The sequence below is a fragment of the Anarhichas minor genome, unplaced genomic scaffold, assembly GCF_050575085.1.
Source record: "Anarhichas minor isolate MPS153535 unplaced genomic scaffold, ASM5057508v1 ptg000023l, whole genome shotgun sequence".
Classification (NCBI taxonomy): Eukaryota; Metazoa; Chordata; class Actinopteri; order Perciformes; family Anarhichadidae; genus Anarhichas; species Anarhichas minor.
Genome location: NW_027466469.1, coordinates 6404610 through 6476698, shown reverse-complemented (window position 1 = coordinate 6476698; position 72089 = coordinate 6404610). Strand labels below are relative to the sequence as shown.

General features: G+C 41.8%; 1 protein-coding gene and 2 long non-coding RNA genes across 3 annotated transcripts; 2 read left to right on the top strand and 1 right to left on the bottom strand.

Moving 5' to 3' along the window:
- Positions 1–14903: 14903 nt before the first annotated feature.
- Positions 14904–21882, bottom strand: LOC142955380 (ubiquitin-conjugating enzyme E2 variant 1-like). The gene is made up of 4 exons (XM_076096880.1): positions 21843–21882; positions 19880–20028; positions 18205–18330; positions 14904–16017 (listed from the first exon to the last, which is right to left on the bottom strand). Exons 1-4 carry the CDS (start codon positions 21862–21864, stop codon positions 15871–15873), a joined length of 444 nt encoding a protein of 147 aa, XP_075952995.1. The 5' UTR covers positions 21865–21882; the 3' UTR covers positions 14904–15870.
- A 10168-nt stretch (positions 21883–32050) lies between these two features.
- LOC142955301 (uncharacterized) lies at positions 32051–64265 on the top strand. The gene is made up of 3 exons (XR_012955834.1): positions 32051–32342; positions 62793–62863; positions 63659–64265. It is a non-coding gene; the product is annotated as an uncharacterized LOC142955301 (long non-coding RNA).
- LOC142955505 (uncharacterized) lies at positions 59163–60614 on the top strand. The gene is made up of 3 exons (XR_012955862.1): positions 59163–59432; positions 60290–60341; positions 60503–60614. It is a non-coding gene; the product is annotated as an uncharacterized LOC142955505 (long non-coding RNA).
- Positions 64266–72089: the final 7824 nt, after the last annotated feature.

Here is a 72089-nt window from a genome sequence, read left to right as displayed (position 1 = left end):
GTTTTATTTAATGTTTTATCTTCTTTTCAGTGTTGTGTACACGTGTTTTTCAATCCTACATACAAAGGGGAATTTGTGCAGTGATATCATAGATGAGAAAATTAAGCAGGGCAGAGAGATTTCCCAGAGGATCAGTGAGATATCATCAAACAAAGCAAAGGCTGACAGGCAAAACAAAATAAGGCCTGTTTTGGCACAAAACTGCCTCCATAATTCTATAATTTTGTAATAATGTTTGCCTTAAAGTCGCAAAGAGGAATTACACAGCCAGACATGAAGTATTTCTGCGAAAGAAATCTGGCCGCTGCCGTCCTTGTGTACGTGATACTGACTGCTGAGTCTGATTAAATGCATGTTAAGTAGCGTTGCACCCAGAGTCTGTCTAAGCCTGTTGAGCAGCGATAAGTGAGATAATTTGTGTTAATCACATCCAGTCATTAGAGAGCCATCTGAAAAACAAACGCAGGTCCTTTTCACCGAGGCATCTTTTCAGCACCTCACCAAAAAATCTCCCACTCCGCCATGTAACAATGAGGCAGCTGCACGCCAGTGAATGAGAGTGATTGTCTCTTTTCTTTTAATCAGGACTCGGTGACTGACAAAAAGGAGAATTTACCCTCTTCACTCTGCATGTTTTTTCAAGGGTTGATTGTGGTTAGCCGCGGAGAGTGATTTGTGATTTATGTTCTGACACATTTCATACTTTCTTTTTTTTAAAGCAACCATCTTTGTGCAAATGGTGTTAGGAACGCTCCACTGAGATTTGTCTTGCACGCATCTCTGCAGAAGCAAATAACACAACACCTTTAAGTCAATTTGGAAGTGACTGGTTAAAGTCTCGCACAATCGGCCACGTCGGCACCGTGTCACCTCAAGTGGGGAAGTGGGATGAGAGGTCAGCGGAGGAGATGAGGAAAAAAAGTGCCAGTCGTCAGGTGGGGTGACTGACATATAGATAGAGCAGGGATGCTGATGAGGCCAACAGGGACGCCAAAAAAGGGGGGAGGAGGCGTTGTACAACTGCATTTTAATCTAGTCAGACCTCAATCCTGATAAAAGGAATCTGTCCATCTCTCCCCTTTCCATTCTGAGGGTCATCAATCACTCGAGTCGCTGGCCTCTGCTCCGGTTGGATGTCAGAGTCTCGGGGGAGCAGCCGGGCGAGAGCTGCAGATGCTGTCCAAAATGGAAAAAACCACAGCGGCGAAGGAGAAAGATGGTGGATGGAGAGGACGAGGACATGCCCGATGGCAGACGCAGCTCTGAGATAGATAGCAAAACAACAGGTGCATTATTATTTACTACAAATATTCTAAGTCACAAATATTAGTTTTACGATTATACGAAATACTCTGTTTGCTTATATTCCCAGGGTGAGATGAGCAGATCAATACCACTCTCATTTCTGTATGTTGAAAAGCTGCACTCCAGGCGTGGTTAGCTTAGCTTAGCCCAGGTTAGCATAAAGACAGGAAGCAGGAGGAATGAGTTTTCCGGATTCGTCCAAAGCAAAAAAGAAAAACCGGGACTTCTACCAACACCTTTAAAGCTCAATAATTGACCCATTCATGAACAGAAACGTCAAAAGAATCATTTGTGGTTTTTCGAGTGCGGCAGCTATTTCTTGACCGACAAGGGTCACGTGCAAGCGCAGCTTCCTGGCTGTTGTTTGTCAAGAAATAACTCCATCAAATGACTCAGCGTGTGATTGTTTTTTAGTCATTTAAAAAAATGTATTTTTATCCAGTGTCTGAAGGAGCTCAGCCTGTGCAAGGACACTGTCTTCACATGTCGAGAGCATTTCTCATTGGAAGCGTCTGTCTTCTGCTGCAGTCTGTAAAAAATGTCCATGCAGCACACCTTGGTGAAATACGCCAGCTTAATGCCTCGCGGTCCCCGTCCTGGTGTCCTTGGCCCCTGGTATTGACAGTTTTCCTCGGACACCCGCCTTGGACTTCACCCTGCCAATAATGCAGCATGTATCTGGCCAAGGGGGGGGGGGGGGGGGGGGGGGCATACACTGCTCCTCCATTTCTGTTCAATACACAATCAACTGATGGTGTCAGTGGGGGTGACATTGTCTCTACAAGTGTCATTCGCCGGCCTTGAGAGCACTTACACTAAATGGCTCTTCGCCAAATAGCCCTCCAGCTCTGGCCGCTTCAATTGCACTGTCAAAAGGAGAATTACCTGCCGCAGGGGCCCCAAATGGGGGCTCTCGCCTGATAAAGGATCCTGAGAATCATTTAGGCTAATGTCTCCGCATTAAAGCGGAACCGGTTTCGCCTGCAAGTGAGGAATGGAGGCTAAATCACCACATCTGCATGAACAAGGGACGGAGTGAGCGCTGACAATTTGTCTTAATTGAGAGGCACGTGGCAAGAAAGTGTGTGTGTGTGTGTGTGTGTGTTAGGGTTGAGGAGGAGGGGGGCTGAGAGAGAAGTTTCAGTGGGCTCCATCTGTAACGCTACGGCGACAGACTGCCTGTCTCTTGTTGGACAAGGTGGGGTTTGAGGCTTGGGGGGAAAAATAGGGAAAGTGAGGTGGAGGGGAGGCGGTGTTGGGGGCCTCTCACCCTCACACACCCTTTGTCTCCTGGCCATCTGCTGGGGTTTCATAATGGTTGTGTGTGTGTGTGTGAAGGGGAGGAGGGGGGGGATACATTCCGTCACCTTACAACCATCCACGCTCCGCAGAGCGACGCTGGGCCGGGCCGAGGCAGGCCAGGCCACAGGAGGCTGCAGACGCTCTGTCACACTGGGAGAGAAATTTACCACCCCGGTGACCCCGCTCAGATGACTCTCCATTTCCCAAACGCTCACTCTGCTTTATTGCTCATTTGGTTAAGGAGTGGAGAGGTTATTAATGGCAACACCAATAGGCAGATTTTGAATCGACAGATCGACGGATTCTCAAGAACAAAACAAGAGCGCAAACTCCTGACCTGTCACATTGTGAAATGTGCTTTGAGTATTTTCTTGGGAATGCAACAAGGCACATGCAAAATAGTTTTGGGCTAGCAAGCTAAACATTTAGTTAGTTTATATACTACTTCATTGTGTTCGCCAATGCATTTTGAAAGAAATGTTTTCCAATGTTTTTCCAGCCCAGGGAGGAGGTCGGGTGTATGGGCGGTATAAAACATGCTGGGGTCTGATTCCGGAGAATGTTTTGCAGATTTGTTCACATCAAACAAACACAGGACTTTCACCCCGCAGATCATGTCATTCCTTTGCCACAGCAGGATTCATGATTTAGCGTCATGAAAGGTGCTGAATGAAAGTTCAAACTAGCACAACTTTGGCAGATCATCCAAAAGCTTGTGATTCCATGTCAGCTGGCTGATGAGTGTAGAAAGCTCCTGCAAAATGTAAATGATCATTTCTTATTTGATAGAAAATAATAATGTATCATGGGGATATAGATTTTCTGATATAAAATACATTTGCAGTAACTTACATTTATATTGTTATAATGTGTATTTTAATCAGGCTGTAGATGTGCACAGTAAACAAATATTATGGAAAATAAATGTAAGACCAAAGTCTGTATAAAGACTATGTACAGTGGGTACGAAAAGTATTCAGACCCCTTTAAATTTTTCACTCTTTGTTTCATTGCAGCCATTTGCTAAGATCAAAAAAGTTAATTTTATTTCTCATTAATGTACACTCAGCACCCCATCTTGACAGAAAAAAACAGAAATGTAGAAATTTTTGCTAATTTATTAAAAAAGAAAAACTGAAATATCACATGGTCATAAGTATTCAGACCCTTTGCTCAGTATTGAGTAGAAGCACCCTTTTGAGCTAGTACAGCCATGAGTCTTCTTGGGAATGATGCAACAAGTTTTTCACACCTGGATTTGGGGATCCTCTGCCATTCTTCCTTGCAGATCCTCTCCAGTTCCGTCAGGTTGGATGGTGAACGTTGGTGGACAGCCATTTTCAGGTCTCTCCAGAGATGCTCAATTGGGTTTAGGTCAGGGCTCTGGCTGGGCCAGTCAAGAATGGTCACAGAGTTGTTCCAAAGCCACTCCTTTGTTATTTTAGCTGTGTGCTTAGGGTCATTGTCTTGTTGGAAGGTGAACCTTCGGCCCAGTCTGAGGTCCAGAGCACTCTGGAAGAGGTTTTCTTCCAGGATATCTCTGTACTTGGCCGCATTCATCTTTCCTTCAATTGCAACCAGTCGTCCTGTCCCTGCAGCTGAAAAACACCCCCATAGCATGATGCTGCCACCACCATGTTTCACTGTTGGGATTGTATTGGGCAGGTGATGAGCAGTGCCTGGTTTTCTCCACACATACCGCTTAGAATTAACGCCAAAAAGTTCAATCTTGGTCTCATCAGACCAGAGAATCTTATTTCTCATAGTCTGGGAGTCCTTCATGTGTTTTTTGGCAAACTCTATGCGGGCTTTCATATGTCTTGCACTGAGGAGAGGCTTCCGTCGGGCCACTCTGCCATAAAGCCCCGACTGGTGGAGGGCTGCAGTGATAGTTGACTTTGTGGAACTTTCTCCCATCTCCCTACTGCATCTCTGGAGCTCAGCCACAGTGATCTTTGGGTTCTTCTTTACCTCTCTCACCAAGGCTCTTCTTCCACGATTGCTCAGTTTGGCTGGACGGCCAGGTCTAGGAAGAGTTCTGGTCGTCCCAAACTTCTTCCATTTAAGGATTATGGAGGCCAATGTGCTCTTAGGAACCTTGAGTGCCGCAGAAATTCTTTTGTAACCTTGGCCAGATCTGTGCCTTGCCACAATTCTGTCTCTGAGCTCCTTGGGCAGTTCCTTCGACCTCATGATTCTCATTTGCTCTGACATGCACTGTGAGCTGTAAGGTCTTATATAGACAGGTGTGTGCCTTTCCTAATCAAGTCCAATCAGTTTAATTAAACACAGCTGGACTCCAATGAAGGAGTAGAACCATCTCAAGGAGGATCAGAAGAAATGGACAGCATGTGAGTTAAATATGAGTGTCACAGCAAAGGGTCTGAATACTTATGACCATGTGATATTTCAGTTTTTCTTTTTTAATAAATTTGCAAAGATTTCTACATTTCTGTTTTTTTCTGTCAAGATGGGGTGCTGAGTGTGATGAACTTTTTTGATTTTAGCAAATGGCTGCAATGAAACAAAGAGTGAAAAATTTAAAGGGGTCTGAATACTTTCCGTACCCACATATGGTGAGTGTGACAAGCCAGTCACAGATTGTATTATTACCTAGTTCACCACCTAGTTTATTGTTTATACTAAGTGTATTGCTGCAAACTGGCAACCAATATTTGCTCTGTTTCTCACTATAAGGACAACATTTCCTGACTTTATTTCATAATGATTGTGATGTAAATGATTACAGCATATAACAAATTATTCAGTTTTAACAATACACTTTTTGTTGTTGTTTTACTCTTTTTATAAGAAATATATTATTTTCCGATTATTATTTTTATTGTTTCATTCACAGATGTAAAAAAAGGCCGTCAGACATGTTTTATAGATGAATAGTCACAAAAAATATATCAGTAAATAAATGAATTGAACCTAAATTAAATTAAATAAATAAATAAATTGATAGATAAATAAAAAAATAAGTAATTAAAAACTAAAAACATTAAAACAGCCAGTATGAATAAATACACAACAGGGACAAATAAAATAAAAAAACATTGATACATACTGTACATACTATATATATATGTATATAGTACCAGCAGTGTATTGCCCTCGCTTGCTGTCAGATGTGTGCTTTTCCTGTCAAAGCTGCATCTGCAGTAGTGTTACTACTGTGTTCATTTGTCTATCGTGTCGTTTATCGTGTCTAGCGCTGCAGTGTTGCTGGATTGATTTGTTGCTTTGTTGTCATATAAATATATGTGACTGGTTCTTCTGAGTTTGTTCTTGTCATTGTGTTAATTACATTGATTTGGACTATATGCATTGTCCGTTAATTACGAAGCATCCCGTCATGCACGGGGTTATTGTACGGACAATTGAATCTGTTCGGACTGTTGTTTTCTTTTTCAAAGCAAGACTTATGGTCTGGAGAAATGGGGATTGTCTGGCGATTGCTTTAGCCCTGTTTGAATCAGTAGGGAACAGCTAAACGCTGCGGGGAGAGTTCGTAGCTTGTGTGCCGCTGTTGTTTCCCCGCTAAGCTACTTTAGCCTCCCTGAACACACGTGCAGGGCCTCAGCTGTTTTTGTTATTGTTCCGGGTTCAAAAGGTCACACAGCCCGCTGTCTGTTACGTGAGCGCAGTCCACCGAAAACATTATATTTCCCACAATTTAAGCTTCTGCATTTTCCAAATGCACTAGTATTATTCAAACGTATTGTTCGGTTGGTAAGCTTCGTACCGAACGGTTTAAAAGAATACGTGTATTGTTACACCCCTAGAAACAAATAACCGTAGCTGTGGCGTCATAGTGAGCTTATTAGGAGCTGGCTCAAGTGTAGTAGGACAGCACAGAAGGCCCGGGTATAAAATGCACGGCCCGCCTCTGCGTTTTGATGAAACTGAAAGCAGTACACTGTCAGTGTCATCAGCTGAGCTGGTCAGACTGGTTTAGTAGCCTCACTTCCACTGAGACTCACAGTTAAACTGGTGTTACCGGGAATACACCTACTATGGTGTTTAAACACTAGATTGAAAGCATCTCAAGAAATAGACGACATTTACCAACAGAGATCTTTTTTTAAAAGTACATGTTGAGTGAGTACAAAGTTCAAATAAAAGCAACAGAGTGATTAAAAGTGAGCTAGTTACTGTGCAGTTATTGTGCACACAAAGATCCTAACAGTCATGGCTGCTTACTTGAATAATACAAGGCGTTTTATATTACGTTCAACAACAAATGAGAAACGTAAATAAAAGCACAACGCAAAGTTGGACATTATTTGTTTGCCCAGAGTATGTGAGTCGTGTATTATTTTGGGGAAGGAAGTTGCACATTTGCACATTGTACTTTGGGTAGAGCATTCCACAGTCAATGTGCAACAGCGGCATTCACTGTGGAAGTCTAATAAACATATTCCAAAGAAAGTGAAAAAATATCCTAGATTTCAAAGTCAAGGAGGAGCAAATTATAACATTTCACTGCTTTATTAGTGGCACATCTCAAGCCAAAGGTTACTATTGCGTCCTCCTTCCTCCCTGTTCACATTTATTTTGTGTGTAGAAATTATTTCTGTTTTAATCAAAAGCAACATTTTTTTTTGTATTACAGCCATTAATGTGATTATTAAAACCATGTGCTCACCATAAAAAATACAAATCAACACCGAGGAAAAAATGTGTCTCATTTAGCTAATTGGCACGCTCAGCATGTGTGTGTGTGTGTGTGTGTGTGTGTGTGTGTGTGTGTGTGTGTGTGTGTGTGTGTGTGTGTGTGTGTGTGAGGTATTGACCCCGTGAGCAGATGGGCTCCTCCACACTGCTCTGTCTGCTCGGTGCTGAACACACACCGGGTCGTGCGGTAGAAAGGATGTGGGAGTGTGTGTGTCAGCGACCATCTGACACCTCCCACAACTGGTCTACCCCCCCCCCCCCCCCCCAGTGCTTTACATGTGAATGTAACAAATGGAGTGCAATTCGTCCGATGAAGTTAGTTAATTATCAAGATGGTATGTAAATGCATTTTTTTTCAAAGCAACTAAGTACATTTAATCAAGTTTGAGGTACTTGTACTTTACTTGAGTAATTCCATTTCATGCTACTTATGAACTGTTTACTCCAGTACATTTATCTGGAAGCTTTCATTACTTTGCAGATTCAGATTATTGATACGAAAGATAATCAGCTAATCAATGATGATGTGTTATTAGGGCAGACCTGTTTCCTAAAAATTACGTTCCCATTCAACAAAACTGCATTATGAATTACCCTTCAAGAGAAATGTATTTTGTCGTGGATTAGTTTTGCTTTTGACGGAGCACAAGTTTCAAATGAGTCAGCGGAAGTTCAGGTGGTGGATGGATCCAAAAACACTTTCACCCAGAACACATTAATATTATTATATAACAATTATACAATTATATTATTGGATTATAATTATAATTATAATTATACTATTATTTAAAGTATTTTTTTACTTTTGGTACTTTTTTGTATTCAGCCTCAGCGGGGCCTTGGACATGCAGTCAGAGCTCTATTAGGACACAGAGTGAAGGTTCTTCGTAGTAGCTTTAAGCAGAACTTTGATGCAGTACTTTTACTTTTGAGTAGTTCTCTTGATACATCTACTTTTACTTCAGTGCATCTTCCACTTCTGGATTTTCATATTGGTTTCTTTGTTTATCATATTTTTTTTACTATTGCACTGTTTATTGTATGTGTAACGTACTTGGCGACAAACCATTTCTGATTCTGATTCTGATAATGAGGAGTGAACAGGTTTGATTACTTTTACATCAGAGGTATTCTCCAGAGTTTTGTTCATTCAATAGAAATGACAGCATCTGATTCTTAGTGTAAAGGTCACAGTCTGAAAAGGGAATGAAATCCTCCCTCAGATCCTTTTAGTCTGCCTCTACAGAACAGGATCTGATCCTACTGGTCACGAGGTGCTGATAGGAATTTAAAACTGAAAGACACCTGTCCCGTTGTCCCATTTTGGTCTAGTGGACAAACTGGTATCTCTGCCTTTTCATTGTCTCTGACTCATGACTGAACGGCTGAATGCTGGTACAAAATGGTGGCTCAGTCAAGCTTGCCTTGTCCATTATCAAGTAAATGAGTAAATACACAGCTCTCACATGTCGACTTGTGGAAACAAGATATTAGTCTTGTGTTATAAATATTACAAGATCCATGACTCAGTGACTGTCGTGATTGTGTTCTTCACTGTTCATGACAGTTTCACTGTGACAGGAGGTCAAATACATCATCTTCTTCTACACCTGTCTGAGCTGTGAGATTGACACTCCTGGTTTTCACTTCATCTGTATTTACTGCAGAAATCACAGCCGAGTCATAAAGTACCAGTGTACGCCATCTTCCCCTGAACAGATAGCTTCGTTGCTCAGCAATCCAGTGCTGCAGGAGCTAGCCCTAAGTACGAGAAACGAGTCAACATATTTTTGCACTTGCGGTTCCCTCGTCTCGAAGTCGTGGGGGTTTTTTAACAGGCTTTTAGTTCGATGCCTGAAATAAGATCTGTGACGAACACGAGCTGAAGAGATTTGAATGTTTTGTTCTACGATATCAAACACGCCTCTTTTGAATTTTGAAGCTTTTAGGTGTCTTAAATAAAGGCGGTTGCTAACAAGTGGCTAAATGAGACTACAAAACATAATCACGCCGACTAGTCTGCCTTTAGTTTAGTGGTGATGCAATCCCCCCTTTTTAGCAAAATGACCACAATGCATGACCCTCGTTAACCTTATTCTTAATTAACTAAACTGCCTCCTGTTTATATCCTGACATTAGCTTTTGACTTCTGTCGATAGCATTTACGCTTAAAAAATGCTAAAAGTGGTGTTAATTTGTGATAATTATATTGCTGAACAAAACATGCAAGTGTCATGAATGTTTGTTTCCCTCAGTTTATTTTCTGTAATAATCCAAAATCCAATGGAAAAATCCCGCATTTTGTGGAGGGAACCAGTGCGATGCTAACTTCCTGTTGGACTACAAAAATACATCATACCTGCAGCACTGTTAGTCAAAACATACTTACATGCTTGTTGTTCAGTACTGTAGTAATATATAATTGGAATAGGTACCTGTTAGTTAAAGAATATAATATATACAGTATACATTAACAGTATACAGTTCCCCTTATTCCCCCCACTTCACGTCATGTGCCTTTATATCTACTGTTACTTAATGTATTGATGCACACTGTGACATCTAAAGAATTGCGCTGCATGTTGTGGGTCGTATTCTAATGCATTAACATAAGTTGTTTCTGCAGAACAGTCCAGGTGACACTTCTTCACAAAAACCTTGTCAGGAAGACACAGGAATGGCAATCTAATGATAGATTCTAACTTGTAGTGTAATTCAATAAAGGCTTGGTTTGTCAGAAGACAGAAACTTTTATACATTAACTTGTTCTGACCCACAGTGTGTCAGATGACCCAAGGGTGAATTGACAATTGTTCACATACAATTATGCTGATTGAGTGGCACACCCACGTTGTCTGCTCTTTCACTCTCTGATACAGTTTGGCTGATGGAGAGCTTGTCCATCACAGCAGATATGATTAGAGTGACCGAGGGCCTGTCCACTTATTTCTTCCTGTCCCACAAACACACACTGACCACGCTGTCTAGCTGACTTAAGAGCTGTTAAAAGGATTGGAGATGGAACTCTGACAGAGATCACCTTTAAGAAAGAAATGGTCAAATCAAATCAGTTTCATATTATGTTTCTGGATATTTGTCATAAAAATTCACACAATAAACTAATTCAGTGTGGCTTTGTGGCACAAGGCAGTAAAACTGCCTGTGCCAAAGCACACTGTATATTATCCATCGGGCTTAACAATAACTAGAAAATTCCTAAAGAAATTATTGACTAGCCCATATTGACTAGCCGTACATTAACGTAGAAACATGATTCAAAGTTTAAAATGTAGACAAAACGCTGCACTTTATTGAGCCAAATGGACATTTTCATAGCTAGCACAATTTTCATGAAGTCACAGATTAAGTTTCAGGAAAATTTTGGGTCTGTTTCAGATTTTATAATGGGTGTGTATTGCACGGCTGGTTAAGAGCTAGAGTGAGAGCATAACCGTCAGAGTGGAGCGGAGCAGGAAAATCTTCTGTGATTTTTCCAAACAAATTGCTCTAGCTCCCACAATGTTTACTCTTTATACACCATTTTTGGCCAAAAAGCTTGGAAATGTTGTGCTGTCGCACACAGATGTCTGTGGAATCCAACGGACTTACACATTTGGCTCAAAGAGCCGCAGAGCGACTTGAACTCCAACCTACTGCTCCATTAGACTCCATGTTAAATCTGACCACTCATTTCTCAAAGAAAGCAGACGGTACCAGATTTGCATATTGCGTTGGAGCTCACATTTTTAACACCACAAACATAAAAACATCTCCGCATTTGCCAGAGTCTTATCTCTCTCACGGTATCCATATTTTATTGATTCGTCTCATGGTTTTGGTATGAAGGGCATATGTTTGACAGGTAGTTTTGTTGAAAATCACTGTTCACTCTCTCTCTTAAGTAGCCTCTAACACACAGGTGCTCCAATCACCAACATGCACCCAAGCACACAGGTGTTTATATGAGCTCATTAGTGATGTTGATAAACACACAGAGGCACTGAGACACACACACACACACACTCCTCTCCCTCTCTCTCTCTGTCTGTCTCTCTGTGTGTGTGTGTGTGTCTCTCTCTCATACAGTCATTCAGGTCTTGGAGACTTTTAGAGGACTCCCCCCCCCCCCCCCCCCCCATTTTAAAATAAAAGCCGCACACACATGATTTAGAGATATACGTGATGCAGCTCAGCCAATCAAATATGGGTATTCTGATAAGTTTCCTGATTCGAGTGACATTTACACACACAAGAGGGAGAGACGAGGAAAGACATGGCAGAGCAGGACAATAGTTATGTAAGCTGTAAAAGATAAAACATAGGACAATCTCCAAATGAGACAGATTGCAAGAGAGATCAGAGTCTCTCTCTCTCTCTCTCTCTCTCTCTCTCTCTCTCTCTCTCTCTCTCCACACACATATGACATGGAGATATTCAGTCAAAGGCATTGTTAGACCTCCTGTCTGTCTGTCTCTCTCTACACACATCCACACATGATATTCAAGGAAAGATCATTAGACCCCCTGTCTGCCTGTCTCACTCACTCACTCAGTCCATCTAACTGTCTGTCTGCCTGTCTCACTCACTCACTCTGTCTCTCTCTCTCTCCTCTCTGTCTAGTCTGTATCTCTCTCCCTCTCTGTGTCTCCCTCTATCATACAGTCATTCAGGTCTTAGATATTTTTAGAGGACTTTTCCCCTCTCACCCCCCCATTTCTAATTAAAAGCCCCACAGAATGAATTCTAACTGGAATGCTTGTGATGAAGCCTCTCCTTTTAGTGTCAAACATTATGATTCTGTCTCCTCTCCCCCTCTCTCACCCACCCAGTCCCACCCTTTCAAAATAAAAGCCCCACAAATACAAGATTCAATCCAAGAGTATGAATCTAAAATGCAGAAAAGAGAGAAGCGATATCTCAATTGAACCTGAATGACACTACCGGTAGCATTGGCGTGTGTATATATTGCGATTTCTTCGGGCAGTAGAAGCCACACTGTCAACATTTCTTTAGGAATTTTCTAGTTAGCCTCTAACACACAGGTGCTCCAATCACCAACATGCACCCAAGCACACAGGTGTTTATATGAGCTCATTAGTGATGTTGATAAACACACAGAGGCACTGAGACACACACGCACATACACTCCTCTCCCTCTATCTCTCTGTGTGTGTCTCTCTCTCATACAGTCATTCAGGTCTTGGAGGCTTTTAGAGGACCCCCCCCCCCCCCCCCCCCCCATTTTAAAATAAAAGCCTATAACTGTCTATCTGCCTGTCTCACTCTCCCACTCACTCAGTCCATCTAACTGTCTGTCTGTCTGTCTCTCTCCCCCACTCACTCAGTCCATCTAACTGTCTGTCTGTCTGTCTCTCTCCCCCACTCACTCAGTCCATCTAACTGTCTGTCTGTCTGTCTGTCTGTCTCTCTCCCCCACTCACTCAGTCCATCTAACTGTCTGTCTGCCTGTCTCACTCAGCCTCTCTCTCCTCTCTGTCTATTTTTCTGTCTGTCTCCCTCTCCCTCTCTGTGTCTCTCTCTATCATACAGTCTTTCAGGTCTTAGATATTTTTAGAGGACTTCCCCACCCCCCCCCCCCTCCCACCATTTCAAATTAAAAGCCCCACAGAATGAATTCTAACTGGAATGCTTGTGATGAAGCCTCTCATTTTAGTGTCAAACATTATGATTCTGTCTCCTCTCCCTCTCTCACCCACCCAGTCCCACCCTTTCAAAATAAAAGCCTCATGGATTAACTGTATTTAAACGTTAAGCTCAAAATTAGGCTTTTTTGTTGAAACAATGAATGCTCTTACTAATACTGCTACTAATATTTCTAGTATCACTACTACTACTACTGCTACTACTACTACTTCTACTGCAACTTTTGCTGTTGCTACTATTACTACTACTGCTATTACTGATACCATCACTATTATTACTACAAATACAAGATTCAATCCAAGAGTATGAATCTAAAATGCAGAAAAGAGAGTAGCGCTATCTCAATTTAACCTGAATGACACTACCGGTAACATTGGCGTGTGTATATATTGCGATTTCTTCGGGCAGTAGAAGCCACACTGTCAACATTTCTTTAGGAATTTTCTAGTTTTATAATTGATATGCATGGGTGGATTATGAGACAATGGGGTCCCGACATGCAAAAGGTCCCACCACCACTCCTACTACCAACTTTAGAGTTGCTAAGCCTCTTTTCTGTTGTTTTGTCTCCTTTTATTTGCTTTGTGTCTTTGTAGTCATTTTGAGTCTCTATGTAGTCATTCGTTTCTCTTTGTAGTCATTTTGTGTCTCTTTGCAGTTGCTTTGTGTCTATGTAGTCACTTGTGTCTCTTTGAAGCCTTTTGAGTGTCTTTGTATCAATTTGTAGTTGTTTTATGTCTCTTCCTGGTTGGCACGTGTCTTTTTGAGGGACATTTTGTAGGTGAAGGCCGCAGAGTCTAATGACACTGGTCCTCTGGGCCCGTGTCCGGTTGGGTCATTCAGTGATCCATCCATGTCGATCAGGAACCATGTATCGCCAGGAGTCAGCTTAGTTGTATACAGCATTGAATCTAGCGGATAATTTCTCCTCGAGAGTCCATAAAAGCTTTTGTGTATAGTATGTAAGGGAGTGAAGGGCACCCGGCTGTATCACCCACTGTGATTGATTCACCAATCTTTTCTGCCCCAAGCTCGGGTCACGTGCCTCTCTTTGTCCCGTTTCCCTGCAGAGAAGAGGGCAGATAGCAGCACCAACAGCTGCTGAATGGGGATGCTGCTTCTGGTTACACTTAGAGAAGCATCTCACTTCAGCCCAGAGACACGCCCAGCAACTAAACTCCACACAGCTTACTTTCACCACTGATGCCTCTCCACTTGTGATCGAAGAGACTATTATTCTTTAACATGAATGACAATAGGAACTTTTTTGCCACGACAAAATTGTAACAGGTTGGGTGCATACGAGCACCAAAAGCGGTTATGTGGATACACTTTGTGGTATGTTTGGGTTTTTCATCACATTGTCTGTTAGCACAATAAGTCTAAAAGTGGCATAGTTAGGGAACTCCACTGATTGTACACACACACATCAGTGTACAACAGTTATTTAACTCTTCCCAGTGTCTTTACTGTTCTACCATGGTCTTATTTCTAATTCATGTTGGTTGTGGTAAAAGTCAAAGAAAATGTTCCACATCATGGACAATAAAGTTTCTGACTAGAGTGGCTTTATCATATTTGAGAAAAATCCCTCAGAATAGAAAGCCAGCATTACACATTGGGAGCTGGAGCGTAATAGATGCTGCTGAATGAATAATGTAAAATGTAGGATCCAACATTTTTGGACTTGGACTCATAAGAAGTAAGTGAGCGTGAATCTTGGCCTGTTGCTTCTATTTTGACCATTAATTTACAAGAAGCAAGCAAAAACCTGCTTCACCTCTCATATGGGCACCTAAATATTGTTTTAAGACAGGCTTGAGAAACTGAACCTGCCATTTACAAGGTGAGCTACTGAGGTTGGCTTAGAACTACATTTACTTACTTAAGTCACAAGAAACCACTTCAGCGTACTGAAAGTTACCCTGAAGAATCACGACACAAACGCGTGCAAAAGTAATAACGTTTAATTCAAATAAAACCATGCAAAAGGTCACCATCACCCTGATTAGATTCAACCCGTCATAAAAAATAAACATCCAAAGTCGTACATTGCGTTGAGTGAGCGTTCACTGTGTGAGAGAGGAGACACAGGTTGGCCCAGAGACTGAAGAAACCCAAACAAGAACCCAAAAACAGCAGACAAACAAAAGCAAACAAATACGCAGCTCGGCCCGGGCCACAGTACAGTGGTGATGAGGTGCCGAGCACATAAACTATGTTCCTCTCCTCCCCCCACACCCCCCCTCCCTCCCACTGGCTGCTAACAATCAATCACCATCACAAAGCGCTATGAACCATATGGCACACAGAAGACTAGTCGGAGAACATGAGTGATGAGCCAGCAGAGCCCTGTTGATACATACGTTGCTGAATGTCTAGTAACAGTTATTTCCTGTGTCCTGGACATGCAGTTGTTTGAGGGGAAACCCGTGAATTTCACATCGTCGGGATTTTGCGAAAGCTGGGGAATTTGAGACCGACGCGAAGCACTGTGTGGGCTACTTTTATTTTTATCTCCATGAGGGGACCCGCAAATGATGCAAACATTTAGGTCGGGGGGGGGGGGGGGTTACACAAGTCGATTTGTTTTGCTGAGTTGATTCAAATCCCTCACTGCACTACCCAACAGGGACTAAGTGAAGAACGCAGCACACACTCGCATTATTGGTACACTCAATCAGGTCATTGATTATTTTACAATCTGGATGTAGAACACACGAGATAAGACAAAATAACATGAGTGAGATGTACATTATTTGTGTTGGGGGCTGTCTGGATGCACATCCCTCTCTCTGTCCAATGGGAGGCTGCTGAGGGGAGGGAGTGGAGAGTCTTGGATAACATGATGTAGTTTGACAGTGGTAGATTTGTGTGCGTGTGTGTGTGAGAGAGACAGGGAGGGATAGCAGCAGGTCCTCAGTTGCTGTACACCTGGCCTTCGGGTGGCTGGGAGAGCCGGCTGTTCTCTTTTAGCATCATGTGCTGTCTGAGCTCCTGCAGCACCATCCGGATGTTGTAGGAGTTTCTCCACCTGTAGAGTGCCGACAGCGCCTTTATGTCCACCTGAGAGGAGAGAAGGAGATCCTTTTTATTAAGGCCTCAACAAGAGAGACATTTAGAGCCTGGCTTCAATGTAGCCAATCCTGTGTGTTGTCACAAAGAATGCAATTAAATGATTTTAAGAGGACCACTTTTAGAAAACAAAAGTAACAAGAAGAAATCTGGCAAAGTTAGGAGTGACTTCTAAAAATGTTTTTGGTCTAAAAAGCATTTTAGGGCTAAACTAGCTCCTGAGTGTGAGAGAAGTTGGGGTTTGGGTACTGAACGTTTTTAGGGTACCAACAGAATAATGTTGGCCCTACAGAGTATGAGCCTGTCTGAGCCAGTGTGTGTGTGTGTGTGTGTGTGTGTGTGTGTGCGTGTGTGTGCGCCATCTGCAGAGAAAGCTCGAGAGGGGGCGGGACTACGTCACAGTGAGTCTGGGCGACGGTGAGCTGAATGCAGTCGCAAGTTTGGTGACACTTTTCACACCTCAACACTGCAATATAAAAGCATGGCAACATTCCTCACATGTGCTTCCTCTGACACACACATGACAACCTATCCTCATACAGTGGTTCATATGATATCTTGTATGAAAAGTTACTCTTTAACTTTTTTTCCAAAAGCAAGCAATGCATGTCACTTTCCACTTGTTACATGCAAGAGGACTTTTCAAAAATAAACTTCCGTTTTGACAGGAAGCAACTTAGGCAAGAAAACTACTGAGTTATGTTTAGGAAGAGATTGTCGTTTTGGTTAAAAGAACTACACAAGTAATGTGACAAATGAATCAAAGTTAACTTCTCATTCCACGCGGGGAGCAAACAGCGGTCTCCTGGGTGATTAGTGTTTGTTGGACCCCGCCAGTTTGTTGGGGGCTTTATACTTCCTCGTTCAAGATTGCGTGCATAACTTACAAAAACATTTTGAGGGATATCTATGAATTATGGTGCATTCATTTTTGGGATGAGAGCAGCCTGCACAGGACCACATTCTGAGGCAGAGGACTCATCAGTCACTGAGCCCTGCTTATAGTCAGTCACATGCTTTTATTAATGTATTAGTGGTGGGGCAGTTCATCCAATTACACCACAGATGATGGTTTGCACAACTCTCACTACTCCATCAAAACACAGATGCCCTCTTCAGACCACATTTGTTTGACAGTTCCTTAAGTGTACATTAAACAATTATTCACCACGCGCTCCCCGGGCGCCTATCATTGGCAGCCCACTGCTACCTATATACAGGGATGGGTCAAATGCAGAAGGCAAATTTCGTGTATGTGTATATGTATACGACAATAAAAATGGTTTCTGGTTTCAATAACTAAATGGATAAAGCTGATTTCATGCACACTATGTGCTATTACTTGGGTCAACTTCACCCCTCTCTCTTAGCTTAGCGGTTCTCTTGGTGCCTGACTAAAAGTGACTCCTGGCAGCTTTGTGAAAAGGTTTTAAGATGAAACTTTTAGCTCTGAATCTGTAGAACTATTTAGGAGGAGTCCTGAAGGTAACAGAAGATACTTTGTAAATATACGGCCACTGAATCTAAATCAAAATGGTAAAATAGACTGAGATTCTCAGCACTTGTAACTATCTTTACCTACTTTACCATCTGCTTGTGTTTAGACCATTGCTGACAATGTGGCGGGCGAAACAATAAGCAGGACTACTTTATGCCGTGTCTGCTTCACAGCGACGCTCTGTAGGTCAATGTGACGACGGATTCATCGGATTCAGTGGATTAGTCTGTAGGGTTCATATTTAAATTGACATCTGTTAGCCTTTCCTAAATACAATGGCTGGTCAAGGCCATTCCATGCTACGGAGAGTTCACTGATGACAAACCCTGTTTCATTTTCCGATAGAAAATAATACAATCTACCTAAAATGGGACCAGTGAAAGAAACAGGCCATATAAAACTTGTAACCTGTCGAGTCTCACTGTACCATTAATGGCGGTACAACGTTCCTAAATCACAGGGTTCCTAACAACTTACTACTAAAAGCTACCACAGAGACAGAAGCATAAGTCAAGTCTCGAACCCAACTGGCAGCACCTACTAGCAGAGCATGACTCTGTAAATGATGTGTATGTCTGATTCAGTGCACAGCACACCAATAAATACTTGAAATGAATGACCAACTTAGACTGCTGACCAGACAGGTGAGAACGGATGAGAGGTGAAATCTGGATACTCACCCCACCGTTTGAACCGTGTACGCAGCTCATGTTGATCTTGTTCACAAAGCGGACATGAGGGGGATGCTCCGGGTACCTGGATCCACATTCTATTCTCAGACTGTATATCCTTCCATCGTAGACGGTCTGCAATCAAAGAAACGGTGACAGGTTAGCTCACAGAGTGAGTCAGGGAAATGTGGAGGTGTGAATCAGAAGGATTTCACAATCTGACCCAGTGGCACCGATGACAAGCATCAAGGTAACTGCATAGAAATAGATAATATTCTAGCTGATGGAAAATAGGAGAAACAGCTACAAATGCTAAAGTCACCTTGGGGACTCACACCCCAACTTACTGCCATTGCAACCTTACATTTATATATGCTGTCTACTTTGTTCCTGTAGCACAGCGGTACGAGGATCAAGGCTGCCACATTCAATACTGCAAAAACACAAACTAACTAGTGCATGCCTGCATTTTGGTCTTTTCTTCTCAACCACACAAGGAAGTAGAACATCATCTTAACGTTGTAGAGAGTATGCAAGTGCCACCAAAGGAAGCACAACCACCCACAATGTTGGCGCTCAGGAAAACCTGCACCTTCCACCTCAGAGCTTCTAGGGCGCTACAACAGAAGCTACACAAACTCAACACATCCAGCTCCTCAGTGCATTCAGCCGTGGGGGCAGACCCTGGTATGCTGAATGAAAAGCTTAATGGCCCAACTGACTGACAAACAAAACCATCGCCTCATATAGCTCGTTCCCATGTAAATCCACCAGCGGCATGTACAAAGAAGTGGATCTGAAATGTCACAGAAATCAGAGGTCACAACATTTTTGCTTTAAATTTTAAATCAAATTATAGGGTGAGTGTGTTTTGGATGAAAAGTTTCACTTTAATGACATGCACCCATCATATGCTAAATTTCCACACAGTTGCGGTGCCTGGTCTTTTTTACAGTTCTGAGAGCACCAACCCAATAGAAGGTGCTGCAACGGTACCAAGCCGTCAGTGCGATGCTGTACGCCCTTAGCAACATGACCTGAGGTTAGCACAACAAGCTGAACCAACACAAATGACAAGGCAGAGCTTCCCGGTCAGCTACAGCAGCAACACAGAGAGAGAGAGTTGTGTATCAGACGAGGCCGGTGTGTTGTAGGATGACGGATGTGTTTCCATATATGTTTGACATTTGACGGCATCCCCCAGATGTGCCGATCACCACTACCAGTTTCCCAAAGGAAAAATGCTACCTCGGTCCCCAGCAGGAGGACTGTGTCTCTTAAAATAAATGAGAAAAAAATAAATAAACCATTTTGCAAATGGTTTTTTTTTTTTTAACCGCCATATTGAATTCACACCCAGCCCTCACTACTATGAGTATGTAACTCAGCCTCTGTTTACCATTTTACTGCCATTTCTTATGAGACAAGCCATTGATTCAGGTTAGCACAAGCAACATGGTTCTAAATGAAATGAGAACTCTACTGATTAGGAACAACCTGACACAGTTAGCGTTTGGAGGGCTCAAAGGCTTTCTTATTGTAAAACTTTGAAAAGTGCTGCCAAGAGTTAGATGATCCCCTTCTTGTCTTTCAAGAAAATGTGTTCTTATCCCATTTTTAAATCCAGTGCTGGAGAGAAAAGCTGTGTGATGCAAGAGCGTCGTAGGCCCTTTGGGCGGCTCACCTTGGGAGGGCCGATGATCATGCCATTCCACTGAGTTAGTGTCATGTCGTCGTCACTCACGAGGCCCCAGCTCACTGTGCCGTCTCCACCTCCCTTCTGACCTTCCTCCAGCTCCTCCAGCAGCCGAAAGCTGCGTGGAACTACACAGCCTACACGCACACACACACAGAGAGAAAAAGGATCATGACGTGAATTATTTCTATTCACACTTAAGGTAATTCAATCATATACAATACTTTCCCTGAACAGAGGTTGCTGACTAAAGCTGTAGGAAGGTGTGTGTGAAAAATAAAACCAACTAGAGTCACTTATCATTTTAAAAACTGATAGTATAAAATGATTCTAATAGTTCAATCTGTCAGTGATTTCTACTATAACATAGTATCAACCTGCTAACCACACTATGACTCAGGAAATGACTCAGTTGGGCATGATGATTAACGACTGTTTTGTTAGTTTAATGTAACTTTCTACATTCATGTTCCAGGTCAAAAAGGTGTGATTGCACTGTTGACAGTTGAAAACGCCTGAGACGGCTGACCATACATGGTCCAGCCTTGGTTCTGACCAAGTCTTGTTTCCCTAAGGCAGCAGTGCATATTTTGTGGCTGTATGTTTCTTTTGCATCCAAGTATGTTGAATTTATTAAATTAACACTTGGCCTCGCAGAATCAGCGACTACTTTACACGCCAGCTCGCGTGGAGGATCGTGAGCGCACACCTCGCCTGGTTATTACAGGCAGTTAAAAAGTAATAATTCATGTTGCTGACGAGATGGGGTACGTTTGTCGGGTCTGAAAGTAGCACAAGAACATGCACATGATCAGGACGGTACCACCCTCCTCCAGAGTATGAGCCAGGAAAAAACCCTGACCCAACGTCACCTGAGCAGTGTGTGGTCATGCAGACAGGACTTCATAAAAGAACATGCATCTACTTTGACGTTCACCTATAATGTCATTATCACAAATTCCATCTTTAAAAATGAAAATATACAGTGTCAAACATTGAAGGACAACATTATTTATATTACATGATGTCAAAATGATCAAATTATATTTCTTCATTTAGAGCACAAATTCCAAAAGCGGCTAATTAAATACGTGTCGGCCATAATGGCAGGCTGCGAAAAAAGGGCCATCTGTAACACATTGATGGCCAAACACAATCTGCGACATCCACTTTTAAACTGACCACACATATTCAGTAAAACGTACTTGGGTTTACACTAGTACATTATCAAATTGCCGTGAATATGTATATAATAAGACTGTACTTTGAGCCTTCATTCGTGACAGCAGGGTCCTCAGACGGACAGTGTTTGAATGGTAAAGTGAAGTTATTAGCTTTGGGGTAGCCAGGGGTGAAATACTAAATCGCCGTTGCTAGCCATTTAACGGGGTTACCTACTTATTTTTAATGTTAAAAACATACCGCTGCGGGTGACTGGTCCCGTGACATTAGCAGCAAGGGTTAAATACCTTTTACTTTTCAGAATTTCTTCCGGATAGCCGCGATTCTACAGTTGCTGCCTAGCTAACGTTATCTAAGCAAACAAGTTCCTCCAGCTATCAAGCTAGTCAGGGGCGTCACCGCCTTGCGAACAGAGAAACCCACAGATACCCCCAGACACATGGGCTTTGTGGTGTGCGGTGACTCCATATGAAGCCTTGTCTTTTGACCGGATAGCTTCATATTGGTAAATCAAAAGTTGTTGCCGATGTGCGGAATGTTCCTCAAAGACTGTGGGCCAGTTTAGCCAGCCAACGAGCTAGCTAGCTAGCAGCATATGACAGCATTTTCTCAAGCTAAATTTAATGTTTTAAACCGTCAAAATTCCTTCGCAGCTGGACTCTTGCACTTGCAAAACTATTGCGCACCTAATGTGGCGTACTGGAGATTATACCTCCTAGGGAAAATCAATGAAAATATACTGTCTGAACTGTCGGTGAAGTCGGCTTACCTAGTGCGGCGGAGGCCGCCATCTTTATCACTGCTTTACGGAAGCGCGCACGTATGAAGTTAACTGGCGCGTGACGTGACGTGACGAAGAAAATAAGTAGAGTTAAGTTCATATTTTTATTTCATTTAAATTGCTTCATGATATTGCTATATTTATACTTTTTACACTAGTGTTTGTGTGGCCGTTTTAACATTAAATAGCTGGACTGGATACATAGTCTATTGTAGTTATCTGTCATTTGATTCTTCCTGGTCTAAAATAACATTTCAGATATCCACGCTGACGTTTGTCCTATCCACAGTTTTATTTTTGATATGTTTGACATCTATAGTGAAAATATTGGATATCTGCAAAATAATTCTTACAAGGAAAAACTCCAATTTCAGATATCTATTATATAATTGTTGCTAATCATAACTTAGTTATTATCTTTTTGGATATTCAGGACAGATATCCACAATACATTTGTAGATATATACAATGACATTGTTTCTAGTCATAATTTAAATTTTTGATATCTGAAATTGCATTTTTACTATAGCAATAATGTCAGGTGTTGATATCCATAAGTACATTTACTAGTCACAATACATGATTGATAGAAGAAATTGAAATGATGGCCTATAACAATAGGATAGTAGATATATGAAAATAGTTTTTCCTATGAAGAATTATATTGCAGATGTCCAGAATGTTTATTCTAGATATCAAAAACGGAATTGTGAGTGTCTGTATCTGAAAGCCAATATACATGAATGGCAAAGGTGACGTCACTTTTCTTAGGAATAATTAAAGTACGGATATCTGCAGTACATATCCAGTCTAGCTATTAAATGTAAAAACAAGTTGCAATAAATGGCATTTGATTTGGTGCTACAGTTTCCTACAATATGAGCCCGTGGTGGTTATTGGAAGTGCATGTTCGCCATCTACTGGACATTACGGATAGTGTCAGATAAAAGGATAGATTCACTTTTTACTTTTATCTCCTGTCTGGAAGTCAACCTGTCAGGTGGCCATGTGAACACTGAAACAGGCTTCGCTTGCTGAAAACATTCATACCGGCCAGACAGAAAAATGTGAAGCTACCCTTTTAACAGAAAAATGTGAAGCTACCCTTTTAACTCGTAGCACACATCGGACGGATACATTTTTGAAATTGATACCTTGCTTATATTGTATTTGCTTGAGAACATTTGTGGCCATATTGGCAAATTAATTAATGAGTTTTGCTATATTCATGACTTTTTAATTTCTCCTTTTGAAAAAAACTACTACTATTTATCAACAAAATAAATGTTATTGTTGGGCTTCCAAAGCAACAACAAAGCTGGACAAATAAAGGTAAATCATAGGGCAGTTAAGTCCACAAGTAATGAAAGAATAGCTTTTTACATAAATATTAAATATATAAAAAGCACCAATTATCAACAATACAATAGGAAATAAATTGTCTATATACAGGTCAAGTGTTCTGTAAGTAGTAAACTATACAATATGTGCAAAGAAATAAATACTGAATGCATCATGGATCTGAACTAGATCATTATTTATAATATGCACATATGAAGATGGATGTTTCTGACCCATTGACTTTGAGACAATGGAACTGGAAGCGCAAAATTGCAAAAGTCATTCCTGCACCCAGTGGTGTATAAAGTACTCAAAAGCCATACTTGAGTAAAAGTAAAGATACCTTACTGGAAAACTACTCCAGTAAAAGTAAAAAGTCACCTATTAGAATACTACTTGAGTAAAAGTCTTAAAGTATCTGATATTTATTGTACTTAAGTATCAAAAGTAATTTTCTGATATTAAATGTACTTAAGTATTGAAAGTAAAAGTACAAGTAAATGCTGTTAATAAAAAAGCAAAGGGTCAGAATTTTGAGAATTATGAAGTTTATTATTTTAAGTGCTGTGGCCACCATGACCAAGGACAAGGAGCTGTGTTGAACATAATTGTGTTGGCTGTGATCCATCCAGGAGCAACAATGTTCAACATAACATATTGTACATAAGTATACTTTTGCATCTACTATGAATTTATCATCATAATTCTCCTCTAGTCGCAATATGACACTATGAAGGAGTTGTAACAGTGCGTTTATAAGTATGCTCATACTGACTAGAGGATGTAGAGGGCAAATGCATAATATTGTGTTCAGCAAAAAATATCCACTTGATGCATCAGGTCAGTGTTTAGAGAAAGGACACCTGCCTTGTAAACTCCTATGGGCCTGATTTGAACACAAAGGTTTTGCTCAAGCTGAATCTGCAATTGGGCGACTGCTGCCATCATAACTCCATCTGATCATCCACAAAATGACTCAAATATCAAAACATGATCAATACTAAAGCAGCAACACAGTCATTACTTGAACCTGAAAAATGTCCTGTTCATCTTCAAAAGAAGTTGGTTTTCAAAATTGCAAGAATTCCGTCTCGCTCTTCTTGGGCTGAAGACTAGTCCTGCGATGCTAAATAGCCTTTCACAGGCTGCTGAGGCAGGTAGAGGTGTGTTCAGCTTCACACACAGCTGGGAAGGATTTCCCTACAGCTGCGCTCTCGCGGCTCCTGTCAATCCTGAGACAACACAATCTCACAACTGTCAACACTTCCTCAGCTCACTAACTCGCTAGCGATCCACGGGTGTTGGTCTTCGTCACCACCGTAGTTTGTTGCGGAAGTAGCAGGTGCTTCCATTTCTGCTTCCGTCATGAAATCAGTCATCGTAGAGTGGAATTCTACTCATGTAGTCTCGCTAGCTATAGCATATAGCATCCTGGGCATCACTGGGAATCAAAACACCGCGGCTTTGAGAGCACTTGTTTGCAATTGCGCATTAACGTGATTAACCAATGATTTAACTTGCAAGCTAGGACCACTGATTCACCAAACCTGCTTGTTGCAGTCTGTGTTCCACCACAGTCCCCGACGCTGGTCTCATGATTCATTTTGTTTCTAAAGATAGATTTGATTTTGTAGCGAGTAACGAAGGTTTCAGGGGAAATGTATCGGAGTAAAAGTATCAGTTTTCTTTGCAAAATGTAGTGAAGTAAAAGTAAAAGTCAACAGAAATATAAGTAGTAAAGTAAAGTACAGATATCCAAAAAAACGACTTAACTATACACCACTGCCTGCACCACTATTATGTAAACTTGAAAGTGAGTCAGACTTATGACCACTGAGTTAATGCCATTTTGCTGTAGGTCATATTGTACATGCATGCAATAGGGAACCAGTTTGCAAACAATATGGTATATCAACAGATGTACAAGTATTTGATGAAATTTCACCAATGATGAAACATTAAAGCAGTGGAAAATCTGTAGTCTCAATGGATTTGTCTTAAGCAAAGGAATCCTGAAAATGAGTTTGAATTTTGCATCTCACTCCTCTTTTTTCAGTTCTTCGTTGGCTCATGGCTTTACTTTCCACCAAATTGTATGTACACTTTTGGAGGTACCCTGTTCAAGACCAAACAAATAAACAAAGAGACAAACAATTAGTTTGCATGATATCTCAAGCGTTGTAAGGAGATTCAAGGGTTAGGGTCCACTAGGGCCCATCATAATAGTGTGCACCGGGGTCGTCATTATAGTGTGCACGAGGGCCTGTCTCAATAGCGTGCACTAGGGCCCATCTCAATAGTGTGCACTAGGGCAGGGGTCCCCAACTGGCAGACCGGATCCGGACCTAGACGCAGTTGCATCCAGACTCAGGACCTAAAACCGATAGATAACTTGGAATTATTCATTTTAGACAAAAAGTTTAAACTTTAACCGGCGCATCTTATTCAGCTGTTACGGTACTTGTTCAGCAGTGCAGGAAACACACCGACCAATGCGTTGTAAATCACATCAGGTGATGCAGCTCAGCCAATCAAATATGAGTATTCTGACAAGTTTCCTGACTCGAGTGAGATTTACACACACCGTGACACAGGGGGCTGAGACGAGGAAATAGAAAGAAGAGCAGAGCTAATCAGAGGAGTCATCTCACATAACTTTCTCCAAAAAAAGGAAATGTGTTCAGAGAGAATAGAAATATATATGCAAGAATGAACAGACTCTTATATGTTAATATAACCACAGGTGGTTAAAACCAGCATGTCTCATATGTTCAGAAACCGTAACAATTGATAAAAGAGGCAAATGAAGCGCACTATAAGGCAAAGCACAACTCTTTTGAACAAACGCACCCACTCACATCTGAAATGAAGACAGAAAATAAACCTAAGAGCCCAATATGATCAGAATCCTAACACATTAGTTCACTTCACAACAATGATGTTAACAGAGAGGAATAGAGCTGAAACAAGTGGTTTAATAACCACAGATAAAGTCAATGCGCACTAATTTCTCTTTTTAGATGACAAAAATATAATATAACATTTTCTCCAGAACTTTTCCTAAATGTTCTCCATGAACCTTCATGGATGGAAGAAAAGTGAGAGAGAAGTTTCAGAAGGGTGAGTTTTTATTCCCATCAGTTATGAGCGCTGAAGAGCATTAGACTGGAGAGTCTGTCACTGTTTGGATATGTGATAATGAACATAGTGGGAAAGAGAAGGTTGTCCTTTGATCCACTTCTACCCAAACCTCCCCCAGCCCTAAGGGCCAGCCTTCCACCCGCTCACCCCCCATCCCAGCCTGCCCAGCTCCTCTCTCCTCTTTTTAGACCAGTTACTTGTCAGAGTGGCCAGAGACTTCGGGGCTGAATGGCTCAGTGTTTTTCACAGGGACAGGCATGCCCATTCACACTCAGCTTTTCCATTTTCAAACTCACGTCTCTGTCCCCGTGCTGTGAATACAGGCCTGTGCTGAGAAACTTACACACAAACAGCCAGCCACACGGACCGAGGGGCCCCTACAGAATCATGGCTATGATAGTACCATTAACTTCAAAAAAAGTTACATACAGTGTTTTGTATTTAGCTGTCACTATGTTGAGAGCCATATGGAGGCAATAGAAATGATGAAAATCTTATAGCACCTTTCAGTGGTGCTTCTGACATGTTCTACACTGTAATGAATTGCTGTAAATTTACTGTGGATTTACAATGGTATCTAACAGTATTTCATAATAACTGTAACATACAGTTAAATACTCATCCTTTGCATGTAAATTAACAGTTAATGCCGTCAATTAAGCATAATATAGATATAGATAGCCAGAATTGATCAGCATAATACATATTATTTTCTGTGAAGTGGTGGAAATACTCTTCTCTAAGTTCAGTAAGTTATCCATCAACATCCTACAGTTGATTGTAGGCTAATGTTTCTGCTATGATGATAGCACATTTTTATTAATCAAACTGCTCATAGCCCACTCATCATTTTTGAGGGACACGATGTGATCGGCTGTTCCTGAACATGACTTTGGACAGAACATCTTCAGTAGTCACCCTTCTGAGCACAGCCATGTGGAGATCAACCGAGGAGCCTAAAGTTATGCTTATCATATGTCGTATATAAACTCACATTTGAACTAGTATAACATCATAGCATAATATTGGAGGAAGATAAAATGAATTGAGTGATGCAACCATAATTATATCTTATCAGTCCTAACCCTACAGTAGCCAAACATATACTGTACCTATTGGGTCATGACTATAACTTTAAAGCTAGAACATGAAAAAACACCATCTGTTGTAAAATAACTTTCGTCTGTTCTTATTTTTTTCATTTGAAACTCAACCAGCAGAACTTCAGCATGAGTTCAATATTCACAGCTTTGACGGCAAATGATAAGTGAGATGAGCATAAATATACAATGTTATATTCATTATAATGCATTGGACTATTGTGGAGATGAAATAAATATAAAAATATCTTGACTAAACCTTAAAATATTCTGGTGTATGATTGCTGTTTGCCAACAGACTGATTAATTCATGGTTTCTCCAGTAACACAGGCCAACTTTTGTCAGACAATGATTTATGGATTTTGTTGTAGACAATGAAGGTCTATTTCTTTACTTTTTGTATTGTTTGTAAATGTATAGGCCTACACAGCGCTGTGGTTCTGATTAATATGAATGTATGGTGTATTGTCAGGCCATGCAGGCTGGGCATAATTACACTACATGCATGACACAATATTACAAACATTTATCAACGTTACCCATTTCATATCAGGTGACCATAATTAACATATCTCATACTAATTATTACATGCCGCCGTCTGTGCGGCTCCATAGAACGTGTTCACTCACTTCTGCTCACTTCACCTGTTGACTCCACCGTGTGAACCACTCACTCTCTCCTGGAAGAAACCCACTTTACACAAAGCTAGTCAGCGAACTCAGCCGTCAGTGAACAATAAGATAAATCCTCTAACAGCTGGTTTATGAGCTCACTGTAAATGTCTGTTTAACACAGTACAAGTTAAACACTTATGAAGTGGATTTTATTACCTCTCTAAACTTTACTAAAACATATTTCCTCTGCTCTGTTAATTGTCAAATTGTTCACCTCAAAGAATTGTTGAAGAAAGTGAAGAAACTCAGATTCAGAAGTATTATCAGCACAATAACTCAAAATATGAGCTTATCATGCAGATTGGCTCATTTCAAAGTTTTATATCATATTTTATATTATTGGATTATTAATACTGATTAATCAACATTTTAGCTGTATTTAAATGTAGCATGCTGAGCAAGTGAACCCAATTATACACTTTATACATTAAGTGTAGTGAAGTGTTCGCTACACATTAAGTGTAGCAAAGTCAAAGGTTCGCTTTGAACTGTAGTACAGTAGAGAAAGTAGCAGAAAAAAACCATCATTGTATTTTACAGTGGGAGCTTTCCCTCCAGACACATCGTGATTTTATTATTCTGTCAGTAATAGACTGTTATTGTGCTGTGTGTTTACTTTAGATGATATTTCTAATTCAGCTATTGCTATTATTTTTTTACCATTATTATTAGTAGTATTTAGTAATTATCAGTCTTATCAATGTTTGTCACAGGATCTCAGTTTAAGAGTCATTATTCTGAAAGTGAGACCTAACTGTAGGAAGACATGGATCAGAGTGCAGAATTATAATTCTGTGTGTGGAGGCTCCTCCCACACACACGTTTGAGACCATCCAGTTGCAGCGTCCTTATGTGGAAACCTTTGCCACTGTGGACGTCAGCAGCTTCACTCACCAGCTGGATGACAATGACTCCTTCAGGCCGGAATCTATACCAGTGATCCCATGGATGGAGTCCCCCGCTGCACCAGCGGATTCAGAACACATGGATTTGGCCAAACGACTAGAAGCCCTGGTAGCGGGGCTGATGGAACCTCTTCCCCTCAGGTCAGAGCATCAGCCCATTTCTATGGACATCTTATGAGGATCATACAGATGTGTTCACATGCTGAGAGTCTGCTTAACACAACACTTTATTATTATTAACACTTAATAATAATGACAAAATTGTGTACATTTGTGAAAAAAAAAAAAAAAATCCTCCTAATTCGACCCTTTTACAATTGATCTATAATCTACATTGTTTTTAAATTGTTAACATGTTAGCCAATATTACACGCACATGTAAGAGTCCACCTGAGACTTTCCTTTTTGATAACTCTTATATTTAGGACTGGTTCAGGTTTATAGTTAGGGCTGGCTCAGGTTTATAGTTAGGGCTGGTTCAGGTTTATAGTTAGGGCTGGTTCAGGTTTATAGTTAGGACTGGCTCAGGTTTATAGGTAGGGCTGGCTCAGGTTTGCCTTGGACCAGCCCCTAGATAAGCTGCTATAGGCCTAGACTGCTGGAGGACTTCCTGTGATACACTGAGCTCCTCTCTCCTCCTCTCCCCCACCTTCTGTATACATTCACGTCCCATTAATGGACATTACTAACTTGGCTTCTCCCCTGGAGTTTCTGTGCTTTCAGGTCTTGCAGGTTTCCACGGATCGGGGTTACACCTAGATCGTGATTGCGCCTGCTGCCGTGGCCCTGCTTGACACCCACTACTATCATTATTATCATTACTGCTACTATTACTGTTATTATCATTCTATTGTATCCAGTGCTAGTAGTAGTAGCAGACATATCTCTGTTATTATCTCTGCTATTACTGTTATTCTTTGTATTATCATTATATTATATTCACCGCCACTACTATTATTGTTTGTTATTAATCCAATATATATTTTATTAAACCTGTTGTGCTATTACTGTTGTTGCTGAGCCTCTGTGTGTCTCCCTCCCTCCCTCTCTCTCTGAAATCCCAAAGAATCCCGAGATATCTTCAATCTAGAATCTATTGTAGCAAAAAAGAGTTTTATGACATGAAGCTTTACCGATACAGTGCTCAATAAGTTCCGATACATCGTTTAAAACATTAAACAACAAATAATTATAACAAATATTACTTAATATTGTGTATATAAAGATATATGATGGTTTATTTTTGCTGACATAATTATGCTGAAATATTAGGGACCAAATGTATATCATGTTTTGATTACGTTATTTACTGACATGAATTTATAAATGAGTATCATAACATTGATATTATACTGTATTGTAAGAGCAGGTAAGACCCCACTATTGTTGTCTTGCCTTTGAACTAAGTTCACTGAGTGATCTTTGAAATGTGTGTTGCTTATCTAGCTCCAGTCCTCATTACAGGAGAATCAAGAGAGTGCAGATGAAAGGCTTCTTTTCACAAGAGGGGACAAAGATACAGAGACCCAGAGATGACAAATGTGTGCGGGAGGTTTTGTGATCTCTGTGTGGTCCCCATTGATATGCATTGGAAGTCTCAGAGCGAGACACGTCCTCTGTATGTGGAGGAGCGGATGAGAACTGGACCCCGGACAACATCATGGAGCACAGGGAATATTTGCAGCTTCAGTTCCAATCATACCAGCTTAATGCTCAATTCCTTCTTGTTTCATGCTGCATTATAGCTGAAGACTGGTGATTGTTTGATAGCTCGGAAAATATGTATTCATTCATCACTTTCATTCCCTTGTAATAGCTGACCTAAAAAAGCAGTGGTATTTAAAGTGGGGTCATGCATCCCCAGGGGTGCTGGAGAGAATCAGAATCAGAACCGTTTATTGCCAAGTACGTTACACATACAAGGAATTTGACTTGGTGCATAACAATAAACAATGAACACAGTGCAATAATCAAGACATAATTTAATAATAGAAAAATATTACAATTTACAATAAAATGTGGTAACAAGCAAACAGAAAACAGTACTTTAAAACAAGTATATAATAAAAGTGGCAAGTGTATTTAAATATAGAAAAATCGAAAGGATGTGCAAGGGAGTGTAGCAGTAGGAAATTGTCCTGGGGATGTCAGAGTTGTTTATGAACCCAAGAGAGATAAGTTAATGTTAATACATCAATTAATTTACATCATAGCTTTCACCCTTTAAAACCAGTCATCAACTTGATCTCTGAAAAAAGATGAATTAGAAGAAAACTGTAGGTCTGTGTGTTTGAATGGAGGTCTGTGAAGAGACAGACTATTGGAATCAAACCATGATGGCTGTATGGGAGGCATGTCTCCGGTTGGCCAGCAGGGGTCTATCACGTACCAGTCATTTACCATAGTAGCGCACGCTGCCTTCACATGCTGGGGGAATATTGGAAGCACACACTGACCACACCACGGTGGAAGCCTAAATATGACATGACGTTATTTAAGTAAAAGCTCCTGTTTACCGGACCGGTACAGAATAGATAGAGTCTATCTTAGTGATGTGAGAGTGAAGACACTGATGAGCCCGGCTCCCTCTACACTGTGTTCACTCGCTGCTGTTTAAAACACACTTTAGATTGCTCTACAAATAATATCTCCTTTCTGTTTGTAAGCAGAGGGGAGTCATTGTTTTTGATGACGGTTTTAACACGACCGTATTTTTAGGTGTTTCCTTTCCCCCTTTCTGTACATTATCATTTATATGTCGTTATATTCAAGAAAATAGCGGTGTTCATTCCAGACTGGCAGCCACAAATTAGACTTGTTTTTCTCAGTGAATGAAATGCCTACTTTACTTTATAGCTTGTGTTTAGGAAATACAAGGAGCACTTGAAGGCAGCAGGATATACCTCTCTTTGCCAAACCTCCCGGAGAGCTGGGCGCTGAGCGCAGCACCAAACCATTCCCACCACCACCACTCATAGGCTACATGTGGGGGAAGAAACCTGCCGAGGAAAGAAACAAAACCAAGCATTACTTTTCACTGCATGGACTAAGTGCGCACTTTTTCTCTCTCTCACTGAGACGTTAGGTGTGTAAACTAGTGAAAGTTGGATGCCCGAGAGGACATTTGCAATGGAATTTGTGATATCGTAGCCACGAGCATTAACGTTATCTGTCTCGGCGGATTCGTCTGCGTAACGTGTTCTAGCACCGGTTGCAAACAAATGGGATACTCTCAATGAAACCAGCGAAAACGAGTTTGCTTCGCTGGAACGAGGAGTGAACGAGCGTCTGGAGCAAGTGGCTGAAGAGTTGTCCACGGGGCAAGGTGAGTGGAGTCTGGTGTAGCATTAGTCCGCCTCCATCAAACACAACATATTCTTGGTATTTTGCTCACTGAAAATCACAAGTGCGTGTGTTTTTTTCACTAGTTTCCCTCGAAATGACGAAGCCTCATTCGTGTGAACAGCGATATCAATGGAGTCGTAACGTTACTTTGAACAACTTTTCACGACAAATGTGTGCATGTTTTAACCCATGCCGACTTTACTTTCTATCATGTTAAGGCTCGTTAACCCATGCGCGTTAGCTAAAGTTAGCCTTCCAAAGAGTTCGCGAACTTCTCCAGTACACATCCTCGAGGCGTCGTCGCCTTGAGGTGTGTGATCGCCATTTAACGGTATTTAAAAAGGCGACGGGAAAAGTTGCCATTACTGGCATGGGTTTAATTCACAGGCACAGCAGGTCACAGAGCAGCCAACGGTTACCAACCAACCTCAGGAATATTCTAAACGCTAAGTAGTTTGACGTTACTTCACATTGACGTTACATCCCGGCCAAAACATTAGAATTTTACAAAAGAGTAGTCGCTACATCACCCACCGTGATTTACCATGAAGGTGAATGAGGATTGTGTGATTAACTGGTCAGTCCGACATTAAAAAATATTATTTTTCAAATCGAAGTATGTTATTATTTCTGTGTCATGTGTTTGCCGAATTGACCAGAGATGCCTGCTAAATCTTATAACATATCTTGCATTATTTATTTAGTTGAGTAATTCTGTTTATCCATACATTAAAAACAAAATTTGGTCATCTTTTTCATAGATCTTTTTTTGTTCATGGAATATGTGCATGTTTCAACACACTGTGCCTCTATAAAATCAGTTTGATGATGAAAGTTGTGCGTGAAATAACTTCCATTGAGCAGGACTGGTATGAGCTGAAAGCTTATTGCAATAAAGGAGGATTGTTCTTTCAGGAAAGCGTAAGCTACTTAATAATCTTCCCATCACAAATGCCCTCTTCTTATGAATTGAGTGGCATAAACCTTAACTGAAGGCTGTGGTGATGATGGAACTCTTTGAGATCAGAGGGTCAGATGCTATTTTGAAGTATTTGACTGTGTTCACGCTTGGTTACAAGTGTCATAGTTGGCGCTCCATCACAGGGGCTGCAGTGGGAGTGTGTGACCTTTTGTGTTTTTCTGTCCCATGGGTGATGGTCTCCTCTCACAGTTTGGTGCCTTCTTAAACCGGCCATCTGTTCCTATTGCCTCATAACAGAATCGGTGGCTTAGTATAAGCCGGGAAATGAGATGGAATATCCCCTCCTGATGATGATTGCTCATCTATTTTAGAGTGTTGGTAGCATTAGGAATACTAGGGTGTGCTCAGACATTGTGCCCGTTAGGTCTTGATTGTCTTCATTTCTAAATGGATGCTGACATTGAGGTTTCTCACATTTTCTTTTTGTTTCCTTTACGTTAATACCTACAAATAATTGTATAAACAAGATCAACAGTTTTCTGGTATTACGTTATTTTAAAAGTGGTAGAGAGCAAGTTTAGCTGCTTTAACACATTTTAAGCATTGTAACATAGTTTATTTTGTGTTGGACCCAAACCAAACTATCCTCAGTTTTTGAGCTTTAAAATAACAATAGGCTGCAGCTAGTGTAAAAATAGTCCAGTGTGACAAGTATAAGGAAAGCTCTCCATGGCTTCCTCAGTTTAAGTTGTGCTTCATGTCAGATTATAAGTGTATGCAATTAGAGGGCATGTTTAAGTGGAGTCTCTCAGATAAGTGGGGCACATGTTTTCATAGCCCCCCCCCCTGCAGAACCAGTAGCCAGCACGTTCTTGTACTTGTACCTGGATAGAGTCAGACACCAGGACCCGGCTGTCTGGTAAAATGACCTTTGGCCTGGTGTGTAAATGCCGTCATGGCGAGCACATTTGACCTTTTTTAAAGGCTTGACCTGCGCTCAACTGAGATGGAAATAAATTGAATTTTAAAGGGTGCCAGATCAATGAAGGGGACTATTTGATGTTGCCATTATTTCGGTTTCAGGGCCAGGTGATGAAAAAAGGTCAGCCGAACTTAAAGGGAAAATTGACCACCTTTTCATATGGATGTCCAGCTGCAAAATCTGTTGTTGTTCCTGCACACAGCGCTCATTTAACGTGACAGTGACGTAGTAGGCGAAGAAGAACTACAGGCTGTTTCAGCTTGGATGTCTCTTGGTAGCAAGACACTAGGAGGAGATGCACTCTACGGTGTTTTGGCAGAATCAAATACTCAGACGTATTTATTGGAGCCACAAGTTACGGCCGAAGAAAAGAGGGAGAGGCCAAGAGGATATGGCCGGGGTACCTGCTGGCATCGCAAGCTCCACGCAATGCATCCTGGTACATGTATGCACTGTGCACGGGTCAGCTAGCAGGAGAACTCGGCTTTCAGGGTCAATATAGCACAGACAGGAATTTATTGCTTCAATTACCATAAACACTAAAATGTGGCAGATTTCCCCCTTTTTTTTCTCAACATTGAACTAAAAATAAATAATTTCACTCGACCAATGAGCATCAACCTCCTTTACCGACATCAGCATCGGGCCTAACAGACAGGAGTTGTGACAGCAGAGGTGGTAACGGGCCTCTCCAATAGACAACACCCCCTCACAAATATTCTGCCACAGTCAAGGTGCCAAAGGTCAAAAGGTGAAAGGGGGTTGGGTGTCAACTGCTCTTGTTTTCTGTGGCGGGCAGCTGGAGGGACTGCAGGAAGCACACGGTGTGAAACCCCCCCCCCCCCCCCCCCCCTCAAACCAAACAAACATCCTCCATACAAACTGGAGTCAACCGTTGTCACCAGCTGAAGTGAGGGCGAGCGTCTGGAGGATGAGGGAACACTCCCGAGGTTTGTCTCACTCAGCAGCCGCTGTGTCATTGGTGCCGTTGTTCTGGTAATGAAGAGGCGGCGAGACACCAAGGACAGACCTCGGGCTTGATGAAATGTGACTGGCTGGGGACAGAGTCGATTAAGTATGTGTGAACATCGCAGCCCGGACGAAGCTGTCATTGCAAGGTGCCAAGTCGGATGTTCCGAGCTCTGGAAGGCAGGGGGGAAACGCCGGCCATCGTGTAGAGAGAGATGTGATAGTGTTTAAATCCGTCAATTTTTGCAACTTTGCAAAATCTGAGAAAAAAGTCTACTGTACACAGCAATGTGTGTGGAGGTGTGAAAGTAGGGAGCGTCTCTCAAACCGTTTTGTCATCCTTCACTCAACTATTGAGGTTCATAGATGTGGTGCAGCACCGTGATGCTTTGGAGGAGACTGTTCTTATCCCAGCATGTGTAAAGGCCTTTACACACCATGTTGTTTTTTTCGTGCGATTAATCTACACTATAATTTTTCCTAGCTGTTGTTTTTGTCATGAATACTTTCATATTGCGCAGTGAAAAACCGATTTCTTTTTTTTTCGGTTCAAGGTAGATTTTTTTGGAGCTTTCGCACGACAAATAGAAACATCGACTAATCACGTTGTGCAGAACGAGTGGAGTTGGACCTTCTGTTTATGAATCGCCAACACAGAGGCTCCTGTAGTCCTAACCAAGACGGCAAACTTTATTACTCCTGTCAACTTTGACAAAGCCAACGACACCAGATCCACTCCCTCCATTCTAACCTTTCACAATAATACCTTGCACAATTTTACACTTCACTTGTTTTACAGTCCTGTTATCTGTTTTGTTGTGCACTTTATTGTTGGAATGCTGTTAAGCAACAATATCCTGTTTCTCTTTATTCAACTTCTTCAACTTCTTCAACTATTTCTTCCGTACGTTTTTTGCTACTTATCTCCTTCCACATTTTTTAAGCTACAGAAACCGTTCAAATATCAAAATGTTCAGCTCTTTCAGCTCATGTTTGCTATATCTTTTCATATTTCCAATCTTTAAACTTTTTGAATTATTAATCTTTTTCACCTTTTGTTTTGAATGGGATGTCTATGGAGAACATTTTCAAATCCTCTTAAACTTTTTCAACTTTCAAATCCTTCTACCTCCTCATACTTTCAGCTACAGACACCATTTCAAGTTTCAAATGCTGAGAAAACCCTGAGCTATTGCAGAATGATTCAGCATTGTGATATCTTTTACACTTTTTGAACTGCAGCAATTTAACTTTTATGATTTTTTCAGCCCTTTTCTGACTTTATAATGGGTGTGTATTGCGCAGCTTAGAGTGCGTGATGTCACCGCTAGAGTGAAGAGCAGCTTGAGATTGTTGTGAAAAAAACATTTCTTTTGCCACTGTGTCCACAATCTTCACTCTTCATGCATCATTTTTGATGGAGAAGTAGCTAATCTTGTCCTTGTCGTAGACATATGACTGTGGAATCCCACAGACTTACACATTTGGCTCAAGGAGCCGCAGAGCGACATGAACTCCAACCTACTGCTCCATTAGACTCAATGTTAAATCTGACCACTCATTTCTCAAAGAAAGCAGACGGTACCAGTTTTGTCTATTGCTCTGGAGCTCACATTTTTAACACCACAAACATAAAACACATTACCGCGTTCGGCAGAGTCTTATCTTTCTCACGGTATCCATATTTTGGCACTCAGACTCCTGCTTTTTGTTAAAAGGGGCTTTGTTCAAAATCACTGTTTACTGTAATGTTTCTTAATCAGTCTGCCTCTAACACCAGGTGCGTCGTCACCATGGCAACCAGTTACACACACGCTCTCGCTCTCTCTCTTTATTTATTTTATTTTTTTTGTCATTTCTTTTTTTTTTTTTTTTTTTTTTATATATATACATACAGTCATTCAGGTCTTAGAGATTTTAAGAGGACTTTCCACCCCCCCACCCCATTTCAAAATAAAAGCCCCAGAGAGTGAAATCTAACTGGAATGCTTTTGATGAAGCCTGTCATTTAATAACCTCTGTGTTTCATACATTCTGATTCTGTCTCCTCTCCTTTCTCCCCCACCCAGCCCCACTCTTTCAAAATAAAAGCCTCATGGATTAACTGTATTTAAACGTTAAGCTCAAAATTAAGCTTTTTTGTTGAAAGACTTAATGCTCTTACTAATACTGCGACAACTACTGCTACTAATATTTCTAGTATCACTACTACTACTACTGCTACTACTACTACTTCTACTGCAACTTTTGCTGTTGCTACTATTACTACTACTGCTATTACTGATACCATCACTATTATTACTACCACTACTGCTATTACTTATACCACAACTGCTACTACTGCTATTTCTGCTACTACTACAGCTATTAGTACGACTGCTACTAGTACTACTACTACTACTGCTCCTTCAAAAACTGACTTTACTATTACTACTACTTCTTCTACTACTAGTACTGTTATATTTAATACTACGACCACTACTACAGCTATTACTACGACTACTGATACTACTTCTACTACTACTTCTACTAATACTTCGACTACAAGTTCTACTACTACTGCTACTACAAATATCACTACTGCTACAACTAGTACTTATTCAAATGCTACTAATACTTCTACTGCTAATAATACTTCTACTACAACTTCTACTACTACTACTACAACAAATATCACTACCGCTGAAATTTTTTTAAGCTACAGAAACCGTTCGAATATCAAAATGTTCAGCGCTTTCAGGAGAGGGGTGATATGACTTCATATTTGTAATCTTTCAACTTTTTGAATTAAGTTTTTTGCAATTTTTTTAAAATTGGATATCTATTTTCAGCAATGTTTTTGCGATTCATTTCAGCTTTCAGCATTCCAACGCATTTTCAGCAGGAAATGCATTTTCTAGTTTTATGTTTTATTGTAAATTTTAACATGTTTCTATTTCTTGCACTGTTGATTGTTGTTGATAGTTTAATGTTATTGTTTATTGTTAATTGTTACGCACCACCCGCCATGACAAATTCCTTGTAGGTGCAAACTTCCTTGGCAATACACGGTTCTGATTCTGAATAAAAACCCTAGACATAATATTCACAGGCGATTATTTCTCATTTATGCATTGTACATACAATAAAACGTTTCTGAAGATACTGTAAAAACTAGTTCCACCCACTTATCCGGCGTATCACAGCCTCTGCACCCTCGTATCTTAGAATCTCAATTCATTCCATTTCCTGAAAGGATCATTTTGGACAAGAAACAAGCAGGTGAAGTCAGCTGACAGGAAATCTATACAGTGAACATTCTCTGCCATCCAGTTGTGATCTCGCCCTTTGGAGAGCGCGATCACCTCAAAGGGGGTCAAAGTACAAGTTATTTGGACTGGACATGCGAGCGCTGTGCTGGCCCGGCGGGCGGGTTGGGGCTCCTCCTCTCCCATGGCCAGATTAAATACTCAATTTAATTATGTCACTGAGCATTAAGTCAGTAACCTTATCAGAGCGGTCTGGCTGTTTAATGGGACTTTGTGAGCCAACAGATGCACCAAGATTAGAGACAATATGCTGGGGGTGCAAAGGGATATAAGACGAGCACATAATCTGATACGAGGTGCCCCCCCCCTCAAGATAGCAGACTTTAAATATAGCCTCATCTGAGGACAGTACAGTATGCATCTCAAAGTGTCGCTTATTGTCAATGATTTGAAGATGTTTTAACGCATCCTTGAATTCATTTCCCGCTCAGCGGTATTCTGTACATGTGTTCTGTGTTGTAGTAGAGTTCCGTGACACAGTGATTATGCACAAACATCCAGATAAAAGTAAAAAGACAGCCCAGAGGGGGTGATTTGTGTTTTTGAATATTGATGTAGAGTTTCAGGCTGATTTAAAAAGAAATCCCCCAGAAGTCCCAGCAGCACAGTGAATATATGATGTTTCCCGTCTGTACGTGCTACTGGGTAGGCTGGTATGAGGAGGTGCCTGGTACCTCGTATTGTTTTGAGGCTCTAAGCCCCAAGCCAGACAGGATGAAGCTCCGGTCCTTCTGTGTCCGTTATCTGAATCAGCAACGCCTTCATATTTTGTGCTGAGGATTTTCTTTGATAACGAGAAGAGTGATACCGCTCCTCAGGATTCTCTGAGGGTTTAATTAGACCGGGTAGCCTGTTCAGTATTCACATATGTAAATGGAGACCCAGATAAACGCAGTGCTGTGGATTGTAAAATAGATTTTGAGTGTTGAAATCCCTTTGAAGCAGCAAGTGAAGTGCTCTGTGCGAGTGTGAATTATTAACTGTTCAGGGTACGCTGCATGCCTCCACCACATGCAGCTCATGCTGTGTGTGTGTGTTTGCTCTACAATTGTTCCGTCATGAATGAAGCCGGTGTGTTTGTCTAAGGTCAGTGTTGAAGCAGGAGTACACGTGCTGTGATGGTTTACTTCCTGAGAAGAACTCATTTACTCGCTAATATCATTGACACACATTACGCTTGAAGGTGTTTTTATGTCGAACATTTAACGGAAAAACTCAAGTGTGTAAGAGTATACAAGACGCTGTTTAGTCAAAGTCCTTGTGTTGCTGTTTGCGTTAAGACAACTTTAATTACTTGAGAAGTTCATTACATTTTGAAGAATGTAGCAAAGTAGTGCAGTACTGTAACTCAGATATTGAAATTAGCACTTATATGGAAATATTTAGTGTGGAAAGCATCCAGTCCTATATGTGATGCAGAGGAAAATGAGACCATAGAAGAGGAAACAGGGATGTAGTATTTTCAAAAGGTCCTGGTGTGTTGAACGAGGACACTGAGAGGAAGGACTTATTTTGAGTGTCCAGAAAGTAAAAGTCCGCTTTATTTTCTGCATAGGGATGTTGTCCAAAAATGGATATGGAAGTGGCTCTCTTTGCGTACATACCGTGGTTCCACTTCTCTTTTCAATTCAACCTTTATCATCCGATCATGCCAGGACGCATTAAGTCTGTATGCTGAGAGTTCACATCTCGCTCGCATTGGGATCTGATCAGCCAGACCACATACCGAGGTGGCTCACACAGATCTCAGCGAGGTGTGGACAGCATGTGGACACAATCCGGACAATTTATTAAAAGTAAGTCTACACCCCCCCCCTCCCCGAGAAGAACAGCATAATGAACATTTTCAGATTTTACTGCTTCAAATTAAAAGCTTTTAAATAACAAGATAATGGGAGGCTTTTACTTTGAAGACTTCATAGTAAATAAGTGTTTATCACCAAATTAGCAGAACATTGTTGAACAGCTGTGATTCTTCAATAAAATGCGTCTACAAATACTGAAGGGAGCGACAGTAAGCAGCAAAAATAATGCCTGATTTTATTGTGAAGAATTCATAGAAATTACACCGTTTTACAGCTGCTCCTTTGACCACGAAATATCACTATCTGATCAGGCAGGTGGCATTGAAGTGCCACGTGTTGACACACAACCGAGTTCTGATCTGGGGAATCTGATCAAAAGTCACATCTATGGTCTTAGTCGATCCGCGGCTGCACAGATTTGTAAAGTATGATTTGGGCTTTTGGTGAGTGACAGTTGGAGCACTTCTAAAGCTAATCGATACAAGCGATGCACGGCTGTGTTAGAAAATATCCGGTTCTTTGATTATAAGTCTACAGGGGTACAAGGAGTGCAAATGTAAGGAGAGAATTTAGCTGTTAATCACATGGAGAGTAGAACGCAGTAGAGTACCCTGCGTAGAACGCAGTAGAGTACCCTGCGTAGAATACCCTGCGTAGAACACAGATAAACTGTATGCTGTATGTCCTCACGTCTTTCTCACTCTTGTACCCTCTACAACCTCCATACAAGACTCAAGCTATTTCACCCCGCCCTTCCTTTCCACAATTCAACGCTCCGAGCTCAACACTTGACACTTTCCGCAGCGCTCGTTTTCTCAGCGTTCCCCTGTGCTTGCATTCATGCATACCCGTGCTCCAGTATCATTTCCCATCCGTCTGCGGGGCTGAAGTAGTAGGAGGCCCTCGGAGAAAGGGGCCCGGCTGGTGAGATAGGGTGACACGTATGAGAAGGGCTTTGTCACTGCGCTCGCCATGAGAAGATGAGACCTCCACCTGGGGTAGGTGAGGGTGGAGGGAGCACTGAACACACACTGCTGTTCTTCTGTACTTATGAGGTCCTTCAGTGGAAGACACCAGCTCCTCTACCCTTAACCTAAGCTGTAGTCCCCTGTATTGCCTTCAGGCAGAGCCTAATCTCAGTCTGATCCGAATGGACCCTAATTTTAAACCCAGATAATGCAGACACAAGATTAGATGAGTAGATTCTGCACTTGGCAAGATGGTCACAGTTAGGTTGCCACTCAACATGTATTTAGGTGCACTTTTGCTGTCATTTCTTGCAGTCTTGTTATTGATAAATACTGTAATTTACATATTAAGGCTGCAGCTAATGATTAGCTACAGCTATGGTGATTAATCAGTGTTTCCAAATGTTTTGCTTTGATCACAAATCAAATATATTTAGTTTTGCTGTCACAGAGGAGTAAAGAAACCACAACATATTCACTTTTAGGAAGCTGGACTCAAAATCACTCAAACCAATTATTGATTATTGAAATAGTTGGCGATCGCGTTAATAGTCCATACTAAGTAATCGATTAAAAAGATTGTTGTCAAACAAAAGTAATTTAACAACATCATGCACTAGTAATAACTAAAATACAGTGGCGGGCCGTGCGTTTTATACCCGGGCCTTCAGTGCTGTCCGACTACAGTTGAATCACCTCCTATAACTCCATTATGACGCTACTGTTATTTGTTTCTAGGGGTGTAACAATACACATTCGTATTAAACCATTCGGTACGAGGCTTACGAATCGAACAATACGTTTGAATAATACTAGTGCATTTGGAAAATGCAGAAGCATAAATTGTGGGAAATATGTTTTCGGTGGACTACGCTCACGTAGGAGACAACTGGCTGTGTGACCTCTGAACACGGAACAAAAAAAACAAAAAACAGCTGAGGCACCGCACGTGTGTTCTGGGAGGCTACGCTAAACTAGCTTAACGGGAAAACAAGAACAGCAGCAAACAAGCTAAGAACTCTCCCCGCAGAGTTTAGCTGTTCCCTACTGATTAAAACAGGGCTAAAGCAATCGCCACACAATCCACATTTCTCCAGACCACAAGTCTTGCTTTGTAAAAGAAAACAGTCCGAACAGATTTAATTGTCCGGACAATAACTCCGTGCATGACGGTATGCTTTGTAATTAATGGACAATGCATATAGTCCAAATCAATATAATTAACACAATGACAAGAACAAACACAAGAACCAGTCACATATATTCATATGACAACAAAGCAACAAATCAATCCAGCAGACCTGCAGTGGAACACGCATTCTGCTACACACTCAAGGGCCATTCAGATATTAGATGTAAAAAAAAAAAAACAGTTGACTTTCCAAATGCTGTTCACTTAAGGACAAACTCCATCCTCCTTTCTTTGTTGACAAAGAGTTTAATCCCACGGTTAAATCCCAACTCACAAATCCATTTCTTTCTCCTCCTTCAGCCATTGAGTGTTAAAAAAACAAAGCTAGGTTTAAAAAAATAAAAATCTACACCACGCAAAATGCAAAAAATGTCAGAATTCTTCCATATCTTTCAATTTGAACTCTTACTACTCCGACTAAGTTTCGTTTCATAATAGTCACATGCTCGCCCACTGACCAATCACAGCGCACGCTGCACCTCACTGAAGTGCTGCACCTGAAAACTGAGCTGCACGTAATGCTGACGTACTTGTAGGCCAGCTAGAAGGCTCTGGCACGACAAAGAATACGCCCAACATGTCAAACTAAAGATCTGATTGGTTGAAGACAATGACGATCAACGATGGATAAAAGCTCTACTTAAAACAAGCTACACTGGAAGCAGAGCAACAGAGGAAGACAGTAGCTGTGCAATGAGAAAAGAAGATGATGGGAAAAATATTTTTATAAAAAATTATTAAATTATAGGATAGCTTTAACTTTGTGAATCTGTTTAGGCCAGCAGAGAAGGCCTTGTTGGCCCTGAAGGCCCACCACTGGTAAAATAAGAGGGTCTAAATAGTTTTTCAGTCCTACTAATCCGAGCCCTGCTTTTAGTTTTACTACACTGTGGTGGAAGCTCTGCTTGATGTCCAAAGGGTCTCATTCAAACTGTTCAAAACCATAGCAGGTCACTTTACTTAGTACTTAAAAATAAAAGCACTCCACAGTAATACTGAACTAATATCATCACATATTTTTCACACATCTACAGCTGAATAATGTCAACAGTATACCTTGACATTTGTACTATAAACTGTTAAACTAGGCAACATGAATGACATTATTAATTGCTTTTAACAAAAACGTTCACAGCATATGCAGGTGTGTGTTGTATAGGAATATGGCTTTTGTTTCAGAAAAAAGCTCAACAGTTCTGCCAGCAACCCCTGAAAGTAGCTGAAACTTTCATTAAGTACCACCTCCTGAGCAGTAGGGCGGGGTGTCCGTACTCAATAGCGATGCGGTCCCACCACCCTGGGTCGGGTAAACGCTGTATGAGCGCTGTGCAGTGCGGCGTCAATTAGCTAGCCAGTAGGACACACACACACACACTGCTTTCATTCACACAGTGGCTATCGGATGAAGTACTCTATTGGTATTATCTCTTTTAGGTACCGGTATTGCTACTGGCATCGCCATTTTTTGAAACGATACCCTCCTAAAGTGGACGAAGAGCAATGGAAATGAAAGCAGAAGACTAAACAATGGCTACATGTTACGTGTTAAGTTCCTACAGTGGAAAGGACTGTGTGACCTCATCGTACTGCCCCACACTGGAAAATGTGTTCATGGGAAAAGCTGGCAATATAGCCCCACCCCACGAAAACATCCTCACTTCCAAGGTCTAAAACTCCAACCAGTTCTCACCGCTTTAGAAGTGCATGAACACAGCACACACATGAATTCGCACACACATTTTTTCATTCACTTTGGACTAAGGAGCTAAGGCTCCTTAAAATGTCTGCACATGCACGTTCCTGCACATGCTCCACAGAGATGTAGCAAAATGCTAGAATGCTGTGCATGCTCTTTGCTATGCTGCAGCCATGGAAGGGGTGGTCTGCAGGTCTTGGACCCCCTTCCACTTCTCTCCGCAGGGGGGGAGACGAGAGAAAGTGGCCCAACCACCTTTTGTCTCTTTTGTTGAAGAGGAGGCTGAAAAGACCAGCCAACCAGAGAGGGTTTGTGAGGAAAAAGTGGAGGTTAGAGAGGTGAAGGCATATCTCGAGGAGAGAGGGGGGAGGAGAGTGAGAGGAGGATGAGAGGGTCTCCTCCCCTGTCTGTCAGTTAGAGAACAGCTGGTGTTTACTGCAGACTCCTTCTCTGTCTCCTCAGAGGACGGACAGGTGAGTGGGTGTGGCTGAAGAGGGAGTGTTCACCATCTGGGAGATAACCTCCAGCGTTTAGGTGGCCATTCATCCGGGATTATGATTTGAAACAAATGGACTAAGAAGCGCGCTTGAAATACAATATCATTTACATGATGTCAGGCAAGCTAGCTTTGGCTTTTGACTCCAGAGGCAACAATACAAGAGGCATCTGCTGTGGTGACTAGCCATGTTTTTTTTTTCTCACTTTGTGTGTGTGTGTGTGCGTGTGTGTGTGTGTGTGTGTGTGTGTGTGTGTGTGTGGCTTTTGGTGGCACGCAGACAAGCGTGAAAAGCTACGTTTTGAAATACCGACAGCTGACGGTTGTCAAGTGGCAACCATGAAAGCTCCTGGAGAACAGTGAGCGCTTAGTTTCCCTAGAAATGCCCTTTTTCTCAAGACGGCTCCCCCTAAATCGACTCACCCCTCCCCTAACTCCCTTTAAATGCCCTTGGGGGAGGGACCCTCTGTCCTGGGAAAAGGGGGGTTGCTATGGAAAAGCCAAAGACAAATGTTGGACAGGCGTGCTAAAAGTTCAAGACCTTGGCGGGCTGCTGGTGGACTCCACTGGTACAGAACAATGTCCCAGGGATGTCTGAAACAAGCATACCTAGCTTCAGGTATGCAAGGTGGATATCAAGAGAAGCCATGCCCTTTGAAATAAGACAGCAGGCTTTAAAATGGGCTCATAAGCAATCGCCATCAATTCTTCCCAGCCCGTAGTGCATGGGTCTTCAACTAAAATTCCAAAAGGTCCAGATTGAGAAAATCTCCTCGGGCAAAGGTCCGAAACATTACAATAATATCTAACTCGCGCTATTTAGTGCCATATATAAATATATTCAAGAAGCCTAGTAGTAGTAACAACGTCTCTGTGTAGTCAACAACTGTCAATTCAAATAAAGAAAGTACACATCAATTATATTTTAACAATTATTATTCTCAGTTTTCAAATTTAACTGCGTGCAACACTCGCTGCTAAGCTGAGCACAGTGTCGCAGTGTACAGGCTGCACTGTTGCTCCCACTGGGTTGGACTTACGAGGCTTTGATTTAGACATTCCTTAAGCCGATCTGAAATTTTGGTTCCGTTCCTCGTTTACTGTACTGTAATCCTGGCAAATAAAACCAGAACCACGCTGTGCGACTAATTCCCAGTCCGGAGTATGTGCTGTGTGTCTGCACACACGGTGCTAGGGGCCCAGCTCGGTGTGAAAGTTGTAATGTAATAGCTTACAACATACTATACTTCTGTGTGTATCCCAATGAGCCTTGAGGCAGCTTTCATAAATAACGCTCCCTTCATGTTATTAATGGAGAGCTTAAGGTTTTATTTTTTCTTGCTTCCTAGGAATAATCTTTTCCACCCGCTTCCCGCCAGTATCTTTAATCTGGCTGCAAATGAACCAGGCCTCTGTTTCCAGGGTTATGGAGCACTCTGGAGGGAGGGGTGATGTGTGTGTTTGCGTGTTGTTCGCCCCACCTCCAACGTTCATGTAATTCAAGCAGCCGTTCAGCACAGTAGAAACTGCTTACAGTGATCACGGTTACAGTGACCAACCACTTATATGGATCAAAAAGCTCGGGACAGAATCATTCCTATACGAATGCTGTTAACATTCTTCAAGTAATCAAGTAGTCCGCTCACAGTGTTCATTTTGGGTCTTTTAATAGATGACAACATATGGAAAACATACGGTAGGCCAACGTTAATTTATTATTTTCTTTCTTTACTTCCATGGTACTTTGCCTTGTTGGAACCTGTCTTCTTTCTGGCTGGCTACCTGAAGCTGGTGCTGTGTGCACATGGAAATCATAACAAGTCTTTTTCCTCTTAATGAAAATTTAATGTTCACGGGGCAAAGCACCTTTTGGTCGGAGCCGCCCTCGTCAAGTGGATTGATAATGCCTGGTCACGTAAAGCCACCAGAGGGAAACTGCTGATTCTCTGCCGGCTCGTGGCTGCAGAGCGGGCAGCACACGCAGACAAACGGCCTCCCTGCGTGCCGCTCACCTGGTGGGTGTGGAGCACCTGGGCAAAGAGATGCATGCACCACCCGTCCAGCAGTGACACAGAGCCGGACCAAAACCATTCGCTATTACAAGCCAGTAAATAGCCAAGCTGTCCGTTTCATTACTATATATTCATGTAATAAATATACTAATGTCAATTAGATGGTAATTTAGTGGTAATGGTGAAAAGAGAAGTGTAGTTGGAAGGCTCAAGGAACAATTGTCTCTGTTCTAAGGCTGCAACAGTGTGTTTGTACTGAAGCGGTGCAGTCTGTGGGTCATGGCCCGGTGCAGAATACAAGGTATGCAGATGATGCACGTAATGCAGATCCAAAGTCCACAAGAGTGAATTCCCCCTGGAAACTTTTAGCTGTACTCGGTTAGCAACATGACCCGAGGTTAGCACAACAAGCTGATTGGCATACGGGTCAACTGCTGTTTGCTGCTGCTTTGTTCCAGTTTCCCCTCATTCATCCAATGTCAGAATGAATGTTTGTAAGACCAAACATTGTGAGTGTGCACGTATAGAGCTCAAACCTAGAAAGTCTGAATCTCTTTCTGTCTTAGTCTAATATACCATTGGTTCATTCTTAAAGCACTGGTGTAGACGGATACTGTTTGACATGTAAGTGGGATATTCAGGTTCATTATCATGGTATCAATCTAACCATGCGTACCAGCCAGCCACCATAGCAACTTTTTACATTGTAATGAATCCATTAAGTCAAAAAAACTAAATTACTTTCCTGACAAGATTATTTTGTGAACAAAGACATTCTGTAAATGATGTGTCAGAGAAGTAATGATGAACCATTACAGACAGCACAGAAAACTTACTCAACATAATTGGAGCCTTGGAAGATCACTATTTCATGTGCTACCTGATATAGTTTTGGTTAGACTGGAACACTCCAGCTGATGGAAATGCATTTAATCATAAATGTATTCCTTTATTTGTATGTATTTGCTTTTGCTTTTATCAGCATTATTTATTCACTTTTCTCTTTTCTGTCCTGTAGACAGATAATCAGCAGACTATCTCAGGCCGTCAGCCATTAACATTCCTTCCATTGAGATGTCAACACAGCCCAAGTCCTAGGACCTGCAGATACAACCGAACCGGTCACAACATATTGATATAGTTTAAATACATAGTGTTGCATAAAATGCTTTTGTTTATGTTTTCATTATTGTATAATCACCTGAAGCTAAGGTTTTCGTTAGCTTAGAGTGAACCCTTCATATCTGCAGAGGGAGCTGGTCCTCTTCACGTAGTCCTCCATGTTGCACCGCCATGTTTGTACAGGAGCCCAGAACGGACAAACCAAACACTGGCTCTGGAGAGAGACGTTCACGTTTTTGTGGTGACTGTGGTACCACAAGCCAAACCGTGTGAATTTTGTTGCTTTGAAATTAGGCGAGGCGAAGGTCCTGAAAGATACCACTGTACACATTAGCTGAAGAAAAAAGTTATAACATTCTGCCAAAATAGTTATAATGTGATTTGATATTATTTCTCCACATTTCCATTGGGTGTTTTAGACATTTGGAAACAGTGTAGCGTTTTAAAACGGCTAACTCCCAACAGTGGAAATCAAACGCATGGCACTGCTGAAACTAAATATAAAATATCATAATTGTCTGAAATAAAATGAAGAAAAAACCCAGTTTTGCATCCTTAAAATCTACTTGGCCTCCTCTCACTTAGTTTTTCTTTGAGTACTAAAAGAGCAGGGCAGTAAAGTGTTGGTGGTTTACCTCACGCGTTACTCGGCAGGAACGATGATCAGCGAAGGGAGCCGTAAAGTTTTACAGCTCTAACTACCCCTGCTGTTTAACACTATTGCTGCGTTTTACAGAAACACATTAGACATTATTTCCACTGGAGCAGCTCAACACTGATTGTTAAATATCACGTGCCTAGACTTTCACCGTTGTGAGCTTATGTTACCGTCACCTGCACACTGCCTATTGTTATCTTAGTTTTGTACAGGGCTGTTCTAGCTCGGAGGCTAAACATGGAGAGGATATGGCATCTTCTGTAGTTTGTTCGATTTTTCATTTCATATGATAGCTTGGAATAAGGATTGGAATTATGATGAATGTGTATGTTGCACTGAATACACTTCTTATCGTGGAAAACATTGCAATCTGTAATAATCTGCAAATCCTTAAAGGCCTGCACACCCACACAGGTTTTTAGAGTTATTTGGGCGGATTAGACCTCCGCTCAGGTTGAAGGTAGGCTGAGTCATGGTGGAAAATTACATGGCAATCAAACAGTTTGTACACGCCTACACAGTCCTGGAGAAGAGGTCTAATACCAAAAGAGATATATGTAGACTGTTCTGCCCCTCTCACAACAGTCCTAAATGCGTATTTGGTGTGATGTAATTGATTCTGGTTGAAAACATAAACCAGTTTGTACCCAAAATTATAATTTTTTTTCTCAAAGGAATTTAGTGTTTCCATATTCATCTCATATTCATGTGTTCCTAGAAAAGTGACACATTGTATGCAACACACCGCATAAGGACTCTGACGTGTATATGTCCCAATGGGGTCCAGCCGGAGTGGATTCCAGGAGCAGGAACACAGTTTCAGGACCTCCACACATGCAACAACACAATCCCATCAAAAACACACACACACACTTCTACCATCCAGTCACACAGGACGATGGCTTTGGTGCCACAGATTCCCCTGCGTTAGGGCTTTACCCAAAATATATTAAAGCCACTGTGAGGATCTTTAATTGAGTGTTTATTCTGGTGCCCCCTGTGGGCGAAACCTGCAGTGTTTGTTTGTTTGTTTGTTTGTTTGTTTGATGTGTGATGTAATGAGACAGTGGGAAACCACTGGGACCGGTGGTGGTGAAACCACGTTGAAAGCTCTCCGTCTTCATCAGGCTGAACTCATGTTGGGTCCGTTGCTTCAAAGTTATTTTATGAATGAATCAGACTGTTCAGCCATGTAGTCATACCAGTCAGCATATTAAATGTAAAGATGATTAAACCTCTAAATCTTCAGGAACTCCTGCTGTTGACCTGTATGTCAGTCTGAGATTTTAAATATAAGTATTCCCTCCAAATCCCAAAACCCTGTTGGCTGCTTGATCTTTACCAGACAGATGACATCCTCCCCAATTACACATGTTCAGTCTGCTGCCTATTGGTCATGGCCAACAAACTGATTACTATAGTGACCCCATGTCCTGTGTAGTAGAAGACAATCAGAAGGCGGTGGCCTCATTTAGATCCCGTGCTCATTAGTGTTACTGCAGGACTCTAACCTCTGCTGTATTTGATTCGCTAATGTTTGCTTTTCCAATCTTTTAATGGAATTTATGCAGTTTTATTGAGATGCGTTACTTTAATCAAAGCTATTTTCCTAGCTGCGGTGACAGGGTTAGCAGATCATGAAGCGTGCGGTTCTCTCGTGGATTTTACTTGACGGGAGAAGCAGACTACAGGTGTGGACGGCTAAACAAACCAGTAATCCTCTAAGAAGGTGGACCAGGATCTTACCACAAACCTCTGCGTCTTTTTGCATGACGTGGACAATTGTGGAATGCACTTTCAAATTATGTATTGTATTGAAATCAGCAATTGTGTAGACATATATTGAACCCTGAATGTGTGCGTCATCTCTTTGACAAACAACCAGTGTAGTGGTGCAGCGGATCAGAACACTCACGGTTCAGATCGGATCAGCACAAAAGAAAAAACGGGTGCAAATATAACTTTTAGAGATCCCTGATCTTGTTGTTTTTGCCGCCGATCATTGATGATCCATATTGTTGTTTGATTATAGCAGCCGGTCTACAAGGCTCCAGACTCAATCATAGTGCCGATGTTAATAGTAATTAAGGGACATGTCATTCAGTGCAACACTGTGTCTAATGGATTGGTTTTTAATAGTTTTTGGACAACAATGAAGCTGTATGGCACAGAGGAAGAGGATGTATCAGGGTTTAGAGTAGAGGATCATCAGCCTCAACCTTTAGACTGTGTGGAGCCTCTCTTTCTCATAAAACAGAAGTAGCTGTGCTTGTGTGACTGACATTTCATCATATTTGAAATGTTGCAGTCCCATGGGAGCACTGGCTGCCACCGCTGATTGAATGTAGTGGAAACACGGCATGGACGTGATGTGATCACAATATTTTCACGCAAAGAACAATGGGAAACACCTTGTGTTTTTGTATTCTAAAAGTCAGTGATGATGCTCTGTCAAACTGATGTGTCCTGATTTAGTGAAGGAGGTGTGGCCTGTATAACAGCTGTACTAAATACTGTAGGCTTCATGGGTTTGGCACAGTATCAGTGGGGTATATCCTCATTGATTGCCCCCGGGCCTCTGCCTCTGCTGCTGCATATCTGACTCATTAATCAAGCGTCCTCTGAAGGCAAATAGAACGAGTTCACACTTAGTCCTCGCTCTACTTTGCGTGGATTTGAGGGGGAAGTTTAGTATGCCTTGACATCCTCTAGCTGCTGTCTGCCTCGTCCAGATCAGATTGACTGGTGTAGTCTGACTTTGTCTCTGCAGATGTGTGACAGTGGAAAGGAGTGTGTCTCTTTCCACTGAGGCCCCCTTCATACACATTCCACCCACATTTCATTCACATGAGACCGCTGTCACAGGTTTATCTCCAGCCTGCAACTGTAGTTTCATCATACAACTATACAAAATGAATCGCATAAGTAGCCAATACAGTTTTAGCTTCAGCTTTCCATGCACGTGCGGCCAAACCTCTGCTTTGTTTGTCCCTCTTGAAAATCTTTTTAAATGAGTCGGGAAGGTTCTCAGATGTTTGAAACTCAATAAATCAATTCCCATTTCGTATCGCAAAGCCCGTTAACCAAAGCCAAATATTGTTCAGTGGCAGCACTGATGTCACAAAGCCGGGTCAGTTGATGTGCATTGACCCATTCAGTGCGGGATTAACCTGTGACTGTGTGTCGGTTACAACCCCCCTGGATTTTAAACTTAAAAAACAAACAAATTTTGATAAATGTGGTGGGAACAGGAAACTTTTACAGCACAATTTGAACAAGCTTTATTGCAAGTTGGGTCTTATTGTAGATGGCAGTGTTGGACGGTCCACCACTTCCAACTATTAGATGGATTGCAATACAAATTCTGGACAGACATTCATGTTCCCCAGAGGAAGAAGCCTACGGGATTGAGTTTGATTGTGGCACACATTAATGTTCCCCTCAGGATAGTGTAATCTTTTGGTGATTCCTTAATATTTTATATAGCGTCATCATTTTGATCTGTCCAGTGGTTTGGTTCACCACCAAATACCTGCAAAACCAGGGTAGGAAATTTACATATTTTGTAGGGGGCAATTTTTGCCCCCACTGACTGAAATCCAGGGGCATTTAAAATGAAATTGGGGGCACTTTTTGAAACTTGTGAAATAACATTCAACCTTTGTTCAAAATAATAAATATACTTATTTAGGCTTACAGTATAAGAGCAATTGTCATCAAATGACAATAATAAGACTATTAGGCAGTAGTCTACAAATTTAAAGTGTTTTCTTAGATTTTTTTGAACAAAAACAAACATAAATCAGACAATGATATTCAATTTATTCTTATTTATTTGTGGTTATTTATTGTTATTACATTTTTTAAACAACTATTAACAATTATTAAGTCAACGATGCCTTGATTACATATACATCAGTCATTGTATGGAATTATTGTGAAAAACATTTCTGTAGCACTCAAATATTGTGATATTACCCATTTTTGTCCTGAACATATGCATTAGTCATTGTGTTTTTGAGAAAAACATTTTTATAGCACCTTAAATATTTCAAAAATGTGCCATTTGAAGGTACAAATTCAGTTCAGAGTTTTTGCTTAAGTAAATATATATCTTAATTGACTGTCAGTCAGGTATTATTCATTAGCAACCCTCAAATCAAAGAATGAAGACACTTTACGCACAATTTAGGTGTATTTTCCCTTGAACTCACGAGATGCAGGTAGCATGTTTTATACTTAATGTGAATATAATTAATTTAATCTAATTTCCATTATGCAATATATGTACTTTGTTGGCATCTTATTCTGAAAACCGGATGTTCGTCTGAAGAAACCGGATGTTGTCTCACGTTAATCTTTCCGCGAACTTTGCAAAGTCCTTCGCTCGCTCCCGATCTGTGCCGTTTGAATGCGTTTACCGTGAATTTCAGCATGTAGGTTCACTCAAATTTAAGTGTCTGCTGAGTTGACCGCAGTCACAGGTCTGATTAAGAAGCGCACATTTATTTATTTGTTTAGAACGTTCGGTTCTTCACTCACACACATCAGTCAAGGCGAAAATCAAAAACATATGGCAACTGGACCGGGTTATATAGGCTACGATGTTTTTGACAAGTTCATTAAATTATCATTATTATTAGAGGAAATTATGGGGGCATTTTTTGCCCCTCTCCTAGTGATATCAGGGGCAAAATTATATTTCTTAGGGGCAGTTTTGCCCTTTGCCCTCGTGTATTTCTCTGTGCAAAACTAATAACATTCCCATCACTAACCTTCCCCAACCTGTACTGTTGTTTAGTTCTAATTAGCCAATGTCAGCAGGCTAAGACTCTAAACTAAGTCGCTTGTTGTTTGACCAGTCACAGCCCCCTTAAATGCAAACGTCATCATCCAAAATAGCATCTAATCTGCAAATTTACTTTGTTCATTCATCTCCAGCATAAAGCACTTCACAACAAGCAAAGTGAAGCATACAGGGATACGGAACTTAAAGATGGATTGTGGCAGGTGATGGTAGAGCAGCTTGGAATTGGGAATGGTCACATAACAAAGGACATGAAAGATTAGATAGCAGTGGTTGGGCTCTAGCAGCTAACTGATAGTTTCTTGCTAACGTCATTCATTCATTAGCCCCGTTTGGTAGCCTACTAGCGCTATCCATTGCATCCTCATAATTTATTCAGTTTTGTCTTGTATTGCACATTTTATAACTATTAATAAGATTAATAAAACGTGTCAAACTCGGTGTGCAAGTTTTCTGTGTCACGATTTTTATCGGATGATAGATTTTTAAAAATGCATACGAAAAATAAGGCCTTTTTTCGTACAAAGGCACTTAGTGTTGGCGTTGTATTGGCCATCATTTCCATTGATAAAAGTAATATTGTACTCGGCACGTCATTGCCAAAAAGATCACACAAACCAAGCTTAAGACGAAGGCAACCAGTGAAAGTATTACCCATTTACAAACATCCTTCACAGTTAACAGACCGATTTCCTGCTTCAACTTGGACCCATTGCACTTACCCTAGTTGTGTGTGTGTACATCTCTCCTGTGCAATGACGGAGTATTGCAGACGTTTTGGGAGAGCTCATGTCGCTTCCTAATGTGGTTTAGATGATGTGAGTAAACTCTCTTGCCTTGTTGGGCTTCACTGTCAGTTTCCAAACGTGAGCAAGTCCTTTGGTCTTATTTTGTAGTTTTTGCCACGTCTGTTACAATAACCTTGTTCTCACCAAAGTAGTTATGCGCGCCAATTAACCATGTAGGGCCGTAATGCATTTAAACACTAAATTTAAGTTCTATACCGGGTCTGTTTTACCAGACAATGATTCAAAGATGCATTTACTTTATGCATCTGGGGGCGACCGTGGCTCACTGGGTTAAGAGGGTTGTCTGGTCAACGGTTCGATCCTCGACTGGGACGTGTCACGTGTCGAAGTGTACCTGAGCAATACACTGAACCCCAGGCTCCCCGAGCGCCTGTCATTGGCAGCCCACTGCTCCCTATATACAGGGATGGGTCAAATGCAGAGACAAATTTCCCCCTTAAAGGGATCAATATAGTATAATAATAAAATAAAAATTAAGGTACATTGAAGGGAACGGCATTCCAATCTTGCAAGAGGATTGAGGCTTAAGTTTGAATTCATCTACACACACGAAGAGGGAGAGTGTGTGTCTATAGATAAGAGATTATTAAAACATCTTCAGCTTTTTTTCGTTCAGGAATGTTTTTTGTCGCATATTAAAAAAGCAGTGGTAATTAAAGTAGGCAGATGAGCCATAGCCGATGACCCTTGTGTGTGTGTTTCCCCCACTGACTTAAAAAAAAAAATCAATCATGGCTGGGGCAATTGGCACACATGCCATGTGTTGTTGTCAGATTACGGTGATGCGCTCATCCGTTTGTGCATGCCATTAGAAAACATGGCTCTGCAAATGAATGAATTGGCCACAGAGGCAATGTGCCGCTTGTCATGTTCAGCGTGAGAACACAATTAGACCTAATGACCAAGCTGCCGCTGGAAAGCGCTCATCCTCTGTCTCATTAAGGCTTAGAGACGGACGCCCAGGCTCTCATTAGTTCACTGTGAAGTTAGATTACTTCCAAGAGAGATTTCTGCAGTTTGGATGCGGTGACACATTTGGCTCTGGCTAGAAGGAATTCTACCACAATACTATTTTGGTTTCAGTTAGACACCAAGGCTGCCTTTTCTGCCTTTCTCTCCGGTTGGTATAACCTCTGTCCATTCTGAGGCTGAATGACCAGATGTGGGTTGAGGAATGAAGCAGGATGGCATCAACCCTGTGCCAACAAGCCTGAGAGGGCAGGGCAGAAGTTGTATTTAGACCCTGTGCAGATTTTCCAAGGAACAGCGAGGGGAAAAAAGACTAGATTTCTGGTATTTAATTAGAGAGCAGCCGCAGCCAAAGGCACACTGTCAAAGGTAGTTTTAAGGCCGACAGCTTAACGACCTCAGGAATGGTGGCACTGTTGGTCTTGGTAACGCCGTGTCATTTCCTCCCCTGAAGAGCCATTTTTCTTTAATGTGTTTAGGATACGTACATGTTCCAGCGCCGCTGAACCGACAAAATGAAGAAGCCAGTAAAACATGTGCAGGCTAGTATGTGTACCAACTTTCCACAGCATCGCCAAGTGAAGGGTGAAAGCTCACACTCATTTTAGAAGTCAGTCTTTTTGAAGTCTGTTTTCACACAGGAATCCTTTTTGAAGGACGTGTCTCCTGTTTACAGACAATAAATGCCTCCACTGTGTTGTGGCAGGGATATTTGTCTTTCCCATGTTAATCTGACCTGAGTTGAGTCCGTTCCCTCCAGGCACTGTCAAAAGGTCCCTGTCTATTTAGGGCCGTGGACATGTTTGAGAGGACTCCTGGGTGGGAGGGCCCTCCGTATAGTCCCTGGGGTTAAGGGTGGATGTTCGCCCGCCTTTTTTGGCCCATGATTCACTGGTTTTGGCAAGGGCGAGCGAACACGCCATGTCACCACTGTACATTCCTAACAATGGCGCAGTCCTTTTTTCATGGCCACAAAGGGAGCCATTAAGGCTCAAATGCATCCGTATCTCTCCCCCCCCCCTTAACGTGAGAGAGTGCGCTCAGCTGTAGTTGTGTGAGTGCTCTTGCATAAGTCTTTTTCATTTTTCATTTTTCATTTTTCGCCATTGGCTGAAGGACACGGCGTCACGGCTTCCAGTCTCAGAAAGCGGAACATACCCACCACTGTCCTCAAAGTAAAGGTGTTCCAGGCTCTCTGTCCTCTGTTTGCTCAACCTGATGAACCATTGTGTGACACAAGTAAACCTTAATCCGTGAATAGGAACCTCACCGAGGGGAACAAACATCAGAGCAAAGACCGCAATCCTTCCTGTTCCTGTCGTGTCAATCCTATCAGCACATCAATCTCAGCCCACAATTCCTCCAAACGGCTTTCTGCACTTTCAGCTTCAAACTTGTCTTCACACGGCTCGGCCTCAGGCCTCACCCAGTCAGTCAGGGTCAAAGAGGAATCAAAATAAGAGTTAGTGAGTGTCTTGCGTCAGAGCCAGCTTCTCACCCGAGGGAATCGCCACAAAACAAGACCCAACGCGTCCTGGCCAGAGGGCAGAGGTAGGAGCCGCGGGATCATCTGGTACAGGGCTAGTTACTTTAAGACTACATCCATACTACTCCGTTTCTCCTTGGATGCAGATTTGTCAAATAGAAACGATCTCCGTCCACACGGGCGTTTCAGCATCATTTTCGAATTGAAATGCATCCACACGGCAACCTTCGAAGACGGCCAGCACGTGACCATTAACGTACACTGGGCATGCGCGTGACGGTGTAAACAGGAAGTGGATTGGTTGCTTAGTTTTTTAAAAATACGACAGAGTAATAAAGTAGTCTTTAATAATGAAAGGTTGTATTTGATACTTAAGATCTTCCTCTAAAATAGTCCTCTATAAACTCAGACAGTTCGTGGAAAGTTTTAGAAGTTTTATTTTTCAGACTTAGTTACAACGCTGCGGGTCTATCTCTCTCTCTCTCTCTCTCTCTCTCGCTCTCTCTCTCACACATCAAATTTACTTTAAAATCAACACGTAAACGTTTACTAGATTATGGGTCCATAAATGTGGTCAACACACGTCTCTCACTCGTCTCTCACTCTATTCTGCTCCTGCTTCGTGCAGGAAAGCTTAGCAGATCGCTAACAGTAGATCCGTGAAATAAAGACCATGGAATCCGTAGAAGAGTTTCAAGACTTTAGTGTGAATCTTTCTTATTTGTAAAACTGTGGAAACACAATATGAAATATGGCTTTACAAACTGTCCATATACACATACATGAATACAAAACAACAATCCATGATATTCATGTAACATGTCCGACTAGCTAGCTTCTAATTTTAACATTACCGCCAATGGAGAAATGCTAACCGCGATTAGCATTTAATACAACACCAATGTTATACTAAAAGAGCGAATAGAATATATCTACGTACATCTTTTCATGCTTCATAAAGACATTCTTACAGACTAAGGTCTCTCAAGGCTACCAAACGGAAGAAGTAAAACGTTAGTGCAGCGTGTCTTCTCATTAGAATATACATGCGTCGTGAACACTTCCCGGCCATTTCACAACAACGTCCATGAAACAGTGTTTGTAGTCACACACGGCCTGTACATTCAAAGAATGTTTCCCCTTTCTGTTGAAGTAGTCTGTAGAGTTAGCACGTGGTTGTTTCACTTCGATATGTGTACAGTCAATGGCCCCCAAGCATTGTGGCATACCGTGTCTTTGGAAGAAGTTGACCACAAGGTCCCTCACTTCGGGCTCGGTACTCTGTTTCCGTATGTACTTCGGACCCAGGAAGACGGTGATGGCCCTACAGACTTGTCGGATGATGACTGAAACAACTTGTCGAGATAGTCCAAATGCATTAGCGGTTTTCCGGAGTCTGCCCTCGTCACTCAGGTAATACAATGTGCACGCTACCTTTATAAGTACATCCACGGGCGCCCTCATCGTGGTTGTTGCTCCCTCCACACGCGGACGTAACATTTCGCTAAGGTTGATCAATGCCGATCTGGACATTCGAAAGTTTTCTCGCCATTCTTCGGGAATCATAACTTCATTGATGAAATTATTCCACCAGGCGCTCGTTCTTCCCAAAACTTTGGGTTCTACCCAAAACCGGCGCTCCGTGTACGGCTGATGACGACTCGGGAATTGTCGCTCTTCGCTTGAAGAATAGCTTGCCTCCTCCGCCTGTAGGCAGTAGCAGCATTGTAAAATGATGAATTTACTCCACAATTGCTGCTAGTACAGACAACAACGCAAGCAAGGCTTGCCATTCGTTATCCATGTTGAAATGAATCGCTGGTCGCCCTGCCGCCTGTTTGTTTTCTTCCGGGTACGGGTCACGTGATAGTGAGTGTGATGAATCAGGGACGGAGACGTCATGGTTGCTAAGAACCAATCCAGTAGCGAACACGGGTGTGGGCGTAATTTCCGTTTCCGACCGTCCACACTCAAACGCAACCCCGGAGTTTTCAAACACCTCCAATCTCGGGGGTGTTTTCAGACTCCTCCGTTTAGGGTGCTCCAAAACTCCGGCGTAGTGTGGCCGCTCAGTGTAAACGTGGCAAAAACGGCCTAAAACAGCCTTTTCTCTTCTTTTTTACAATCTCGAGAGAGGATTGGAAAGACTCACAAGTTTGACCAAGCTCCCTCCAAGTGACGGCAGCATTCCTTGACAATGACTGTCAATGGAATGATTCTGCTTTACAGCTTCAGGACACCTGTGGTGAAGGACGAGCATAAAATGAGAATTTACTAGGGTTACCAAAGCCAAGAAGAACAAGCTTCACTTTTCAGAATTGGGCCCATGCAACGTGGTTGTTTGAGCTCAGAAATATGCACTACAATAGAATTCAGTGACATTTTGTTCAACATTTTGTGTATTACATTTTGACAGACTACAGCTGCCACTTTTTATTTGAGCTACTGTTGGAACGTGCACTGAAAAAAAAGACTTTTTGGCCCTGTAATTATTACCTCGATTATTTTGTAAATTTTACAAGAAATTATCATTCCAGTGCTTTTACTTTAAAATATCACCTTTTATTTAATGTTGTTACTTGGTGTTTGTTTGTAATTATGTATCCTCATTTTTATAAGTACATTTTAATCATTCACACTAAGTAATATCTACTAAACTACTGTATTGAATGCACTACCTGACACAACAAAGTAAAATGTACTTGGGTAATACGAGTAAAACCTGGCAACCTATAGCGCGTACTCAGGGGGTGACGTCAGAGGAGATTTCGCGCTCCTTTCTTCAACGAGACGACGGAACAGCAGAACCTGAACAAGGACGGCAGCGTTTCACCTGAGGAGAGGAACTTCATGGACGGGAGCCATTGGGGTAGGTTATATGTTTAATTAATGCTCTACGTTGCTGTTGAGCCTTCGGTCAAGTCTGTGTTTGAGTTGTGAACACTGAAGAGTAGCGAACTGGTCAGTTTAGCGTGCTAGCTAGTTAGGCTATCATGCTAGCTAACTTGGGACAGCATTACAGACATGGCTCACGGCGCTACATTTTGTGGACATGTTTTTGGTGGTTTTGGTCACGATTTTACAGGGTTCTCCCTTGAAAAGTTGTTGGCCTGGGGACACGGTGCTCGACCAGCTGCGCTCCGTCGACGAGGGGGAATTACTTCGGTTTTGTGAAGCCCACTTCTGCCGCACAGGTGCTTTGCTGTGCTGCGACACACGCACAGCGTGTTTCTCTCGGACATCCTCAAGTGCAGCCGAGGTCGAATGAGGAAAATGTGACAAGACAGGGAATCATAGCTAAGCAGCAACAAGCACACTCTGGTCATGTGCTAACAAATATCCCATATGTGGTGGAATTAGTGACTTTAGAGCGAGTCTAATACACTTAACATTATTTTGTCACTATCATATTCTGACATATTTTTACAGTAACTTATATTTCTGTCATTAGTTTTAAACTGGTCTCTTATGTCTCTATCCAATGTGGTGTCCTTGATGATGAAGGCTTTGGGCATGAAACAAGGTGCCAGTACTGTGTTGAGTTAGTGTCGCATATCAACATGACCAGGCCTGCTGTGTATCTCAGTATTAACGTTATGTTGGCTTGTTTATGTGCTGGTTTTTTGCGTGGGGATAAAACATGCTATCAATATGAAGATTTAAGCCAAATTCAGATTTAATGTTGTGTGTTCATGTTTTAACATAATTTCTTTATATATTTCACAGAATATTAAAGGACGTTCACTCTAAGCAAGTTGACATCAACAGTTGACACAAGGTAAAATCAACTTAGTACTGTTATAATTAACTTGACATATACATTTGAAGTCGTAGTTTGTGTTGCTGTCAATAGTACATTATACTGGGAGGACTACTGCATTAATTGTTCTAGCAAGGTACCTCATCTTGATCATGTTTTTTTATTGTCTTTTGTTTCAGATCAATGAGGAGTTCAGAAGAATAACCACAGTTCATCTGGAGTGAAACTTTCTGTCGAAATTGGACAATTGCACTACCAACTTTCTGGAGATACTTGGGACAAAGGGCGGAGTTGCAGGAACAAAGACCCATGCTGGAATCACCCAGCCTGGTAAAGTTTAGATATCTAATATTATATAAAATTGTGTTGGGCTCATATACACTGAGAATAGATACATAATGACGCATTTGAACACATTCAATATTTTTGTTTGTTTCCCCCACTATTGTCCTTTTTTGAGAACACATCAGACTCGAAGATGTAAAAGTGAACATTAGTAAATTTGAATTTCAAACATGTCATTGAAGAGGACTATGCTCAACATGTCATGAAGATCCTTGTCATCCATGGAAATGCAACACAGAAAGGCTTCACTCCTGACAATCGTGTTCGTCGTCATCGAGGGAAAAGAGGTTCTTGATGACTGTCAAAGTGTGGCAAAGGCTTGCCTTCTGCTCATGGGCTATATCTATGTGTATCTAAGTGTTGTCAAGCAATACCCATCGTTTCAAATTAAAAGTGTTTGTTAAATGACTAAACGTTTGTGTTCTTAAATTTCTTATTGGCAGCACTGATTTAGAAATGTTTTGTCTGGCAATGCCAACCAGATTATATATGTTGGTATTTGTGTCTGTCAGCAGTGACCTCTTTCACCAGTTAACAAGTAAAGCTGCTGTAGTTTAAAAGAAGTTTTGTAGAAGCCTTATGTTAAGACAATTTTATTAAATTAACAGTGGCCCAGTTTAAAAAAAATGCAACATTCATATTTGAACAGTTGTGTAGAGTAGTAGTAGATAAAAGATATATTGTGTAAATATTACTTAATATTTCTCAATTAAAAAAGTAAAGAAAAGCTAGTTAAATATACATGAAACACCTAATTGAGTTTTACTGGGGTTTTGTAATTAGATGCAAAGGTAGCCTGAGTAAAGATTACTATCAAAGGCTAAGTACATTTTATGTCTAAGGGAGAAATTTGCAAGTAAAAGTTACTTGAAAATTTTGGATAAAAAACAATTCTTACTAGTAAGTAAACTTAACTTGAGAATTCCTGAGTAAAAATTACTCGGAATTTCTGAGTGCAAATTGTTACCTAGCTTTTTTCAAGTAAATGTCACTTATTTTTTTTTACAGTGTGGAAAAAGTTAGATCCTGTAACTATCTTGATACAACTTCAACAGGCCGAGGAAACAATCACAGCACCAGACTATCTGAGAAGTAATGGAGCAAGCTTTTTGGATATGACACAATGGAAAATTGTCTGTTTGCAACTGCTTTATGGTACGTGTCTACAGGATCCGTCATTTCCACGCTTCCCTTTCAATGTCCATGTAAGCAGCGGTGGAATGCATTCTGGTAGCCCCAGTTTGCATTTTGAGAGAAGGGCCTTTCCTCAGGCTACTTTGTGCAACTCCCAAAAATGTTTTAAACTAACCTTTGTGGATCTAAAAGGAAGACGGATACATGGCTTATTTGTTACATGGCCTCAAATGTTTTCAGAAACACATTTTTGGTACTCATTTTCCTACTATAACAGAAAACTGTCTTTCAAACAAGCTGCCATGTTTGTCCGGTTTGAAATCAAGGAGCAGACGAGTGATGCCTTCGTTCTTTCAGGTACCTAGTGGCTCATCAAGCGTCCAATACTTGTTGTCTACCCCTTGCATCCAAACTCGCCCCTGTGGACACGTACCACTGCCTGTTTTATATTTTTTAACTATACACTTTGGACTCATGCTCTTCTGAATCAGACTGCTTATGACTTCAGTTAATGCCTCCAAACGGGAGGAGTGAAGGAAAGTTAATTTGTACACCTCTAGAAGACGGACTTTCCCTCTCAGAGCAAACTTTAAACCTCCATTATAACCACATGTTTCTTTCACTGCTTTTTAAATTCTGATGCTTTGAGTATGTGCTATGAAAGTGTTGCAGAGAGGCCATGTGTCATGTCTACTCTTCTCGGGGGCAGCCATTAATCTTTGTTATTGTACTGAACAATAGTTGTCCTGTTTGAGAATCGGAGGCCCTCACCTGCGCAGCATGAATTAAGAAGACATGACAGTTGTTGCAAATGCTCACACTGTAGAAGGGCATTTTTCAGCCGTTGACTCCCACTATCCTCATCTGTTTCCACATCATGGTTCCTCAAAGTCTGTTTGTGTTGTACTTTATGTCAGGCTTTTGCCTTTTTAGGGAAGAAAGCTGTAAAAATGCCCTCTGTGGATTTGCTAACTGCTTGTCTTCCTCCAGGTTTGGACCAATCCACATTGGAGCCATGGACCGATTGGAAATGGCAGCAAATGAGCACTAAACCTCAACAGGTAGGGAATTAAAATGTTCCCTTTTCTTCTTGCCAATGCTTGTGCAACAAGTGGGAGCAGTGTAAAGGTGATTTTTCTTCTTGCACCAAAAAAACAATATGGTGGCAAGAGGGCGATCACTTTTTCAAACTATTCCCTTCAATACGTCTGAATTACACAATGGCCCGTGGGATTGGTTTCCTCGTCCTGCGGTGTCAAGTCCACCCCCCCCCCAAAAAAACCGCATCCCGCCACACTCAGAAGCTATTTAAAGTGTCAGTGGCTGCTCCCAATTACCCCTCCCCATGCCATACCAGAAGCTCAGGCCATGCAAACGGAGGCCTCCCCACTGCGACTTTTATCTGTTTGTTTTTATATTTCCCTTCCCTCGGTCTGCCCTCCTCCCTTGTGCTCTTACTGTTTTTGCCTTAGCCAAGGATTATTGTGTTTTTCCTCCAGCTGACCTTGGTTATGTAAACTAAGGCCTGATCCCCCTTTCCTTGATACTCCTCCCTGTCCCACCGCTTTGCCTGGCTCCTATCCTCTGTGCACTCCCACAAAGCCCAGTGTTTTGATTACATTGTGAAATTGGAGCCAGGACTATTTATTCCCAGGCCGGGATAGCGCGGAGGACCTGGTTGGAGAATAAGCCGGAGAGGGAGTAGCCAGGAAGCTTTTGTGGTTAAATCAGGCGGATGGTGTTGGTGGGGTGAACTTTTTTATGTCTTCTCATAACCTGTCTTTGTGGGCCGTGCATCCAGCCAGCTGTTTCAAATAAGCAGAACGCCCCAGGGTCACATCTCACTGTCATTACAGGGTGGCAGACTGGACCAGTGCTTTGAGACACCATCCAACCGTCCTTCGGCTGGAGGACCAGGCTCAGGCCCTCCATTTTGGGAAGCACACCCCCTGCTAAAGTGTTTTTGAGATACCAAATCCTCTCTCTGAGCTTTACAGCAGGAATACTGTGCAGTTAGCAGACAGCGGCTGAATAATCATATTTACAGAGGTAGCAAGGTGCAAGACTGCCGTCCTGTTGAACTGAGCTCCACTAGTGCACCTCTGTATTATATATTTATATATCTTGACCGTTAACCTCTATGGAAGGATGCAGGACAATACAGATTTTCTCCTTTAATTTCTCCTAAACCAGTGAACTGTTTGCCGACTCTACTGGTTTATTGGGGACCGGACTGAATCCATCCCCCAATAGGGATGCAGTGGTCCGATACATGGATTTACATTGATGACCTCGTTGAGTGGTTCCAGACAGAAGTAATCAATCCACACGAAAGGCGGTTTCTAACCATAAAATCTCTACTCATAGTTTAGAAATGACATGTTACCTCATTTACAGGGTTTAAATTGTGATAAATTAAGTGAAACAGCGAATCAGATGCCATTTTTTGACTATGATGTTTGCATGTACGGTGGCTCTGAGTGGTCAAACGGCTTTTAAAGGATGCGGAAAAACAAACCCGGTTCCAAAACTCTAATGACGCACAACGTTTCGGAGTCTGTGTGATTGAAACAATGTGAGGTCATATTTGTTTTTACATTTCAGATCAAAACTACGGACTCAGTGTTCAAAGGCCTTTAGACTGCACCATTTCTCTTGTTGAATTTTGTTTTGCTGGCACTCTTACCTTGATTTTCTGGACATGGACATATTTAGCTACTAAATTTCTCAGAGGTTATCATTGAGTCACCTCGAGTCTACATTAACTGCACTCAGCTGAGTCCTGAAAACAGGCAGACATTTGAACCATTGGCTCGCTCTACATGACCCTGGGTCACACATTTCTATTCTGTTACTTTGTTCTTCAGTTCACACACCGCTCCTCCTCCACTAGCTCAACTGTGTGTCACTTCTCTGTCTTTACCAGGCAGCAACCTCCAGTTCTGCTGTGTGACGCCAATGTGGAAATGTCTTAAAACTTGCATTATCTCTACTGACCAGCAGGGGGCGACTCCTCTGATTGCAAAGTAGAAGTCTGGTTGTATAGACTTCTATGAGAAAATTACTCTACTTCTCTCTTGATTTATTATCTCAGTAAACATTGTAAACATGAGTTTATGGTCTCAATCTCTAGTTTCAAGTCTTCGTCTATACAGCATGATGTTCATTTAGTAAATTATGGTCCATTTAGAGTCAGATAGACCATAAAGCAGGGTATGCTTTAGGGCGGGGCTACTGTGATTGACAGGTGGCTGCGGCTACAGAGACGTATAAGGCGTCTCTACGTAATTTTTGGTCATACCGCCCAGCACTAACACACACACACAGTATTGTAAACACACACATCATTTGCTTCAACAGGTCATATATTTATCCTTGTATGTCAATGCAAAACATTCAAATACACAAACCCTTAGGCTCGCCTACACACTTGTACACACACGTTTCCATACTTGAGTTAGTTTAGTCCAGTTCAGTTGTCCCTGTCGATGTCATCAGTAGTGTCATCAGTAGGCTCACTATTGTTCTCGGAACATAAAATGGTGACACACACACGTGCACACACACAGCTGAGGCCAACCGGAGATGAGCAGCCGAGCATTAGATTACAGGGAAATGATCAGCCAGGGTAGACAGGAAACACTGCAGGGGAGTGAAGAGTGTGTTTGGACAACTGTGTGTGTGCTTCCTCACCACGGAGAGTATCGTACCAAAAACAAGCAGAGCATGTAATGGTGTAATTTTAAAATACACGTTTTGGTTCGCTAGAACACAAAATATGATCATTAAACATTTAGCTGCCTCTGCACACAACGTGACAGAGGTGAAGATGAGAAAATGTAGCCGCACTGAAACCAACTGTGATCTGATTTAAGAAGAGGATACGCAAAGCAGGGAGGGACTCTCACATGGATCTTCTGTTGTCTTCATCCAGGCATGATTATTCTAGTTGTATTTGCAGAGACAGAGGGCTGCTTCTCATTCAAAGTCCATAGTAAGACGCCTGAGTTTCACTTCTGACTTGTTTCGTTGAAGATTAACCCTTTTTCACATTTTCATGCATCAGTTTTTAGTGTTAACAGCACAATAACCTCACCTGAATAAAAAACAGTTTAAAACGAGAAAGCTAGGATTGAAATGAGAAAATACTTGATAATAAGATGAAGTAAACAGTCTGCGCCAGCTTCGCTGCTCCAGCTTTTTTGCATGTTTGCACCATAACCGGACCATCACCACACTCTAGAGATGCACGACACCGACTCAAATGCCTAGATCTGATATCGGTGTTATCGGTGGAATTTAATTCCTGTTGACCAAGTTGTTGCATTTAAAAGCTTTACACTCAAATTGTAATTCCTGTACATTACAAGTTGCTAGTGTAAAATGTATTATTTTAGTGATAAATAACATTCAGTAAATTTGAATCTTTATTTGTAACATGTTATTTAACAAAGTGAAAGTGAAGGGAAAACAGTGTTTAAGCAGTGCCTGATGTTGCCTTATACATGAAATAGTGATCGCAGTCACTTCCACACAGTGACAGCACACAGTCTGCACGCTGTGCCAGCTAGCATCTGGTTACACCCAATGACTTGAGTCCTGATTGACAAGACAACATTCAACATTCATACATGCAGTTCTTGATTGCAACAAAGACGTGCTAACAGCTGTTGTCATATATAGATTTGATTTGTGTGGTATGCTATGGCTCTTCAGCCTGCATCATGACCATGTGTTCCAATGAAGCAGTGGCAATGCATAGACCTCTGCTGAGAGGGATGGATAAGGGGGGGGATCAGTGCTCTTAAGTGTATCAGACATCTTAACTAACATTAGGGGGTTTCATAAAGAATGTGGAGTGATACCAAATAAACCTGATTAAATGAGCCCACACTGCGTTCACTGATGAACTAAAGTCCCTCTGTAACACTGCTGGTGTGTTTGGCTTGGAGGTCGGGTTTGTCACTTCCTGTTCGCTCTGCCAGGTTCACTTACTTAATGTGTGCAGGTACTCCTCCAGAGCCATGTGTATTGCTTTGGTGAAACGTGATCCCAAAGGGTCTAGAGACCAGATGAGAATGAGACAGGTTTCTGCTCCATGAAGGGGTGTCTACATTGCTCCAAATGAAACGGTCCTCTCAGACGGGTGTTAAACGCTGCTGCCAGCAACCGTCAGAGTCTGAGTGCGACTCAAAGCGAGGTGAGACTTGCTGATGACGATGGTTCCTCTCTCGTAGACGTGCAAGAGTCGGCACTTTCCCGTTGAGAAGAGGGTGTTAGTTTGGGGGAGTTATTATATATTTTCCATCATTCATTAGACTTCCAATTAGGGATGGGTATTATGATTTTATCGTTACTAGTACTCTCATTGATACTGCTTATTGGTCAGTTTCCTTATAGATACTCTTTATCTGTTGTTTTTGATTATATTGTGAGAAAAAAGGCAATTAATTAAGAAAAGAATCAACATTGCTTTATTCTTGTATGTATACAAATAGTCTTTCTTGAGCAGCAGTACAAGAAGTTCGAAAATCGATAAAATACATTTACAGCAAAACAATGAGTGATTATTTTGATTTATTATCCTGTTCTTCTGATCAATCTCCGTATGGCATCACTAACGTTACCTGCACTGGACAAACAGTAGAAAACTGAGCATTTGTGCAGATTGATGTTCTGCTTGTTGGCTAAATGTTGTGTCTGACGGCCCGACCTCTAACGGCAGTCGTGGCTGATTACCTGATGCAGAGCACCTGGTCCTGGACCTACTCCAGTGTTTCTCTGCCCTGGTCTTTCTCCTGCGTACGTGGAGTGATCTCTGCCAGTGGCTGCCCGTTATATTTTGATTTGGTCTTCTTTGGTTTCGCTGACAACACCCCACACTTCATCACACACGCATCCATGTTCACATTACTGATGTTATCGACTGACACACTTCACAAAGGTACCTACTTCTTTATTTAATTAAAATAAATACTTTACTTTAACACCATCCCTTGTGTCTCGTCCGTATTTGTCAAGGCCTAGGAGCCGGGTTATGACATATGATAAACTGCTGCTGCTTCCTCCCTTACTTGTGAGGGTTTTACTGCATTTGATAAGAGCGTTCTCAGCATCTCCTGGAGTAAAATGTAGCCACACTGGATCTTCTCTCTGCCATGATGTGAGTCTCACGCTGTACTGAGCCGGAGACAGAGAGAGGAGGTTTGAGACGAGGACATCTAACTTCAGAACTTCTAAAGTACCGATAGCAGAACCGCTAACCCTGGACCTTACCGATACTCTGGGTTTTAATAGTTTAGAACCGGTTCCTGTGTAGAACCGGTTCCTGGGGCGTGCCTACTTCCAATCGTTCCATCATCTGCTGTTGGCGGGCAATTAAAGCTTTGCTCAGTTTGTTTTGTCAAACCAGATCGTAGAGGTTGACATCTTTTTCTGAAACTGAAGTATTCATTGTAATTATGGAAATGTCCTATTTATTATAAACGACATGAAAAGATGATTCAATCCTCATTACGTCCATTAAAGCCAAGTCCCATGTTGTGAAACTTTGCTGCTGGTTGTTAACGTCACTGGTCCTCACCGCTTTGTGGATTAATGAATGCTGCTCTCCAGGCTCCCAGTGGAACATGTGGACAGGGTGTGGTGCGACTCATACAAACTGCTCTGTACATGGCAGAGTGGTGCTGCTGAACCAGACCGGTTCCCTCTGAGGTTAAATAATATGAAACAGGTTCATTCACATCATAAAAACGGTTGACCCTTAGTTCTGTTCCGTGGTCCGTCTGATGAAAGAAAACATGGTGCCAGTAAGAAGCATGGGAGGATTAACAAGCGGACATTCTGTTTACCCCCTTGAGGAGGTGATCGAAACCAACCGACCCCCCCAGATGTGACCAAATGGGACGTAATGACGTTTGTAATCAGTACTTTAGTGGCTTTAAGTCTGTCGGCAGTGCATCCATTATCACTTGGTGTGTGTGTTGTGGGTGTGCCAGAAGGATGTGGTCCTCTCTGAAGTGGCTGCTAATCATAAATCCGTTCTCCAGAGGACTGTAAATCACTGACGGGCATTTGTTCCACGGGACTAAATATTCCAGATGACAAAGAGGAGTCCGGCTCCAGCTCAGCCACACATCACCAGCGCAGGTGTCTTGTTGGAGAAACTCACCGACGGCCACCTACAGACCTCTTCACACCGGGGCTTTTTTTTCTTCTTTTGGTGCAATTCATTTTGTCTACCTCTTTTCAAAAAGTTTTTGCACCATGAATAAAGGCATTAACCTATCACGTTGTGTGAAACGGACATATTCAAGACGTACGCTACAGTGTACAACAACCAACACCACTGTAGTCTCAATCAAGACAGCAGACTTTATCACTCCTTTCAACTGTGACAAAGGCAGCACAGACCAGATCCATTCCTGCTTACCTTTCACAATAAAAGCCCCAGACATATACACTGTGTAACTTAAATTCACTTCAGCATTTGACTAAAAGGAAACTCAATAATATATCTTACAGTACCGTAAGCCAGTGTTTTTCAACCTTTTCTGAGCTGCGGCACATTTTTTACATTATAAAAATCTCGCGGCACACCAACAACCAAAAAAGACCTTTTAGCATAATACAGCATATATGCCATGGTGTCAAACTCAATCCCAGGGAGGGCCAAAATTAAAAATTGGGACTACGTTGAGGGCCAAATAGTCACCATTTAATAAACAGGATGGAAAGGATATTGGACAAAGTGCAAAAAGAAATAGGCTACATTCTTTTATGCATACGTACCAGAGCCAGATGATGCATCTTTTCTTGGCTGCCAGTTCATTAATGTCTGGGTTAGGTTCTGTGGAAACCCTCAAGATGGAGAGAAGGTGTGCATCAGTGAGACTCCTGTGTGTGTTTTTGTTCATCTTCATCACAGAGAAAAGCTGCTCACACAGGTATGTGCTTCCAAACATGCAGAGCATTTGAGCAGCATGTAGGAGGAGTTGAGGCATCATTTCGGGGATGAGGGAGAGTCATACAAATTTCTGAGCTGCAAAGTCGGCAAAAAAAATGCACCCAGTTATCAGCAAAATGCGCAGTCGGGAACACAGCGGTGGAGACACGGTTTGGAAACACGGACAGTGACCCAAGTTTCCTTTCTACATCGGAGTCTCCCACAGGCGCAGCTTGGCTTGGAAAGCTCTCACTGCGTCTGTGATCACACGTCCCTGAAGCTGGAGGTTTAGCGCAGTTATGTTGCACAAAAAAGCCAGCTCACATGGCCACTTTTTGTCCCGGAACTCTGTGGTGTGGCGGGCCAGTTATGATAAACGTATGATATTTTCTCGCGGGCCAGATATAATTGTACCGAGGGCTGCATATATGCTGACAATTTAATGACAAGTCTCTACATGTGTTGATCCTTACTAGGCTTTTCATCTGGGTTATTTTGTCCAGGGCCCAGTTCAGAGTCTGCATTTTTCCTTTTCAAATATTTCTCCATCGCTGTTCGTCTTGTCACCTCAACCTCTCCCGCGAGTCATTTCATTCTACTGTCCTAAATTATCATTATTGCTCTAGCTACTGCCACCCACTGGCATGGAAGAGTATTTATTACTTAGTCAGCCACTATGTTGCAGCTCAGACACTCAACAATGGCAAAGTATTTCCAACAACTAAATAATATTTTATTGGACATTTTTCCACGGCACATCTGACGATCTCTCATGGCACACTGGTATGCCGCGGCACAGCGGTTGAAAATCACTGCCTTAAGCTATGCAACAGTTCAGACAGACAGCCAGACGCTGTTCTGGGTCAATAGGATCCTGGTCCTCTACCTGCATGAACAGAGTCAAACCTTTTGTTGAAAAAGTGCTGCAACTTTTGCAAATTCACATCGCTGCCGGTATGACTAGTTTTGATGTGAAATAATCACAGCTAATAATCACAGAGTATTTAGCATTTTTGTGTCATCTATACGTCACGCTGCGGGTGTGTGTAGGCCCTTTCCGTTTCCTTCTTCCATTCAAGTAAACCTTTGTTCCTCCTCTGTCTCTCCGACAGGACGTGAAAGCGTTAAACAAACCAGTGATATAACACCGAGCACGATCAAACCGCGCTCATCTCCTCGGCCTCAGCCAGACAAGGTGACTTTCCTGGAGCGAGGCAGCGAGCAAAACAACATAATCAAATCATGTCATTTAGTTGTCCTCTCTTCTATTTCTTTACCTTTTTGTTTTTTTCTTCCACGAACGAGTCAGAGCAATGCAGAGTAGAGGCCACTCGCTCATTTCATTGATTGTGTCCCTTTTTTTTTTTTTTGGAAATATAAAGTAACCTCCAGTCCTCTTTGGCATCCCGGACGAGCAGAGCAGGGTGCAGAATCTCAATCACTGCTTGACCATTTCACTCACTCACTCAGGCTTTTCAGCAGCCTTAAGCTTCTTTTTCCATTTGGTTCCATATGCCCCTTCCTAATGCCCCCTCCCCTCCCTCCTTGAAGATGCTCCAGACCTTCAGGATTTTTAGACCCAGCAGGGTTGAGTGCTTTTTCTGGGTGGTGAACTGCTTTTTGATGTTGGAATTCTGCGCTGTCAAAAGTGGGGGAGGCTGTGAAAAGGTGAAAGAAAAAGTGGGTCAGCCGCGGTTTTCCCTTCCGTATTCCTATGAAAGGAAAACGCTGAAACAAGGTTTGGCGTGGAAGGCCTTCAGCCTTTGTTGAGATCTTTAACACACCCAGACTACAAAGAACTTTGTCTTTAATCTTTTGTGTGATCCCATACCCAAATTAGGGGATGCAAATGTGTCCAAACCCCTGAGAAAAAAACAGACTACAAAAGCAACAGAAGCAGTGCTGCATGAAATGTGAGTCTTCATTTTGGATTCAGCCCTAATTAGGGAGTCTCAGCTGGGCCGTGGCCTCTGCTTTTTGCTATTCAAATGTATTAAAATGAGAGGATATGCAATTTTCATGCTCTGCTGTGGTTATGTTGTTCGGTTTTGATTATTTACTTGTTCGTTGCTGAGGTTTTGGCTTAGCAGCTGTGTGAAATTCAGTGCTTTATCATCTCTTACAAGATTGAACAAAATGTTCATAATACCCAGAACAATGAAGTGTGCCGTCTCTGTTTCTAATTAAGACAGTTTGCTAGATTTCCAAACGATGAGTCTTTCCAGACACGTCTTAACCATGGCGAGCATCTTCATTTCATCTTCTCCTCCACCTTGACCCGTACCCTCTCCCCATTTAACCACCTCTGTTCTCCCCTCCCCCTCCATCCATCCAACACGGAC

Coding starts and splice junctions, on each gene's coding strand:
- LOC142955380 (XM_076096880.1), bottom strand. CDS start 21,864: ATGGCGGCCTCCGCCGCACTAG. Junction 20,029..21,842: donor GGCGGCCTCCGCCGCACTAG/GTAAGCCGACTT, acceptor GTGTGCGTGTAG/GCTGTGTAGTTCCACGCAGC. Junction 16,018..18,204: donor TACACGGTTCAAACGGTGGG/GTGAGTATCCAG, acceptor CTCTCCTCTCAG/GTGGACATAAAGGCGCTGTC.